At 44.3% G+C, this 72,089-nt stretch overlaps 3 long non-coding RNA genes across 4 annotated transcripts in view; 2 read left to right on the forward strand and 1 right to left on the reverse strand.

Annotated features, from left to right (window-relative positions):
* The first annotated feature begins 17,859 nt into the window (after nt 1-17,859).
* LOC138746375 (uncharacterized) lies at nt 17,860-26,704 on the forward strand. Its single transcript, XR_011346916.1, has 3 exons — nt 17,860-17,940; nt 18,043-18,183; nt 26,284-26,704. It is a non-coding gene; the product is annotated as an uncharacterized lncRNA (long non-coding RNA).
* A 7,213-nt stretch (nt 26,705-33,917) lies between these two features.
* LOC138746378 (uncharacterized) lies at nt 33,918-39,949 on the forward strand. The gene is made up of 4 exons (XR_011346919.1): nt 33,918-34,060; nt 35,165-35,354; nt 36,016-36,096; nt 39,472-39,949. It is a non-coding gene; the product is annotated as an uncharacterized lncRNA (long non-coding RNA).
* Nucleotides 39,950-59,215: 19,266 nt separating this feature from the next.
* Nucleotides 59,216-72,089, reverse strand: part of LOC138745716 (uncharacterized) — a 22,491-nt gene continuing 9,617 nt past the window's right edge. For both annotated transcript variants that reach the window (XR_011346441.1, XR_011346442.1), the window contains exon 4: nt 59,216-60,807. This is a non-coding gene — a long non-coding RNA (uncharacterized lncRNA). The remainder of the gene's footprint in view (nt 60,808-72,089) is intronic.

Below are 72,089 nucleotides of genomic sequence, written 5' to 3' on the forward strand. Positions count from 1 at the left end.
GGATCAACAACTGGGGCTTGCATTTGATGGTGTGAAAGTCAAAATGGAAACTCAGAATAAGGCTAATCTGATTAGGCAAGACACTGGCTCTTATACTTCCACCAGAAGTGAATCTAGAATTGAATTTTGAGTCATTTACGGTGGGTAACTTCAAAGTCTGTTGATTGTAAGACTAAATTAAGAGCCCTTTTGCCCCTGGCTGTGCTGAAAGATTGTTTTGTTTATCAACTAAATCTTTCTGAGAGGGAGAATAGACTGAAGCTACTTTCCTACTCGTTGGTGATGATCTTTCAACTAATAACAACTCCTAATTCCACCCCGTCCTTGGGCATTTTCTCCTGCAATCTACATCAGTTACCACCATCGAGGGATTCTCATGCAGGGTAAAGTTTCACAATCACCTCCTCCAACCATGTCCGTGCCCTCTGTGGCAGGAAACACAATGCAGAGTAAATGGCAGATTGACTGAGCACCTCCACTTTGATCACAATGGCCATCTTGGCTCATGGTCACAAGCTATTTTAAGTTCCATTCCATTCCCACAATGACCTTTGTCTTCTGCCTCCACCATTGTCAGGGTGAGGTCAAATCCAGAGGAACCATCTCTTATTGCATTTGTGACTCAATGGTATGAATATGGAATTATCCAAAATCATGTAACCTGCCCACCACCTCCCCCCTCCCCAGGTTTCACTCTCTCTCCTGCTGATTCACCCAGTCCCCCTCGTATTCTCCCTTCCAAACCAGATGACTGATAAATGTGGGCAGAGAAATGGCAGATGAAGTTTAATCTGGACAAGTGTCTTGCTCTTTGAGAGGACTTGTAGTAGTGTTGCAAAGAGGGATATCGGGGTGCATGTGTGAGCTCCTTGAAAGTGGCAACACAAGTGTAGGGTGTTAAAGAAAGTACTCTTCATTGAGCAGGGCATGAAGTATAAATGTGATTAGGCCACATTGTGAGTGTTTCCTGCAATTCTAGTTACTGCATGACAAAAGGAATTTATCTGGGGGTTGCTTGGGATAGCGCATTGGGTCTGAGGAGAGATTGAACAAATTTGGATAGTTTTCTCTGGAACATTGGAGGCTGAGAGATTACCTGGTTGAAATTTATCCAATTATTGTAGTCCTGGAGAAGATAGATTTCTTCTTTGCCCCGCCCCCGTGGGAGATGTAAAAATACTACGATGCCTATATTGAACATGAGAGGGGAAAAGGAGACAAGTGAGGCAGGTTTTTACACAGTGCGGTAGGGGTGTGGCCCACATGGCCAGGATAGTGGTGAAATCACCGCGATTTAAGAGGCATTTGGTTGGGCACATGAACAAGAGGGAATGGGTGATGTGTATGGACGATGTGCTGACACATGGGATTAATTTAAATAAACATCATGGTCACCACAGACATTGTTCACCAAATGGCCTATTCCTGGGCTGCTCTGTTGGGTGACGATTCATCTCTTTTCAAGGATCGTTGCCGATGGGCAGTAAACTTTTCACAGAGGTCTATCTCCAATGAATGTATTTAGAACATTTCCATGAGTTAATTCCCTGTAGAAACAGCAGTTTATCATTCAAGCTGTGTAGCCACAGCAATAATGCAACATTTGAAGGCCATCATTACTGAATCCATTTTAATCAGCCTTCACCTTGTACAATGTTCAGTTGAAACAAGAAAATCAAAATGCAACTTTTAACCTCTAGGAAAGATGAGTAATCCTCTGTACCACAGAATTATTGCTGAAAAAATATTTGGAAAATTTTGTGAATTCAGCTTCCAAAGAGTTGATGAAGAGGAATCACACATTAATTTAAAAAATTAAATCCAGAACATTTATTTGAAGATGTTTATCACAAAGAACATGTTCAGGTTCAGTAATGATTGATTCTAGAATGGTATGTGGCAGTAATAAAAGGAATGCAGGATAGATATATTCCAAGGAAAAAGAAATTAATGATTTGGATTGTGGTTTAAATGATTTTGTGGCCAAATTTGCGGAGGTCACCAAGATAGGGGACAGAGTAGGAAATGTAGAAACCGTAAAGTTGCAGAAGGATATAAACTGATTAGGAAACTGGGCAAAATGATGGCAGATGAGATTTAACATCGAGAAATGTACAGTTGTACATTTTGGCAGTGGAAATAAACAGGAAGCATACTATTTGGATGGGAAGAAAATTCAGACCTTGGATGTGCATTGGGACCTGGGTGTCCTTGTGCAAGGAAACCTAAAAGTTAATGACCAGGTGAAATTGATAATGAAAAAGCAAATGCGATGTTGGCATTCATTTCAAGAGGAATGGTGTACAAGAGTAAAGAGGTGTTGATGAGGCTGTATGGGGCACTGGTGAGACCTCATTTCGAGTACTGTGTGCAGTTTTGGGCCCCCTATCTGAGAAAGGATGTGATGTTGTTGAAGAGGGTGCAGAGGAGAATGACTAGGATGATTCCCAAAATGCAAAGGATAACGTACAAGGAATGTTTGACAGCTCTTGGGTTGTATTCATTGGAGTACAGGAAATTAAAGAAGTTATCTCATGAAGGCATTTCGTATATTGAAAGGTTTAGATAGGGTGGATGCGGGTAAGATGGTTCCCTTGGTGGGTGAATTGAGGACATGAAAATTAGAGGTTATCCTATAAAACAGAGATTAGGAAGAACTTGTTTCGCCAGAGGGTCGTGGATCTGTGGAACCGCTGCCACATACAGTAGTGGAAGCCAGATCACTGAGTATTAAATCAAGAAATAGTTTTGTGTCAGTTTACGGAGCAGATTCGATGGGCCTGGTGGCCTGGTTCTGTTCCTTTGTCTGTGATCTTGTTCTCATTTGGGAGAGATTATCGAAGGCAACTGAGAAAAATGGAACAATTCTAGGCAGTTGTTAGAATAGGTTATTAGTTTGGCATCTCTATGTAAAACTCCAAAACTATCTGTCACTTTGGTGCGGTGCCTGTCCCTCCAAGTCCTGAGGAACATAGATTTGCTAATATGTCATGTGTTCTTTCAGCTACAAATGATTCTCTTATTCAAATATGCCCAGAGGTCACTCGCATTTCATTTTAACTTCACATCGTTTTGGGTGGGTTTTCAGTTGTAAATGTGGCCAATTCCACTTTGGGAGAGGATTTCTTTTCACATTTTTCAGTGATGTATTTGACAAAATGCCGTTGTGTGGACTGCAGCTCTTGAATGCAAGTGAGCTACATTTATTGTCCTTCCAATGCCATCTGCTGCCTGACAAGCCTTCAACCTGGCTCCTGCCCTTTCCAAGCCTTCCTCAAGTCTTTTCCTCGCCTCGTGTCCCCATCATAATGGTATGCATACATGCAATAAGCCACCATATAAAGGCAGGGTCTATGAGACGCAGGCTTGTAATACCCCGGATTATCTTAAAATCTCAATATTGGAATGGCAAGAATTGTGCCTAGCCCACAGATCTGACAGCTGCTGGGCTTCACGATTGTATGTGGTTCTGAAAAAACTAGAGATTGGCAGCCTTGCAGAGATGATCGTCCCCTGAACAATTCCACCATGCCTGACTGATACAATATTCCAAATTTACAAGACTTCTCAGCAAACCTCCACGGCAAATCTGCATTTGCCAAAATAAATCTAGAATGTGCTTACTATTAGATTCCATTTGAGTTTTTGGATGTCACAAATACAGCAGTGATGCTCTCGTTTGGCATGTTTGTGTTTTTGAGAAAACCATTCGGTCTATGGAATGCAGCTCAGACATTCCAGTGGTTCATGGACCACGAACTCACTGGCCTTGGGTTTGTTTGGTGCTTGTGTTCATCGAGGAGATTCTGGTTGTAAGTGTGAATGAAGAGGAGCACAAGAGCCACCTTATCTCATTGTTACGGAGGCTTGAGGAATGTGGCCTCGTGATCAATCCCAGGAAAGTGTTTCTGGTTCTGCTGCTCTTGTATTTTTGGGACCTAGATTTATACAACATGGTATTTTGCCTGATGAATGGAAAGTGCATAAAATTTGAGAATTTCCTCCCTCCGTTATGTTTGGCCAGTTGTGATGGTTTTTAGGTATGAGGAATTTTTATTGCTGTTTCCTGGTGAATGCCACAGCATCTCTATTACCACTTGCTGAATGACTCAAAGGATCTGATGTCTGCTTCAAAAAGACATTATCTTTGGGAGACCATCCTGTTTATGCTTTCCATGATGTGAACACTGTTCTGACAAATGTCACTAAGGTTGTACATCAAATGCTCAAAATCTTGCTCTCTTACCACAGATGCATGTGCTGTGGGAGCAGTGTTCTAACAACGAGTCTGTGGGCAATTGGAACCTCCGGTGTTTTTTTTCAGCCAAGCGGTCACCGGCTCAGGCAAAGTATAGTACATTTGGGCAAGAACTCTTAGCTATCTATCGCGCAGTGAAACATATCAGTTTTTTTTTTTTAATTTATAGTTTTGTGTACAGTACAATATAATACAAGAATCGTATCCAAATGATACATTGATCAAAATAGAATAACAAATAAATGGTTGTACTGTCCGTAAAAGTGAGAAGAGAAGAAAAGTATAATGAAAAAAAAAACAGATCAAGGTTCAAAGCTCCTGTGATAACTATTCCCTCCCAAAATGAAAGGCAGGATATTAAAAAAATATTAGAATTAAACCAACATGAGAAGGTTCAACCATTAAGATTAATGAAAAGTGGTGGTGGGGTGGAGAAGTGAATACATTAGATATCCAAACCCATATCTAAATATGGTTTCCATATTTTGAATAATGTATCATACCCAGTTAATATTATACGTCACCTTTGCTAAGGGAATACAATTTTGCATTTCCCCACGATCAATTTTAAGATGGGATTCAGATTTCCATGGAATTGCTATACATCTCCTGGCCACTGCTAATGCAACTTATAAAATTTTTTTGAGAAGTTGAATAAGGCTTCCAAATCATATACATTTCCCAAAAGTAAAAGCTCAGGTGTTGATGGTAAACATTATTATAATTTGTTCCAAAAACTTGCCCACATCTTTCCAAAATGATGTCACCTTGAGACATGACCAGAGAGAATGTATCAACGTACGAATTTCTGTGCCACATCTAAGACATAAATTTGAAAAAAATTGCAATAAATTAATTGATATAGCATTAAATATAATTGATGAATAAATTTGTAATTAACTAATCTATCAAAAACATTAATTACTGTCTCAACAAATGTCAGACCAGCAAAAAGGGTCAATTTCAGTTCCCAAATGCAATTCCCATCTTTCTTTTGATTTATTCAAGTCTGGGTTTGGAGATTCCTCTTGAAATAGTAGATACAATTTTGAAATAAATTTATTTGAATCCAAATGTCCAATTCAATATTTCAGCTTTTTATTGGAAGGTCATTCTTACACAATTTGTACAGACCACCAGCCTCTTCTGCATACTGAAAGTAGAAGCACACATCTCTATTTGCGCAGAGAGATTTGGCACTTGGAGTTCATCCTACAATTTTCATCGGACACACAGCATATCTGAGGAAAAGCGAATGCTGTGGCTGGTGCCCTATCCAGGCGCGACATTACATCCAACAATTGCCATCGATTTCACTGCCATGGCTCATGCACGGCACACTGATGCCAATTTCATCAGGTGAAACCAGATCAACTCTGGTCTCGATCTTCAAGATGTGACCCTGGATGAATTGGGTGAAAAGTTGGCTTGTGATTTTTTTTCCCCCAACAGGAAGGATTCTGCCGTTTGTGTGGCAGTTATGAGGCAGGAGATTTTCTCTTCACAATCTATCTCTTCCTGGTAGAAGAGCATCAATCAAACTGGTTAAGGAAGATTTGACCTGGTTTCATGTTAAACAGAATGTTGGATTATGGGCAAGGACTCGCTTGCTGGGTCAACACCATAAAGTCTCCAGGCACATGAAATTCAAGCTGGGGGATTTTGTTGTTTTGGATTCCCATTTCCAGCACGTACACCTTGTGCTTGGAAGGTCCACTTCCGCCATCTCGACAATGTACTTATCTGCTCACAGGTTAGGACTGGACGACCAGGTGGAAGGATGAAATTCCTAACATCGGCATCTCTGTAGAGACAATTGCTTGGACTTTTGTGGATCATTGGATTCCATCTTTAGATGTTCTGGGCAAACTATTACAACAGATCGAGGGTCTCAGTTCGAGTCAGCATTGGTCCGAGCTCTCACTGATCCTCTGGGCACGACCTGAATTATCGCTGAGCATTTCAGGGCCAACAGCTTCTTTGAGCATTTTCATTGACGATTGAAAGCAGTTGGCGATGCATCTACATGGAGCAAACATTTGCCCATGGTTCTCCTTCGCATGCCTACTGCTGTTAGGGCAGATCATGGATGTTTAGTGGTAGAGCTAGTCTATGGCTGTATGCTGACCTTGCCAGGTGAGTTTGTGAATCTGAGTCCAGACACAGTGCTCCATGAACAGGTCAGTTATCTTGATTGTCTTCGAGAAAATGATGTGGCAGAGAATGATTCCAACTGAAACGGTAACTTCTTATGAACCAAAGTACAACACCTCGAGCTTTCGAATTAAATGGAGATGCAAAAACATGTCCGACCCAATCTCTTTTCAATTTCATATGTTCTTTCTCAAACATATGAGTTTCTTGCAAAAAAGCAAGATCAACCTTCATTTTCTTTATATATGCCAATATTCACTTTCTTTCAATCGGATTATTGTCCTTTAACATTAAAGATCACAAAATTGAAATGAGCCATAACTTAATTTCCTCCTGAGATTGACACTTCACACAAGTAAATGCTCTTCACAAACCCTTCTTTTCAAAGAAGAAAATCCTGTAAAAAAACCTACGAGTATAAGAGTCGGATCCCCCTCTGTGGACCAGGTGCAGCTAATACCACAAGTGGCAGATGACTTTAGAAGTAGTCGAGTCAACCACCACCCCCCAACTGAACATTAAAACCCATCAGTCATCCCAGTGATAACACCCACATTGAGCTTGAGCTTCATCTTCAACAACACTCACCAATTCTGATTCCAACTTCTTTTCCCCATACCCATACCAATCTTACCCTCGGACATTTTCCCCATTAATTCCTTCAAATCTGGGAAGGAATTCACAAAAGTTAATGCACCATAAGGACTTTCAAAACATGGAGACTGATCAGGCCCATAAAGTAAAGTAAACTTATACCCTTTCTTCCACAGAACTGCTTTGGCCAGATTAATCTCTTTCCGTCACTTAATAATCTCCTGACTTAAATCAGCATAAAATAAAACCCTATTGCCTTGAACCATCGTAGGGCTTTGATCAAGGTGAGCTTTCTGAACCGCAAGCCGCAAAATCATTTCTCTATCCTGATATCGCAAACATCTTAAAAGAACCGCTCTTGGCATTTGACCCGGAAAAGATTTTCTCCTTAACGCCCTCTGAGCCCGATCTAAAAAAACTCAACTCCCAACATCTCTGGAATCCATTTCCAAAAATAATTTTACAGGATCTGAATCTTCAATATCTTCCAGCAGACCAACTATCTTAATATTATTACGAGAACTTTGATTTTCCAACTAATCAATGTTTTGTAACAAATCTCTCTTCTGGACATCCCAGCCTGTAAATAAATCCTCAATATGATCCATTCTCTCTGCATAATGGTCCACACGGCCCTTACAGTCAATAAAAACTTCTTCTATCCTCTTAAATTGATCTTGTCCAGTGTCCACTGCTGTTAAACTCTTATTAATATCAACTTCAATAGATGTAATTTCTTCACACATACCAGCCATTTATTTCCTTCATACTAGCAAATTGATCATTTAAAGTTTCAAAACCTTAGTTCACAGAAGACATCATATTTTCATTTTGATGGATCAGTTCTGTAGAGGGGCCTTGACGTCTGGGGAAGGTATCTGGTGAAACAACAGCTTTCATTGGAGAAGGAGATGTTCTTCAAGCCTTAGGCCTCCCTTCATTGAGTCCAACTGCAGCAAGTAGTAATTCTTGTTCTTCTTCTTCTTGAACCTCTAAGTTGTCCTCCTCCACCTCTTCTCTTCCACATCATACCTGGCAGCCGGACTGTAGATCGGATCCAGAATTTCCTGCAAGTGAGGACATCTCCAGATGCTCCGCTGCATACAGGCAGTCCCCTTCCCAGTATCTAGAGCACACATTCGGGCATTCACCCCCCACTCTCCTTAGTCAAGCCCGGCTCATGTCGAATTCCTTACTTGCGCTCCTCCTGGCCTGGCCAAAAATCTTGGCCCCATCTTTCATCTCCAGATGTGCAGAGGTTGCAGACATTTCTTCCAGATGCTCCCGACTTCCACGTTGAGGATTCATGTCTAACTTGTCCCGAGGTTCCTTCTGGAAGGTCGTCCTTGCTTCTTCTGCACTTTTCACAGGTTGACAACCTAGGTTTTTTCTAAGTTGCTTGTAATGAAATGGTATTGTATGTACTGACCAGTACAGGCACGGGCTGGCACCCCCCCACCCCGCCTCCTGATGACATCCTCTCCTGGACTCCTCCCTGAACTCCTCCCTGGACTCCTCCCCTGTGATCCAGGCCTTCACTTCCCTCACTTGGACCCGGGCCTGAAGTCTTGTGTGTAATAAAGCCTATCGTTCCCTTCAGTCTTTGTCTCTGTGATAATTGGGGCAACTGATCGTGCCCAACACTGTTTTTTTTCCTTTCTTCATTTCCAGAATTCTACAGTAGAAAATTATTGTTCAAAACATTGATAAAGAAAAACAAGACATTACAGTTCGAGTATTGAACAGTTCAGTCAGCGAGAGGTGTCTTTGAACTTCTTTTTCCTACGCCATCTTGCCACACCACTCTCCCCCCCCCCTCAGCTGACTCCTTGAACACCATCCAATCCATGGAATCTAGGCAGACCTGCAGCTGTCTTCCCTCCCGTGACCACCTTCTGGTTGTCCTGATCTCGTAAGGGGTGTGAGCAATTTTACGCCCCATTTCTAAGAGAGGATGTGATGGCCCAGAGGTGGTTTACAAGAATGATCCTGGGGATGAGAGGAATAATGTTTGAGGAGCATTTCATGGTTCTGGGCCTGGACTCGCCCGAGTTTATTAAGATGAGGCAGGACCTCATTGAAATCTGATGAATAGTGAAAGGGCTGGATAGTGAGGATTTTGCCAGTAGTGGGAGAGTTTAGGATCAGTGGGCACAACCTCAGAATAAAAGGATGTCTGCTTAAAACGGAGATGGAGAAACCGTTTCATCTAGAGCAGTGATTTTCAAACTCCTCCTCCACACCCCTACCCCCTGTATCATATTCCACTTAATCCCTTTGCCAGAAGTGCTCTGTAAGTAATTACTTAATGAGCTCTGTGATTGGGGAAAAAATTTTGAAAACCACTGTTTTAATCGTATGACATTGACTTGTTCTGTGCGTGGTTTCATAACTCCAGAGGAAATGGGCCAATGACAATTTATCTCAAGCAAAATATTTCCTTCACAATTGGGTCCACTGCAGTCTTTCTCAGCCTTTTTTCCCATTCATATTCCACTTTAAGCAATCTCTTACTCATTTTTCAACACTCCAAGGAATAAAGTCCCAACCTGTTCAACCTTTCCCTGTAGCTCAACTCCTGAAGATCTGGCAGCTTCCTAGTCAATCTTCTCTGCACTCTTTCAATCTTACTAATACCCTTCCTGTAGCTAGGTGACCAGAACTGCACACAATACTCCAAAGTGGGCCTCACCATCATCTTATCCAACCTCATCATAACTTCCCAACTCTTATTTTCAATATGTTAATTAATGAAGGCCAAGATGACAAAAGCTGTCTTTAGAACCCGGTCGTCCTGTGACACCACTTTCATGGAATTATGTAACAGTGTTTTATCTCTTGCTGCCGATTTGCGTAACTTGGCTGTTCAATTTCATAATGTTGGCTTCTGGACTATTTTATTGTGCCCCTTGATCTAGAGAGTTCTGGCAGAGCAAAACAATTTTGTTTTGTTTTGTCAGGTCAAATTTTGTCACATTGATCCAAAAACAAGTATTTTCACCATTCCTTCATTTCAGATCCTCTGCAGCTGTCGTATTGAACCTCACAGTGACGGCATTGTGTTTGTCTTGTTTATCCTTTCCCCCTCCATGCAGACAGATGTGTTGATCAAATAGTGGACTCCACTCATCCAGCACCACTGCCATTTCTGCTGCTCGGGCTTTTCATCCCACGTATTCAATTTGTTATTTCCCCTCTTCTTTTTCTCAGCAAAGAGAATCAGGTTTATTTGATCATCTTTCTGAATCCCAGTGAAAGATTATCGACCTGAAGGTTTTAACTCCGATTATTTTTTCCAGTAGATGATCTGCTGAGTATTCTCAGCATCGAGTTTTTATTTTACTGCCTTGGTGTATTACTGAGTGCTTTTAGAAAAATAGACGTAAAAGGGGAGGGCTCATGGAAATAGTTAATTCATCTTTTCGATTTTTGGAGTCTCCTGCCGGAAAGCGCGGGATACTCACGGGGCTTCATTCAAACCCGCTGGCAGCAAACTCTTAATGATGTCCCACCTTGTCCCGTGGAGCCCAGCACATATAACCATATGACAGTTTACAGCATGGAAACAGGCCATATCGGCCCTTTGAGTCTGTGCCAGTTCACATGAACAACTCCACTAGTTTTCCCCTCCAATACTCTGGCCATATCCCTCCAACCCCCTCATATCCATGTACACATCCAACCTTCTCTTAAATGACAGAAAGGACCCTGCCGGAATTATCTCTTCTAGAAGATCATTCCATTCTGCCACCATTCTCTGAGTGAAGAAGCATCCTCTCACATTCCTCCTAAAATTTGCCCCTTACCTTGAACTCATGCCCTCTTGTTCCAACCTCTCCTGCCCTCAGGGGAAAGAGTCTACTCACGTGCAGTCTATCTATTCCTTTCATAATTTTGAATACCTCTATCATAACCCCCTTCATCCGTCTACGTTCCAATGAATAAAGTCGCTGTCTCCTTAATCTTTCTCTATACTCGAGATGTTGTAAGCCACATAACATTTTTGTAAATCTTTTCTGCACCCTCTCCACCTTATCTATTTCATTCCTATATATGGAGACCGGAACGGAAAACAATTCTCCAAACCTGGCCTCACCAATGCCTTAAACAGTTGCAGCATCACTTTCCAGCTATACTCTAGTCTATGCTATGATTTATGAAGGCCAGCAGACCATATCTCAAGATAAGACCCACTGTCTTAACATCCCTCATATGCAAGATTTTGCCTCCCATCTGCACAATTTCTGTGCTTTCTCCATGGTTGATCTTGTCATGAGATACCATCAGATCCCATCCATAAGGAAGATATTCCTAAAATGGTGATTATTATCCCTTCTGGGCTTTTTGAATGTTTTAGGATGCCACTTGAGTTGCAGAATGGTGTTCAAACCTGCCAGCGGGTTATAGACACTTTGGACAGAGATTTAGAGTTCCCTTACATCTACTTGGATAACATCTGGTAAAAACAATCTCGTCATGAATATTCTGTCCAGACCGAGTGTATATCATACTCAGTGTGACATTGATATTCCTGAATTAGCCAGTGTCCAGGCAATGGACCCCGATGTTCAGGCATACAGTATGGCCATTACTAACCTGGACATACCGCAGGGGGCAGCACAACTGGGTGATCAACCTTACTTTGTGACATGTTTTTGGGCTACATTAGACCAATGTTACCTGCATCTTGGAGGAAACACCTTATTGACCAGATACACAGCTTATCTCATCTGTCCATCAGAACATCTGTCATGCTCATGTCAAATAAATATGTATAGCATGGACTGAGAAAAGGCGTCATGCAATGGGTTTGGCTGACTATCTCCTGCCTGACTGCCAAAATTCAGTGCCACACTAAGGCACCTCTTCAACATTTACTGACAGTATGCAGGCAGCTGGAACATGTGCATGTAGACCTGCTTGGACCATTGCCAGAATCTCAAAACATGAGATACATTCTAACAGTTGTAGAACATTTCACGCGAGGCCAGAGGTCATCCCGTTGCCATTCAGTGACACTGAGACAAGGGCCAGAGCATTCATCGTCAACTGGATGGCCAGATTTGGTTTTCCCACATTAATTCAGTCACGTTCCCACCGGCAACTGAAGTCTACTTTTAAGGCCCGACTCACTTGTCCCAATTAGGTTGATGAGTTGCCATGCACTCTTTTGGGAGTGCGCACAGCTTCAAAGCAAGATATATCTGCATTGTCCGCAGAGATGGTTTATGGTCTGGTCTTTAAAATTTCATGGGACATTCATTTTTCAACCAACTCTGATCTGAACATCCTTCAGCAGCTTCGACATGGTATCGTGATCAGAAAAGCTTTCCTACCCATTGGCTTGGATCCCCTTAACAGAACGTGCCCCACGACTACTGGACGCTGATTTTGTTTTGTGCGCAGACAGGACCCAGGAGTGCTGTTACAATGACCGTATGAGGGCTTTTTCTGCGTGGTGAAGAAGGATGGGTTTGAGTATACTTTGGACATTGTGGGATATTCACAGCTGTTTAGTTTGGACAGACACAACGCTGCCCATGTGGATCCCGCTTCACCCATTCAATGCCCCCAGCCCAGACAATGAGGGTGTCCACCTAAGGTGCATGCAGCTGCTGTTTTACTTTCTGGCGACGGTTCTGGGGGAGGTGTAGCAGCTGTGTAGCGGGCCGAGAGGGCAAGGTTCTTTGGCAGGCACATGAAATCATAAGGCAGACAGCTGGGAACTCATCCATTTAATTGACCGCATGCACGTGGTGCTGCGTGCCGAGGAACGGCACGTTGATCTGTGATTTCCCCTGCCGGAAGGTGCGGGACACTCACAGGGCTTAATTTAAACCTGTGGTCCTGTGGATCTGCAGCAAACTCATAAATGATGTCGCACCTTGACCCATGGAGCCCGGGACACGCTGTAAATAGAAGAAGCCTGTAAAGAATGAATAAAGCAGTCTTGTGTTGACTACCCTGGTATGTGTGTGTTGCTTTAGTAGCTCTATTGAAGTAGCCGCTACATATATAAATATTTGGAGGATTATTGCACTTAGAGGATACTTTTCATCCATCTCACAGCCTGTGGGAAGAAGCTATTCCCCAGCCTGTAAGTCCAGATTTTGATGATGGACGTGGTGAAAGATGCTGTTCACTAGATCAAAATGGTCTTTGCACTATTCCTTGAGCCTAATTTGAACAACACTCCTAGTGAATGTCATCTACAGAAAAAGGGAGACCCCAGTGATCCTCACTACTCTGCATCATTCCTGTCTGATGCTTTACAGCAACTAGATCATCCAATGGTGCAGCCAGACAGGAGACTCAACAGCGCTCCTGTAAAATCTCAGGATGAGAGCCATTGGCCTTGACCTCCTCAGCCACCTTGGGAAGTGTAGGCACTTTCTGACCGATAAGGAGGTGTGATTGTTTTGTGCTGTATGGATGGGAATTTTATGTTATTGTATTGTCTATTCTTGCTCTATAACAATCTTTAGTGGATAGAAGTAGTCATTGTACTTTAGGATGTACAATTATGTACAGATTGTCCTTAAATAGCCATTTGGCCCAGATGTCTATTCAGTCCAAGAATACTTTCGATCTCAGGAAGATTTTGAACAATAACACCATTCATTCTTAAACAAACATTGTTTTTAATTTTCTTTAAACAAAAAAAAACAGGATCAAACTTTAACTTATCACTATTAACAGCCTTCCATTACCGCCTTCTAATTTTAAGTGCAGGTGTATTTAATGTGTATAAAGTTCTTTGACACAACTCCAAGTTCACCAGTGTCTATCAGTTCTTATACTGTGCATAGAATTCAACATTTATGAATTTTCACCAAGCTCTGGTGCTTAAAAGTAAATGTTTACCCTCCAGGAAGGTTCTTGTTGGTTTCAGAGAGGGATTTCATGCACATTGGACACACATAAACTGATTCCCTCTGATCAGCCACTTTGGTGTCTTGCCAAAGAAACTTGACCAATCAGGATATTCCAGATGATAACCTCTTCTGCAAGTCACCATTGATCACCTTTTGTTTCCCTTATTTCAGGTAAAACATAATTTCTAGCCCGCCATTTCCTCTTGTATGGACAACAAAGTTTTTCAACAGGCTGAACTAAGAACTCACAACCTGTCTTCAAAACAAGATGCCATCTTGCCATCTCTCTCTCTCTCTCTCTCTCTCTCTCTCTCTCTCTCATTTTTTTTTAGAAAAAGCCTATTTGGTCTCTCCTCTCTGCTTGCAAAACCTTAGAACAGCAAACTGGTACCAGCCAGATGACTGCACTGGACCCATACTTCTGAGTCCATTCATCTGTTGCTTTAAAATCAATAATCCATTTACACCTGCTTTTGAAATTCTTTAGCAAAACAGTCTCCTTGTTTTGTCTTTGCAAAGGCTCTCGGTGCCTGAATGACTCACTCTCAGCAAAGCTCTTGCATTTTAAATAAGAGCTGTTTTGTGAAGTGTATGTGTTTGTTTGTGACCTTAACGACTCCTACAATCCATCTCTTTCAAAAACATCTCTATATAAAATGTAAAATATATAATCTGTCACAGGACAGATGCAGCAGAGGAGTTGTGATAAAATCAATGGTGTCCTTGCAAAAAAAAAGTGGGAAGAGGTATAATCTGGTGAGTGAAGTTTGTAATAGATTGAAACTTGAACCTCTCTCTATTTCAGGAGACAATTTACTGTCATGTAATTAAAAAGTGTCATAAAAGTGAAAATTGCTTTTTTCCTGCTATAAGGCTGACAGACGCACCCTCTGGCAGAAATTGCCTGAAATGCCTCTTGCAGTCAGAGAAAGACTGAGTGCTTTCCCCCACCTCCCCCCAACCACCCAAAACCCTGGGCGAAGTCACTGAGTGTGTGTGAATTCTCTTTCAATGCTCACAGACCATCCAAGTCATTGGCAATGTGAGCTCCACTTTTGAACCTCTGACATAATTAGGAACCATTTAGCACTCGCTCGTATCCCAGGTCTGATACCTGACACCCTTTTAGCCAGTTTAGACCCAGTCTCTAACATTTCACAGCCTGGTGTGAGTTCCTTGACTGCTATGTCCAGAAGCCCGCAGCCTGCGTGGGTTCCTCTCCTCAAGTCACCAACACCCTGCCACCTATGTGGGTCTTTCAGTTGCAGAACCCCTCACTGGTCTGCTTCCTTGGTCACTGACCTGTGGATTGAATCCTCTGCTTCTGAGATGTTGGTGGGATGTGGTCTTTCTGTTTTCTGGTGCCCTGCACTAGTTGTCCGCTTCCCCAGAGTTCACGGTGGCAAGGAAATCTAAAAAATCTAAATTAAAAAAATTAACTAAGAGGAGAATCTCACATGTCTAGAGGGATGGAAAGGGCATTATTACAAATTGAAGCCTGATATTTGAATATTCATGTGCCAAATTTGAAAAAGCATGGAGTATATATTTCTCAAGCTATTTGTAATTTTTTCCAAAGGAATACAACCTTGAATATTTGCATGTCATCTTGGCATCCCTAAAAATATATGTATATCTGATTTCCAAGTAAGTGCAATACATGTCCTCATCACCGCTAACATTAATTTAACAAATTTCAATTGATATATTAATAGATTTAATTTGGGCCTTGTTCATTCAATGTTTCCTAATAAAAATAAGGTCAGATTCTGTGGAAAAACATCTCCTATAACTTGTTCCATTAATATTGTAATTCTCCCCAAAAAGATCTTGCATTAGGACAAAGATAAGTTGAATGCAAGAAAGTTGCGACATCTTCACCACACCTCAAACATTGATCTGATAATTCTGATTTTATTCTATTCAATTTCACTGGTGCAAGAAGTAACTGTAGAAGAAAATCTAGTTGTGAATTCCTTCCTCACTGCTGCAGTGTGGAACTCTGGTCAATAGTTCCAGACTGCTGAGTTGAAGTGAATTAATACATCTCCCCTGGATCACGTGATCTCTGTTGCCAAATCAGCTTCCTGAGGAGCTTTTCAAATCCAACAGCCTGAGTCACCTGACTCCAGGTGCAGCATTCAAATAAAATCCTTGCTGACATCTACTACATGACTGATGTAAAAACAATTATACTGAACTAATTTATATCTTATATTGAGATCCTTATATGGATCTACCCATATTTGCCAATCAATTACAATATTCAGATCCATTTCCCACCTTTGTCTCAACTTATGAACTCCTCATTTAAAGGTTCCTACTTGTAATAAAGAGGACATTATCAAATTTTTTTTTAACAATTCCTATTATAAGGAATTTCTATTTCAGTACAACATGGTTGGTCCTAACTTATCCTTCAAATATGCTCTAAGTTGGAAATAGCAAAAAAAGATTGCTATGAGTTATATAATATTTATTTCTCAGTTGGTCAAATGACATTAATTGACCCCTTTCATCACAATCTTCAACATTTATTATCCCCTTACGAAACCCGCTGTCCAGAAATTGATGATCCTTTGAAAAAGATACGAGGATTTTGAATCCAAGCCATTCTAGGTGATGTACATCCACTTACACCAATTACATCATTTATTTTATTCCATATATTAATCAAATGTTTCAACAATTGTGTATCTTTATCACCAACCATTAATTTTGATTCCCAGTTGTACATAAATTCTTCTGCTTTTCCCTTTCCTATTTTATTTGATTCTATTTTAACCCTTTCAAATAAAGAAGCAAGAAATCTCATTTGAGCTGCTCCATAACAATTTTTAAAATGAGGAAGCTTCAGTCCTCTCAATGCAAAATTTGCAATGGGTTATTTGTAATATGGGATTCAATCTGAAATGGGTTCATGTGACATAAAACCACGATGCAGAATGTTTTCTAAGAATGGAATACAAGAGGAGGGTTGTCTAGTTCTTCAGCAGGATATAGATCACAAGATATAGGAGCAGAAGTAGGCCCGTCAAGTCTGTTCCACCATTCACCCACTCAGCCCCACTGCCCAGCTCTCTCCCCATTACCCTTAATTCCTTGATGTATCAAATACCTGTTAATCTCTGCCTTAAATACAGCCAATGACCTCACGTGGGTTTCATGACCCACTGACAAAATCAATTTTTCCACATTTGTTTTAAATTGACACCCTTTTATCCTGAAATTATGCTCTCCTGTCCTAGAAACCCCTACCATGGGAAACATCTTTGCCATATATACTCTGTCCAGGCCTTCTAGCATTTGAAATGCCTCTGAGGACACCCTTATCCTTCTGTACTCCAACTAGTACAGTCGAAGAGTCGACAATTGTTCCTCATACACTAACCCTTTCATTCCTGATATCATTCCAGTAAATCATCTCTGACCTTCTCCAACAACAGCACATCTTTTCTCAAATACGGCACCCAAAACTCTAATTCTGATTGAATGGAAATGCAATTCTCAAACGACACAAACACAATGGTTACATGATATTATGTCTTGTTGATATTTACCACTCGGGAAGGTTCCTTTTGGTTTTCAGATAGAGGTGTGTTGTTCAGGGAATCATTAATGTTTTTGTGACTCAACGTCCAAGCATCTAAAGTCCGTTATCTCTTCCGAAAAGCTTTATAGCTTTAGCATGGAGCAGAGCTGAGCCACGACTTTGCAGGTATTTAAGGGAGTGTGTGGGCAGGGTTTGTTCTGGACCAACAATTTCACCAAGTGACTCTGCTTGAAATCAAGATTCAAACCATTTTGAGGAATACAACAGGAATTGTTCAACAAGAGCTTGGTGTTCCCTGAGGAGTTTTCTTTCAATAGTGGAAATTATTTTTTTAAAAAAGCCCGTTAATATTCCTGATACAGATCTTTGTACTTAACTTTCAGGTTGCTATCTGTTTTTAACTTGGAGGCCTTTAATGGGGTGACTGGGTGGAATTTTTGCTTTAACCAAGCAGCTCTCTTGCAATTTTCCAGCTGTTGGATGCGATTCAGTTGTTTGCAAGTTTAGTAAGTGGGATTTTGATGTGAAATTGCAACTCACAGCATCATTTTTGTGTTTGAAAATGCCAATGTGAAAATTTTAACTTCAGTCTTCTTGGTTTGCTTAAGTTTACAGAGGAGACGTTGCGTCAAGCTGAGAAGACAGAGTTGGATGCCCATTTGGCGAATCGGCTGGGCAAAGCAGAAAGCACAAAACGAGGGGCTGAAAAAATAATGAAGCAGACTGAAATGCCGTTGAACCAAACCCAGGTAAAGAATTTAATTTTGTGCAGCGTACTTAAGAGACCAAACAATTTGGGATTTTAGTGGTGACCTATTTAAATGAACAAAATCTGATTAGAATAGAAGTTTATGGAATGTTTGGAAGTTGCCACAAAAAAATGGAGCATATAAATTAGATAAATGAACAATACAATGAGCCTGGTGTCACAGTATCTGCCTCCCTCTACCGTACATCACTGTTGAACCTTCTCCCCAATATGAACCTGATGTCACAGTATAGGTCAGAGTTTATTGTACATCACTGTTAAACCTTCTGACTACAGTGAATCCAGCATCAGTATATCTGTCCCAGTCTACTGTACATCACCATTAAACATTCTCCGCACTGTGAACTTGTCACAGAATCTGCCACAGTTTATCATACATCTCATTAAACATTCTCCCCACTGTGAACCTGGTGTCACAGTACCTGACACAGTGTATTGTACATTACTGTTAAACCTTCTCACTGCTGTGAAGCCAATGTCACAGTAATGATCTCAGTCGTCCATACATCAGCATTAAACCTCTCTCCACTGTGAATCTGGTGTCACTTTGCCTGCCACCCCAATATGAACCTGATGTCAAAGTATCTGACACTGTTAATCGTACATCAATGTTAAACTTTCTCCCCTCTGTGACCCTGGTGTAATAGAATCTGCCTCAGTGTACAGTCCATAACCATTAAACCTTCTCCCCACTGTGAACCTGGTGTCACGGTGTATATCCCAATTTACAGTATATCACCGTTAAACCTTCTCCCCCCCCGTGAACCTGGTGTAATAGAATCTGCCTTAGTCTACCGTCCATCACCGTTAAACCTTCTCCCCACTGTGAACCTGGTGTCACGGTATATATCTCAATTTACAGTATATCACCGTTAAACCTTCTCCCCAAAGTGAACCTGGTGTCACAGTATCTGCCTCAGTCTACCGTACATCACCGTTAAACCTTCTCACTACTGTGAACTTGGTGTCACGGGATTGATCTCAGTCTATCGTACATCACTGATAAACCTCTTCCCCACTGTTCACCCGGTGTCACGATATCCATCTCAATTTACCGTACATCACTGTTAAACATTCTCCCCAATGTGAACATGATGTCACAGTATCTGACACAGTTTAAAGTAAATCACTGTTAAACCTTCTTACTACTGTGGAATCCATCTCACATTTTCTGCCTCAGTCTACCGTTCATAAACATTAAACCTTTTCCTCCTGTGAACCTGGTGTTAAAGTATCTGCCTCAGTTTAACGCACATCACCATTAAGCCTTCTTACTGCCCTGAACTCAGCGTCACAGTATATGCCAACATCAACTGTACTTTACCGTTAAAACATCTCCCCACTCTGAACCTGGTGTCGCAGTATCTCACACAGTTAATTGTACATGACTGTTAAACTGTGTTAATGTTGTGAACCCATTGTCTCAGTATCTCTTATCAGTCTACCATACATCATCGTTAAACCTTTACACATCTGTGAATGGGTGTCACTGTATCTGATACAGTTTATCGGACATTACTTTTCAACTTCCTCACTTCTGTGAACCCAGTGTCACAATAACTGTCTCAGTCTACCCTACCTCATTGTTGAACCTTCTCCAACTGTGAACCTGGTGGCACAGTTCTGCTTCAGTCTCCCGTATATCACCATTAAACCTCCTCCCCACTGTGAACCTGGTGTCACTGTATCTGCCTCAGTCTACCATACATCACCATTAAACATTATCCCCATTGTGCACCTGGTATCACTTTATCTACCTCAACATACCGCACATCATCATTAAACGTTATTCTCATGTGAATCTGGTGTCACAGTATCTGCCTCAGTCTACAGTACATCACCGTTAAACCTGATCCCCACTTTACCCCTGGTGTCAAATTATCTACCTCAACATACCATACATCACTGTTAAACCTTCTCGCTCTGTGAACCTAGTGTCACAGTATCTGACACAGTTCATATTATATCACTGTAAAACCTTCTCACAAATGTGAATCCTACTATAAAATAATACTCCCCTTCTAAGTCTCACTGTATTCGAATCCCACCTATTTTAAAAATTCCAAAAAAAAGAGAAACATCAATCCCAAAACAAGATACTCAAAAGTAGTAGCCCCCTAAAAATCTGGGTGTGGTAAAGTCCACAAGTAGCAGGAGACTAAAGGACTCAGTGTCACCCACCCCCAGTCAGACTTTCACAAAGTCCTGAAACAAAAACATTCAACCCAGTGATTCCAGTCCCAATGATTGTTCCGGATCGTCAATATCGAGAAGACTTTGCATCCATTCAACTTTTTTCCCATTCTTTCCATATTTTCCAATCTTCCCATTTCCATTCCCATTGACCCTTCCCTTTGGTGACAATGGTGACGATCACCCATTTCCTCGTACATCTGGCAATGAATTAGCAAATATTAAAGCATCATGGTCATTCTCAAAAAACTGAGATTGAAAATTCCCATAAAAATCTTTCAATACTGCTGCATAACGAAAAGCAAATTTATATCCCTTTCGCCACAATACTTCTTAGGCTGAATTAAATTCTCGGTCTCTTCTGATAATTTCTTGACTCAGATCTGCATTAAAAAACCCCTATTATTTTGAACCATCAGTGGAGTCTGATTTTGCCATGTTTTCTGCACCACCAATCGGAGTATCACCTCTCTGTCTTGTTATTTAAAACAGCGAATCAAAACTGCTCGTGGTAATTGGCCTGGAAACGCTCTGTTCACTCGATCTAATTCCAGTCCATCTGGAACAAATTAGCTGCCCTTCACTTCTGGGATCCATTTCTTCAAAACCTTCACCGGATCCGAACCTTCCATATCTTCCGGAAGACCTACTATCTTAACATTATTTCTACGACATTGGTTTTCTAATGAGTCAAACTTCTTCAATAATTCCTTCTTCTGAATCCCCCAATCTACAAAAGGATCTTCCACTATTTCCATTTTTTCTCTATTACGCTCCACTTGACTCTTGCATTCAAGAAAGCCTCCTCAATCTTTTTAAAATGATCTTGCACAGTATCCACTGATCGTGTCCATCTCGTAACATCACTCTTAACTACATTAATATCTTGCTTCATAAAAGTTATTTCTTCACACACAGTGTTCATTTTAGTTTTCATTTCGAAAATCCTTGAGTCATCTGATGAGTCATCTGCATTGACATATTTGCCATATCTTCCATGAGTTGAGCAATCCCTTCCAGAATTGGAAACACAGAATCCAGTCCAGGATCCATCACCTGCCTTTGAGGCTGACCTTCTTTTGCCGCAGTCCCCAGTTCTTCAAATTCTAATGAAGTTGAGGTCTCTTCTTGTTCCAAAGCAGTAGGTCCTCTTCCAGTGCGGCTGCAGGTCTGGATACCCAACAACAGCATGCCTAACTCAACAGTGAGCGACCTCGTCAGTTCACCGTCGCTCAGGCTCCCCCGCAGCCCACACCTTCTCCAAAGGTTTGTGGACCCTTGACGCACTGCACATGCCCGGTAGGGCCACCGACTGCGCAGGTGCGTCATCTGATGCTACACTGTACCTCTCCTGACCACCAGGCAATGCTGCAGGCTCACGTGCCTGTCCTCGTTCAGCTGGCTCGCCCTCACGCCTGTGTTCACGAGTGCACGAGTCAAAACCGCTGAACTCATCGCTAAGCTAGCGCCGACGAAATACTTAGCCGGGCAGGAGTCCTCTGAGGCTTGGGGACTCCAGTCGACAACTCTGTTACTTCAACTTGAACTTGGCCTCAGTTCTTCAACACTTTTGTAAGGTAATTTCTTCTGTAACTGAGTTTTCGATTTTTTCACATTTGCAGCCATTTCGATCCTCCACTATTCCAAAGTCTATAAACAGTATTTTTAATCACTTTTACAACTTTTAAAATCGAGCATTTAATAGTCTAACTGCGGAAGGGTGGAACCACACGTCTACCCTCTGCGCCATCTTGTCACAGTATCTGACACAGTTTATAGTAAATCACTGTTAAACCTTCACATTACTGTGAATGCTGTCTCTCAGTTTCTGTCTCAGTCTACCGTTAATCAACGTTAAACCTTCTCACCCTGTTAAATTGGTGTTAAAGTATCAGCCTAAGTTTACCACACATCACCATTAAACATTCTCCCCATTGTGAAACCGGTTTTACTGTATCTGCCACAGTTTATCGTACATCACTATTATACGTTCTCACTACTGTGAACTTGGTGTTATAGAGCCTGGCAGTCTAACGTACATCACCAGTAAACCTTCTCGTCAATGTGAGCCTGGTGTTACTGTATCTGCCACAGTTTAGTGTACATCATCATTAAAAATTCTCCCCAATATGAAGCTGGTGTCCCTTTATTCGCCAAAGGTTATCGTACAGCTCTGTCAAACATTTTCCCCACTATGAACCTGGTGTCACAGTAACTGCCTCAGTTTCCCATAAAGCTTTTTTTCCCACTCTGAGCCCAGTATAAACGTATCTACATAGTCTCCTGTACATCACCATTAACCTCCTCCCCACTGTGAAGCAAGTATCAGTATCTGCCAGTTTATTGTACATCATTTTTAAACCTTCTCACCACTGTAAACCTGGAGTCACAGAATCTGCCTTATTCTACCATACATATCTGTTAAACCTTCTCAGTACTGTGAACACAGTGTCACAGTATCTGCCAAAGTCGTCGACAGTACATCACCGTTAAACATTCTCCCCAAGTTGACCCATTCATCACTGTTTTTTCCACCATTTATCGTACATCACAGTTCAACCTCCCCACTGTAAACTTGGAGTCACAGTATATTCCACAGTTTATTGCACATCACTGATATTCTTTCTCCTCGTTGTGAATGTGGTGTCACCATATCTGCATCAGTCTTCCGTACATCACCATAAACTTTGCACCAATGTGAACCTGGTGTCACTTTATCTGCCACAGTTAATATTACATCACCGTAAAAACTTCTTCCAACTGTGAACCTGGTATCACAGTATCTACCACAGCTTATCATGCATTACTGTTAAACCTTCTCACTACTGAAAACTTGGTGTCACAGTATCTGCCAACGTCTACTGTATATCACCGTTAAATATTCTCCCAACTGTGAACCTGGTGTCACAGTGTCTGATACAGTTTATCGTACATTACTGTTAAACCCACCAGATAAGCTCCAGATAGCGAAAGAGAAGTTCTCGCATCTGCAGGAACTGGGGATCATTCGTCCCTCCGACAGTCCTTGGGACTCGCCGCTTCACCTGGTCCCAAAAGCCTCCGATGGCTGGCGCCCCTGCGGAGATTATCGACGGTTTAATGACACGACAGTACCTGACCGTTACCCCATCCCTCACATTCAGGACTTTATGGCCAATCTGCATGGTGTGAGAGTATTCTCCAAGGTCGATCAGGTGTGCGTGTACCATCAAATCCCATTGCACCCAGATGACATCCCCAAAACGTCCATCATCTCCCCCTTCGGCATGTTCGAATTTTTATGCATGCCTTTCAGGCTCAAGAACACCGCCCAGACATAATGCACCTCATGGATACGGTGCGCAGGGATTTGAATTTCGTGTTCATTTATCTGGATGACATTCTTGTCGCTAGCAGAGACTGGGCACAACACAAGTCTCACCTGCACACCCTCTTCTCCCGACTGGCCGAATTCAACCTAATGATCAGCCCGGCCAAATACCAGTTTTGTGCAGAAGAAAATTTGGATGGGATGAAACTAATCCAGAATCCATTGCACAAGATTGGAAAAATTAGATTGAGCGTCTTCAAATACTTGGAAGTTTTGACGTCAACAGACTTTGGAGTGGCCACATTTGCTCAGTTACACCATTTTTCTGATGTAAGTGAAGGTGGTTTTGATCCTGTCAGTTACTGAGTCATGTGAAATAACCCAAGTGCGAGTAGATGGTGGATTTGTAATGGGAAAAGCCAGAGTGGCTCCATTAAAGTCAGTCACCAGACCTTGAATGGAATTAACTGCTGCTATTATGGCGAGCAAAATGGACGCTATGTTAAGAAGAGAATTACAGATGGAGTCCGCAGATCCTGTGTTTTGGACTGATATAACATCAGTGCTTAAATATATTAATAATGAAATCATGAGGTTTCATCTCTTTGTGACTAACAGAGAGAATGAAAACCTGGACAACAACAAATGGCAGATTTACCACATGACAGAGTTTCACCTGATGAATTCCCATTTACATCCGTGGAAGTTGATTATTTTGGTCCTTTGCAAGTAAAGTGCGGACGAAGTGTTGAAAAATGATATGGAGTTATTTTCACTTGTTTGACTATGAGAGCAATTCATATTGAAGTAGCGTCATTGCTTGATACAGACTCTTTTATTAATGTTCTTTGGCGTTTTATTCCTAGACCTGGTCAAGTAAAAGAATTATGTTCTGATAATGGATCTAACTTTAAAGGAGCTGAACGAGAATTATGAAAAGTTATTCAAAATTGGAATCAACATCAAATTCCTGATGCGTTACTTCAGAAAGAAGTTAATTGGATATTTAATCCACCCATAGTTATGGGTGTGGTACGGGTAAGGGTTAGTTGGTTGTGGAGAACGTTTACAAAGGTCTGTACTGGGCAGTACTGGGCAGCAATGCTTAATGTTGTAATGGATGCGGAAGCTCTGGGAAGGGGTAAGGGAGGGACTGGCCAGGAAGTCTGCAGATTCTGGGTCTGACGGCAATGCACAAACATGCTGGGGAAACTCATGGATAGTTTTCTGAGGAGCAGGTCCTGCATCACGAGTCAAATTGAGTATTTCGAGGAGGTGTCAAAGGAAATAGATGAAGGTCAAGGTCTGTATGTGCTGCACGTGGATTTTAGTAAGGTGCTTGACGAGGTCGTCATGGTGGCCTCATTCAGAATGTCGGGAGGCATGGGATCCATGGAGCCTTGGCTGTGTGGATTCAGAATTGGCTTGTCTGCAGTAAACAGAGGGTAGTAGTAGATGGAACAATGACTAGTGGCTCTCCAAATGGATCTGCTCTGGGACCCCTGCTCTTTGTGATTTTTATGAATGATGATGGGAGTGGAAGGGTGGGTATGTCAGGGGATGACACAGAGGTAGAGATGTTGTAGACAGTGTAGAAGGTTGTCATATGTCATCCAGTTTGCAGAGAAGTGACAGATGGAGTTGAATCCTGTAAATACAGATGTACTTAAACAAGCAACTGGTACAGGTTAATTTCCAGAGTCATTTTCAAGGGCATGAATAAAAGTTATTCCAAAGTAGGTTGGAGACGCATTAAAATTAGCTTCATATAGACCAATATCTTTATTGAATACGGATTACAAGAACGTGAGGGCAGAGCACTTGGTTAATGGCAGGATTATGAACAGTGTGCAGGACTGAGATATATTTAGATCCTGCGCCATAAATCGCTCAAAGTTGCTGTGCAAATTGAGAGGGAGTTTAAGATGGTGTATTGTGTGCTGGCCTTCAGGAGTCAGGGGATTGAGTTCAAGAACTGAGAGGTAACGCTGCAGATGTACAAAATTCTCGTCAGACCACACTTGGAATATTGTGTGCATTCCTGGGGCAAAAATACCAGTGGACATCTAAATAAGGTGAGATGAGGAAACTTTAGACAAGATGTGAGGGGGATATTTTATTCACACAGAATGTAGTGGGTGGCTGGAATACATTGCCAGGGGTGGTACTGGAGGCTCATCCAAAAAAGACACAAAAAAGATTTTAATATAGGGACAGGAATAAAAGAAAAACAGAAGGTACTGGTGAGAGGGAGGGAAGAGTAATATTGTTGTGGGGTAGGTTCAGATGGGTCAGCTGAAGGGACTCGACTGATCCATCCACGATTTGTCCAACATCTTGCTGCCACGTCATGGTGAACCAGGGTGTTGCCTGATGGAGACACGTGGCTCTGAGCTCTGCAGAGATAGATCGTGCTTTTCTCCAAAACACACTTCCTCAGGTAAAGCAGAGGAATGGGAAAGATCCTAGTGTGCAGGGGTAGGGAGGGGGGTGATGGGGGAAGAGTTGGGGCCCTCCAAAGTCATCGTGATCAGGCCTCGGAGACGGTATCTCTATCACTCATATTTCTCTTCCCAGGAGAAGGAGCAATCTCAGAGACAAGACACGAGTGCAGAAGAACATTGCATCCCAGCTGAACAGAGGATGGACAACATCATGGTAGCCTGAACCCCTCCCCTTCTCCCTCTGGCCCTGCCAACTCCATTCCCCACCTCTTCCATATCCCTTCACCCACTTCCCCTCCCATTTCTCCCCTACCTCTCCTCCATTCCAATCCCCTCCCACTCACCTTCCCCTTCACCTACCCTCACACCTATGCCCGAAACTTAGCCCTCCTCCCTTCACCTCCCCTTCCCCTCTCCTTTCCCCCTCCCCTTCGCCTCCTACCCTTCCCCTCCTCCCCTTCCCCTCCCCTTCCCTTCCTACCCCTAACAGGGGAAGGAGGGATAGGGGAAGGGGGTAGGAGAAAGGGGGGTAGTGAGAGGGTAGGGGTAGGTAATGGGGTAGTGGTAGGGGGTGCGGGTATGGGGTAGGGTTAGGGGAAGGGGGTAGGTGTAGAGGATAGGGGTAGGGTTTAGCTTAGGGTTGGGGAAGGTGGGTAGATTTAAGATAAGGGTCAGGGACGGGTAGAGGTAAAGTTAGGTTTAGGGTTAGGAGATGTGGGATCGGGTTAGGTCGAGGTTTAGGGTTAGGTTTAGAGTTCGGGGAAGTGGGCTTGTGATAAGTTTAGGGGAAGGGGGTAGGAGTAGGAGGTAGAGGTGAGGTGTGAGTTGGGGTTAGGGGAAGGTGGGTAAGATTAGGTTGGGTTTAGGGGACAGCATAGGGATAGGGTTAGAGGAGAGGGTGGAAATAAGAGTTAGGGTTGGGGATGTGGTGTAGTGTTTAAGGGTATCGGTAGTGTTAACGTTAAGGTTAGGGTTTGTTAGGGGTTAGGGTTAAGTTGGGGAGGGGAGCGTGGGCGGCGAGCGGGGCACAGGAAATGGAGAGGTGATGAGGGAGGGGAATGGGCAGGGAAATGAAGAGGTGTACGGTGTAGAGGAAATGGGAGGTGAATATAGGAAGGCACCCCTTACCCCATATTATCCCTGCCTCCTCTCCTCCTTCCAGAGGAAGCGGGACCTCATTCCGGCCAGAACCTCCCTGTAGTTTCAGAGCCTCTGTTTCAGGAAGTGCCTTCGACGCTTGCCGCTGGACAGACATCTTGTCCCTTGATTCATTCTATACCGTTGATATTAAATTTAAAAATGGTTTGGTCTTTTAGAGCTTGAACTCAAAAGGCTGGTCCAGAATGACAACACAGAAACAGGCCCTTCGGCCCCACTCTCCTGCTGGCTGTGCTGTTGTAATCAGTCCATATTCCTCTCCACCTTTTCATTCTTAGCTCCCATCAAGCTCATGTTGCCTTGTCAATCTCACGGCCTGTGGGAAGAAGCTATTTCCCTCCCTGGCTTCTCTACTTTTATTCCTCCATATCTCCTTCCTGATGGCAGGGGGACAAAGATGCTCTTTGCTGGATATCTGGGAGTCTATTTACAGAGCCCATCCCTGCAAAAAATTCAGGGGTCCCTTGCCTTGAGGTTCCACCCATGTTGCCTCTCCCTCAGCACTCTCTCGTCAGAACACAATTGCACCCTCCTTCCCCTCCTCTCCCAGGTCTCAATATCCCCCTGACAATTCCAGTCAGCTGCAATGTCTACACCCTGCCCCACCTGCTATCGAATGCCCTGCATCCTCCTTCCCCATTGGTTTCCTCCTGTTATCAGGCATCAGGATGGACCCCACCCTGTTGAAACTACGCGTATTCTCACTGATCTCTCTGCGCCTCTGCCCTCCATCCAGGGGTCTTGGTTGTCTTGTGGTGATGGTGGAGAACAAAGTACCAACTCAAGGAGATAGGGAGCTGTAAGGAGACCCCCAGTTCCAGGAGACAGGGAGAACCACAGAGATGCCCAACTCTGTCAAACTGGTAGAACTCGGTCATCAGGTGCAAGGAGCTCTTGGTACTGCTGCACGTGAGGCAGGTGTGGCCCAGCCCCACACCTCCACCCTGTCAATTCCCAAAACACATTTCCTATTCATGTAGGGGTCCAAAATGGATAGAGTCTGGAGGACCATGTACATCGTCAATCAATGGGGGAATAACCCTAACCAGCATGGCTATTGTGTATGGCTGTGCTTGGAAACAAAGTGCAAGGGCACCAAAAGCTGCTATGTGCTGAGGTTCTACCTGGCTCAGGTGTTGTGAAAGATTGGTCTGGCCCTGATGCCACACAATGTCCTAGTCAGCAGAACTTTGCCCCATCACCTTCATGGGAATGGTTGCATAGACAAACACTATTGACCACAGGGCCATCAGGCAGTGATCAGCAAGGAATTCCTGCTGACACAGAGACTAGGACTTGATGAGATACTGCGGGGTGGTCCCGTGAGCGGAGGATCCAGAGACAGACATGCAGAACTGCTGGAAGACCAGAATCTCAGTGAAAGATGCCCTTTGGTCTGCCTGAAACCCAGATAAGAGAAGCAAACACTAGAAGCCCAAAGCAAAGGGAGGAAGGTTTAGGGGCAATATCAGGGGTACTTGTTTTTACACAGAGTTGTGGGTGCCAGGAATGACTTGCCAGGAGTGGTGATGAAGGCTGAAATATTAGGGCATTTAAGGGCTTCTTGGACACATGAATGAAGGAAACATAGAAGATAGGAGCTGGAGTAGGTCATTCGACCCTTCGAGCCTGCTCCGCCATTCAACGAGATCATGGCTGATCTTAAATTTCAGTACCCCATCCCCACCTTCTCTCCGTAACCTTTAATACCCTTATACTGAAGAAATATATCTAATTCCCTCTTAAACATATTTAATGAACCTGCCTCTACTGCCCTCTGTGGCAATGAATTCTACAGATTCACCACTCTCTGGGTAAAGAAATTCCTCCTCATCTCCATCCTAAATGGTTTGCCTATTATCCTCAAACCATGGCCCCGGGTTCTGGATTTTCCCATCCTTGGAAACATCCCATCTGCATCCATTCTGTCCAGTACTGCCAGAATTTTATATGTCTCTATGAGATCCCCTCTCAATCTTCTAAACTCCAGGGAGTACAATCCCAATTTGCGCAATCTTTCCTCATAAGTCATTCCTGCCATTCCAGGTATCAGCCTGGTGAATTGTCTCTGCACCCCCTCCATTGCAAGAATGGAGGGTTATAAAGGAGGAAGGGTCTAGTTTTTATTTTGCTTGGAATTGATAGGTCAGCGCAACATCGAGGTCCGAAGGGCATAACTGTTCGACGTTAACCTGCTGGTCTTTTAGCACATGGAGATGTGGGTGAGGGAACGCTGCCCACCGGCCTATTCCAGGTTGCTGAGAGATGCACTGAGGCTTGGCGCAGCCAACACGAGGGCGCTGTGGGGAAGGACTCTAATCCTCCGGGTCTTGAGGGGCGGAGACTAAAGGGAACCCCTTCAACCACAGAGTGCAGGGAGTAACCACAAGGTGTCAAAGGGGTGGAATGATGTTAAACAGAGAACATGTGCAGTGAAGGGAATACAGGCATGCAACACGAGGATGAGAAAAGACATGGAACAGTTGTCCTCTTGGTCAATAATTTTAGAATAAAGTTAATTTTGGGGTGAAAAAGAGAAAAGCCCGAACTCAGTCAACTTTGTTTCATGAGATACATTCTCCAATCCAGGAAAGCTCCTCTGTACCCGTTCAAATTGAACCCGAGGAAACTGTGTTCATGGTGGAAACCTCTGCAAACACACAACCGGACCTACGCACAGAGAGACAAATGATACACGTGCAGTCCCTCCCAAAAAAGAAATAAATTCTGTTGAATCAATAGCAGAGTCTTGGAGTCTTTGTCTGAGCCGGTCATCCATCATTCTCCATTCTCACTGCTCGCAGGAAGAATCTGTTTCGGGGCCTGGTGCTACTGGCTCCGATATTCCTCGACCTCTTTCCTGATGAGAAGAGCTGCCAAATGCTGTGGGCAGGTGGAAGGGATCCTCGACGACGTTGACAATGAACCCGGTTTATCCCATTGATATTTGGGGTGGGTGGGTTGGGGGGAGAGAGTCCCCATGATCCTATCTGCCACTCGTGGTCCTGCCAATCATTTTAAAAAAATATTTATAAACTTAAAACCACAACAAATTCACACAATTAATAATAATGCTCATCTAATGTGTGGCATCTATAAAAGAAAGAATAAAGAAACCACCCCCCACCCCCATCCACAATATGCTACCCCCTCCCACTTCTCTCTTCAACAGAAGTGTCTGCTACAGTGGTGACCTCAGCAGGACCCAGCCCTTCAGTTGGACGTGAAGATCACGGTCCAGGCGGCTCTTCAGATGGTTTGGTTGAAGCTGTCAATGTTCTGGATGTCGCAGCCACACGTGGGGTTCAAACAGGCCAAGGACCAGTTCCACCTCCAAGAGATCACCGCTGATGACATCCATTACTCCTCCATGATGTTCTTGCTCATCAGGACATGGCAGCAAGGCTCATCGACTTCTGACATCAGCCTCCCGAGCAAGGCAAATAGGATGCCCTCAAGGAGCTCTTCACCCGCACCTTCAGGACACGCCTTCATCCTCCACCTCATTCTGTTCCTGCTCTCACTGTCGCATGGCCCAGACAGTCATCCCAACATGAGTCCCTTCAAGCTATTTCTTTTCAGCTCTCACCAAATGCCCTGGACCCACTTTTCAGGAACTCTTCCCTCTTCCTCCCTATGTCATTGGTATCTCCATGTGCCACAACCTCTGTCCCATTTTAGGATGTCTTGGACACCAGCAGCAACACCCCAGACACTGGCACCAGGGAGGCACCACCTGGAAAAGGTCCAGGGTCCTAGTCCAACAGTCTTTTTCCTGAGCATCCAGGCAGCAGAAAAATATCAATGGTTGCTCAAAGCAAAATCCTCATTGCGGTGCCCACCAACAAGTTGAGGCACAAAGTTTTGTGTGTGTTTTGGGTTACTGGTGCCAACATATTCCCCATCTCACCCTGTCCCTCCATCTACTGCACAATGTTGCCCAGAAAAAAAAAACTCTCCGCTTCATTGATGACCTGAACAACAAATGGCTTCTTAAATGGTAAAACACGCTGTTGAACACCACTGCCACTGACCACAAGCACCCCACAACCCCTCAAAACTGGAAGACCCTTTGAATGACTTGTCTCTGCAATGAAGACAATGGTCTAGTGGAGCCTCGAGCAAAAGAGGCAAGGTCGCCGAGTCCCACACAGATTCTGGTTCAATTCCCTCCTGGTAGCTGCCTCCCGCGACTCCCCATCTGAGTGTCAGATGGTCGCCTGCTTACCACAGAGAACCAGATGGCAGCAGAGACAGTCACACTCCAGCCACACCTCCCAACATGTGATGGGTTCAATCTGCGGATGCCACTCACAGCGGACCGAAGAAGTGGTACATGGCAGACCGCACAGAGGCCGGGCCCGAAGGGCTGAGCCACTTGCAAGAACAGATCATGTCCTGTCCGAAAGTGACAGCCTCCCACTTGAATGACCCCGAGAAGAGCTTGGCACCATGGCCTGGGGCAAACCGTTCAACACCCTCGATGCAGGACAGCAGGAAAAAGCTTGGTTTACTGACGGCTCCGGCTGGTGAAGGTGCGAAAAACAACGGTGTAAAGTGGGAGCACTCCAGCTCACCACAGATAAAGTACTGACACAAGAGGGTGAAGTGGAGGGGAGAGCCAACTGTCCAAGCTGGCAGCTGTGGCACTGATCCGAAAAGGGACAACCAGGTGGGCCCAGGAGCCTCTTTTCCGATCAGTGCAACAGGATTTCTGGGCTGTGCCAAACAGCACGTCAGTGTGGATGGGTCGGCGTCAGGAGACAGGGAGGCAGATCCATGGCTGCCTGCTCTGAGGACAACAGCACTGGCAGATCTTCTGAGAGGTGGAACAACAAAAGAATAGTCAGGGTCCACCACGTGGATGGACACACCTCCAGGAAAACCGCTGAAGCTGACGCGATGCCACTGTGGACTGAGCTGCTCAAATATGCTCTGCCACTTTTTTCCCCAAGCAGAGAGACCCTGGAGCCTTGGCAGCATTGGTGCATCATAAATGTGGGCATATGGGGGCACTATGATGGACAGAGGATCTGGGGGTCTCATGATGTTGCAAGAACTGTGATGGCCAAATGCCCTATTTGTCAGCAATTAAAACCAAGGGCCACATTCGCTGGGGTTCGGGAGCTGACCAAGTCTGATAAATTGACCATATCAGGCCTCTCCCCTGCCAAAATAAAAAGTGATATGTTCTCACGATGGTCAGCACATACTCGGATGTCCTGCCAGCGGGCCGACCAAGCACCATTTAAGCGTGCTCCATATGTGGAATACCCTATCGGATAACGTCCGACCAGCAATGGGTGGTGATGCCAAGTATTTGGGGCCACCTGCATATCCCCTACCACCCACAGGCATCCAAGATCAATGAGTGAATGAATGACCTGTTCAAGGTATCGTACGTGACAAGTTGATTGTCAAGTTTTCTATCCATGAGTGGTTGCAAGTGTATCGATTAATCCGGCGAGTTTGTGTCTGTGTGTGTGTTTTACTCCTCGTGCGACTTCACTACATGTGTCAATAAAAGACAACTGTGTTCAAATTCGCCACCCTTGGGACCCCTCGAATCAGTTTCACACACATAATAATTGGTGCAGTGAGCAGGGTCCTTCGAGTTCCGACTGAACACAGCTGCAGTGGAGATGCTTTGGAATCGGGGCAGGAAATCTAGTGCAGGCAGGGAGAACAAGATCTGCGTGTGTACTGACGAGAGTGCAGGGTTGGGGAGCTTGGCAAGCATGCTGGCGGACCACGGCAAACTGGTAGACTGGTCCAAGCTCCTGGATCCACATCTTGAGAAAATAGGTCACCACGTGTTGTCCCACTTCAAGAAGTCGGGGTTCCCAAAATCTAAGGGGAATCAGAGGGTGCCTTTTGGCTGCCAGTGTTTCTCCTGAGAAACCAATGTGAGATCATAGAAAGGAAAGATTTGGAGAGGGCCCAGGAAAATAAGGAGATAAAGGTGGTCCAGCAGCGCTGCTGTGCACTGCAGGAGGCAGTACAGACTCCCCCAACCTGAGCCACTGATGTCGAGATGAGAGGGACAGAGGTAGCCAACAGGCATGCCAATCAAGGTCAGACTCCCCCCCCCCCACACCCCCAGTGAGTGAGTTTGTACTGGCCATGGAGCGATTAGCCGAGGCCATTTGCCAGGATTCAGGCATTAAAGGTTTCAGAACAGGCCAGGAAGAGCATGAAATCAATTTATTTGCAGAAGTTGTTCTGATATATCTGACAGACCGGATACACTCATTGCCCAAGTTGTGCTCCACCCTGGAGGACTATGGGGAGATCTCTGGGTATAAGTTCTTTTGGGATATGTGCAAAATCATGTCACTTAGGAAGGGGGATTAGAGCCAATGTCAAGAAAATAGTCAACAAATGTGGCGGCAAAATGGAATCAAATGTCTAGGAGTTAGAATAGATAACAACGAGTAATTTAGACCAGCTGAATTATTCTCCCCTTGCTTGGGGAAATTGAGGAGGATTTAAATGGTTTGATGTCCCTGCCCATTACACTAGTGGTGTCACAGAGAGGGGAGGTGTCACAGAGGGGGGAGATGATGACACAGAGGGGGCGATGATGTCACTGCATGGGGCAGCCATAGCTGAGTCGTGTTATGGCACAGCAACAAGAGAAAGATGCCTCTCCTGGAAGGGGATTCTGGCCCCCATGTCGGAGTAGGACGCAGTCTCATCCCAGGGACCCTCTGATCAACAGGGTTGTGTTTAAATGCACCCTGCACCCATGGGTGAGATAAAGAGCCTGTTACAGGCTCCCCGACTGGGACAGAGCCTCCTCTGGCACCATCCTTCACCCAGTGTGGGCGGAGAGAATGGAGGCTGCATTTAATCCCCTCTCCCCATCCTGAGTGCAGGGCACTTTATGAGGCAGCTGGAGGGGACTGGGGAGGGGAGAACAATGGCATGTGAGGGAATACAGGGATGGGGTCTGTAGGAGTGGAGGGGAGAACCAAGGAATGGGGTTGCACCACAGGCTAATGTCAAGGGAGATTGGATCAGAGGTAGGGGACATAGGGTTGAGCTGGGGGGATGGGGTGCGAGGGGACGGAAGGCACTGGGGAAACCATGGGGGTGGTGTTGGGTGGTGGATGAGAGTGTGGTAGAGGAATCGGGGCAGGGGAGAGTGTGATGTGTCTGATGGAGAAGAGAAGTTGCGAGGGGGATGGAAAGTAGACCTTTCAACAGAAATGGGACAGAGCTCCCCCTCCACCTGGAATGGGATCTGTCCACTGAGAGACAGGACCGCTCCTCCACCCACCCCCCCCGCCCCCCCCGGGTTACAAGATCCCTTCCACCCTTGCATACACCCCCACACCCCCCCAACCGGGATAGGATTCTTTCCCCCAGTGGACCTGGATCAAGGTGCTAGAAAGTGTTTCTGCTGCGGCGGACCCAACAGAGTTGAGCGGTGAAGAGTGGGGCTCTCTCCGCACCACCTGCTCCCTCAGGCGACGAGGTCTCGCTTGCATCATGGAAGATCACGGTGTTGCTGAGCTTCTGGGAATGTGGAGGGCTTCTGCTAAACCCGTGGTGGGGTTCAGAGTGCTTCATCTCCCAGGGACGTGCTCCCATGGAGGGAGGGTTGTAAACAAAGTGAACAGCTGCAGAACTGGCCTCAGTCTGAGGAGAGTGATCAAAGAGGGACCTGGGGTGGCAATATTTCTACTGAAAGGCTGGAACGAACCAACAAAAGATCAATTCTGACATTTAGGAGAACGTTGGAAGGGAGTTAGAGGGAGGGGTAGAGACTAACTTGGACAGCAAGGCTGGGTTGGGATAAATGACCTGTTGTGTACCCTCTGGGTGTGTAAATGCTGCTGCTTCTTCCCCAGAGGACATGGCAATAAGGTCACAACAGAGGTGGCCACACCGGGTCATGGACCCAACGTCCCCAAGGTGGTGTCCTGCACAGATGATAAAATCATCGACAATGGATCTTTCAGTGTGGTGTACCAGGCAAGGCTGGTGGACTCCGGAGAGCTGATTGCCATCAAGAAGATCTTGCAGGACAAGAGATTCAAGGTGAGGGGGAGGAGCAGTTGTGTGGAAATGGAACACCCTGATATTTAACTTTAGGCCTACAGCACGTTCACAGGCCCTTGCGACACATGAGCCCGTTTCACACCATTACACCCAATTGACAAACACCCCAAACACATTTTTGAAGGGTGGGTGGAAAGAGGAGCATCTGACAGAGGCCATGGGGTTTGGAAACAGAGAAAGTCACACAAACCCACAACAGCACCCCCCCTCCCACACACACACACACACACACACACACACACACACACACACACACACACACACACACACACACACACACACACACACACACACACACACACACACACACACACACACACACACACACACACACACACACACACACACCTGGCAAATATCAGAGATTTTCTGCAAATTAATTGTTTAGTAGAAGCTGGGAAAACAATCATAAAAACTGAAATGATACTTCAATGAACCCCCTGACGAGTCCCCACTCCAGCGACACGAAAAGTCCCCCCAACTGACTCTCGAAAAGTCCCCCACTTCGGCCTCCCTTGGAGTTCCCCACCTCTGACCTCTTGACGAATCTCCTCCCCGCCTCCCCCCTCAACTTGGACAAGTCGCCCCTCAGGTCCCCGACCCATCGCCCAGCCTTGCTGATGTTCCTCTCTCGCCATAGAACCGCAAACTGCAGATCGTGCGAAAGTTGGATCACACCATCATCGTCCCTCTTCTCAACTTCTACTCCTCTGTAGTCAAGGTAAGATCCACCTGCAACCACCCCACCCTCACTCTGATGCATATCATTTGCTGCTACCTTCCCCATTCCTTCAATCGATCTGTCTCGCTGCAGTCTCTCTGTTGCCTCCATCCTGTCCCTCTGACCAGGGCCGACTCCTTGACGCTGGCTGCCCTGCTCTTCACCCATTAACTCATGACCTCTTGCCATTTCAACTCCAGACAGCAGCAGCCAAGACCACAAGACAAGGTCGCCAAATTCGGCCACTCAGCCCCTCCAGTCTGTTTCCCCAATTCATTTCACGAATGTATTTTCCCACATAACTCACTTCCCCAGAACCTTTTGGTGCCCTTCCAAATCAACGCCTGCTCTGAATCGTCCCAACAACTCAGCCTCCACATGTTCGACCCCAGCCAACACCCGGCTGCAAACATTTCTCATCTCGAAACGTCAATGGTTTTTCTCTCCCGGTGAATCCTTGCCTCACGAGGGAGGGCGGTCAGAGCTGCACATTTTGTGCAGCCTCACCAGAAGCCGAATGATGGGGCAGCGGACGGGTCCACTATGGCCTGTTGACGCTCTGCTCGCTGAGCCCTTGGATTCATGCAATGTTGTGTTGAGCAGTGGGGGCATCAGGCCTACAGAGAGCAGGAGGGGCTGGCACTCCAGTTGGGAGAGGCACTGGGTGTTGGAGGGTAAATCCAGCTTACATATTTGTATTGTGTCCAAGAGAAAGAGGAGGTTTATTTGAATCTGGGTCTGGACTATGTTCCCGAGGCGGTTCACTGCATGGCCCAGCACTTCAACAAGGCCAAGCAGCCCATTCCCATGATCTACATCAAGGTGGTTGTGGATCTGGGTGGTCAAGTTGTCCACTGGGGCAAGCTTGGATGGTGGGGTTGGAGGATATGAAGGAGTTTACTGGCTGAGTCTCGCTGGGGACTGGATATCGATGAAGGGTGCATGAGGGTCTCAATGGGTATTGGTGAGGAGAGAAAGGGTAGTGAGGGGAGAGGGGTGGAGAGGATGATGAGGATGGATGTTGATTGGCAGGGAGGGGCCCTTCACCCACCTCCCCTTACCCTCAGGATATAGACCCGGCAAGTGTGGAGGCAGAGTGGGTCATGTTATATCGTTGTGTTACCAGTTTTGTGAGGAGCAGGTCCTGCTTCATGAGTCATGTACCAGCTGTAGCAGAGCATGGCCTACTTCCATCCTCAGGGGGTTTTCCATTGAGACATCAAGCCCCAGAAGATGCTGGTAGATCCCGAGATGGCCTTCTTATTGCTCCTTTATTTCGGCAGGTAGATCCACCCATGTCTGTCCGTTCACCACCTCAACGCGGTCCTGATCCCTCTCCCCAACACGGCCTTGTCCCCTCCCCACCAGCTCTCACCCCTCCCCCACCAGCTCTCTCCCCTCCTCCCTCTCCCAACTTGCCCCTTCCACAGCTTAATAACTTTTTCTAAATAAGATTGTGGGGGGCTTAGATGGAATGAACAGCCAGAAACCTTTCCTAAAGTGTCAGGTGCAAATCTCAGAGAGCATCCGCTTCAGGTGAGGGGAGACTTTTTTTTATGCAGAGAGTTGTGAGAGCTTTGAATGCGTCACCGGTGAAAGTGATAGCGGTTGGTAGAATAGGTACATATAAAAGTCTCTAAGACGAGCATGTGGATGTGAGGGAACAGAATTTTTACATGATAGAGGAATTTGGGGATATGGCGAGAAGGCAGGGTAGGTCGAGTTAGGTCATAAATTAGATCAGCCTTGATCATATTGAATGGCAGAGCAGGCTCGATAGGCCATTTTTGTCCTACTCCTGTTCCCACTTCCTATGTTCCTATGGGTGTGGTACAGGTAAAGGTTGTGGAGAACATTTACAAAGGTCAGTACAGCCTTTATGGGCCAAAGGGCCTGTACTGGGCAGCAATGCTTGATGTTCTAATGGATGCGGAAGCTCTGGGAAGGGGTAAGGGAGGAACTGGCCAGGAAGTCTGCAGATTCTGGGGCCGAGGGCAATGCCCAAACATGGTGGGCAAACTCATGGATAGTTTTGTGAGGAGCAGGTCCTGCTTCACGAGTCAAATTGAGTTTTTCGAGGAGGTGTCAAAGGAAATAGATGAAGGTCAAGGTCTGTTGTGCTGCACGAGGATTTTAGTAAGGTGCTTGACAAGGTCCCCACGGTGACCTCATTCAGAATGTCCGGAGGCATGGGAACCATGGAGCCTTGGCTGTGTGGATTCAGAATTGGCTTGTCTGCAGTAAACAGAGGGTAGTAGTAGATGGAACAATGACTAGTGGCGCTCCAAAGGGATCTGCTCTGGGACCCCTGCTCTTTGTGATTTTTATGAATGATGATGGGAGTGGAAGGGTGGGTATGTCAGGGGATGACACAGAGGTAGAGATGTTGTAGACAGTGTAGAAGGTTGTCATAGGTCATCCATTTTGCAGAGAAGTGACAGATGGAGTTCAATCCTGTAAATCAGATGTACTTAAATAAGCAACTGGTCCAGGTTTATTTCCAGAGTAATTTTCAAGGGCACGAATAACAGTTATTCCAAAGAAGGTTGGAGACCCATTAAAAGTAGCTTCATATAGACCAATATCTTTATTGAATGCGGATTACAAGAATGTGTGGGCAGAGCACTTGGTTAATGGCAGGATTATGAACAGTGTGCAGGACAGAGAAATATTTAGATCCTGCTCCATATATCACTCAAGGTTGCTGTGCAAATTGAGAGGGAGTTTAAGATTGTGTATTGTGTGCTGGCCTTCAGGAGTCAGGGGATTGAGTTCAAAAACCGAGAGGTATCGTTGCAGATGTATAAAATTCTCGTCAGACCACACATGGAATATTGTGTGCATTCCTGGGTCGAGAATACCAGAGGACGTCTAAATAAGGTTAGCTGAGGGAAATTTATGCAAGACGTGAGGGGTACATTTTATTCACACAGAATGTAGTGGGTGGCTGGAATGCATTGTCGGGGTACTAGCGGAGGCTGGTCCAAAAAAGGCATGAAAAGGATTTTAATATGGACAGGAATTAAAGAAAAATGGAGGGTACTGGTGTGAGGGAGGGGAGGGTAACATTGTTGTGGGGTAGGTTCAGCTGGATCAGCTGAACGGTCTCGACTGATCCATCCATGATTGTCTAGCAACTTGCTGCCATATCGTGGAGAACCAGGGTGTTGCCTGATGGACACATGTTGCTCTGAGCTCTGAAGAGAGAGATCGTGGTTTTCGCCAAAACACACTTTCTCAGGTAAAGCAGAGGAAGGGGAAAGGTTCCAGTGTTCAGGGGTAGGGGGGATTATGGGGGAAGAGTTGGGACCCTCCAAAGTCATTGTGATCAGGCCTCAGAGATAGTATCTCTATCACTCGTATTTCTCTTCCCAGGAGAAGGAGCGATCTTAGAGACAAGACACGAGTTCAGAAGAACCTCGCATCCCAGCTGAACAGAGGACGGACAACATCATGATGGCCTGAACCCCTCCCCTTCTCCCTCTGGCCCTGCCAACCCCATTCCCTGCCTCTTCCATGTCCCTTCACCCACTTCCCCTCTTCTCCTCTACCCCTCCTCCATCCCAACCCCCTCCCGCTCATCTTCCCCTTCCCCTGCCCTCACACCTATGCCCTAACCCCAGCCCTCCACTCTTCACCTCCCCCTTCCCCTCCGCCCTTCCCTTCCCCTTTCCCCCTCCCCTTCCCCTCCCCCATCCCCTGCCCTAACCCTCCCCCTTCCCCTCCCCTTCTCCTCCTCCCCTTCCCCTCCCCCTTCCCTTTCCCCTTCCTACCCCTAACCTAGGGGAAGGAGGGGGAGGGGAAGGGGGTAGGAGAAAGGGGGTAGTGGAAGGGGGTAAGGGTAGGGGTTGTGGTAAGGGGTAGGGTAGGGGGTAGTGGTAGGGAGTGCGGGGATGGGGAAGGGGTAGGAGGTAGGGTTAGGGGAAGTGGGTAGGTTGTAAGGGATAGGGTAGGGGTAGTGGTAGGGGGTGCGGGTATGGGGAAGGGGTAGTAGGTAGGGTTAGGGGAAGGGGGTAGTTGTAGGGGGTGCGGGTATGGGGAAGGGGTAGGAGGTATGGTTAGGGGAAGGGGGTAGGTTGTAAGGGATAGGGGTAGGGTTTACTTTAGGGTTGGGGAAGTTGGGTAGAGTTAGGGTTAGTGTTAGGAGACATGGGGTAGGGCTATATCTTGGTTTATGGTTAGGTTTATAGTTCAGGGAAGTGGGCTTGTGTTAGGTATAGGGGAAGGGAGTAGGAGCAGGGGGTAGAGGAGGAGTGAGGTTTGGGGTTAGGGGATGGTGGGTAGCATTAGGGTTGGGGTTAGGGGGCGGCATAGGCGTAGGGATAAAGTTAGGGTTAGTGGACGGGGTGGGGGTAGAGTTAGGGGATGTGGAGTGGTGGTAGGGGGTATCGGTAGTGTTAAGGTTAGGTTTAGGATTTTGTTAGGGGTTAGGGTTAGGAGTAGGAGGAAGGGAAGGGGGAGGGGAATGGGGGAGGCGAGCGGGGGACGGGAACTGGGGAAGGGAAGGGGGGAGGGGATGTGGGAGGGGAACGGGCAGTGGAAAGGGGAGGGGAACGGGGTAGAGGAAAGGGGAGGTGAACGGTGGACGGCATCCCTAGCCCCGCCCCTCCCCTCCCCTTCCCTTCCCCCACATTTCCCCTGCCTCTCCTCTCCTCCTTCCAGAAGAAGCTGGGCCTCTTTCCATCCAGAACCTCCCTGTGGTTTCAGAGCCTCCGTTTCAGGAAGTGCCTTCGACGCTTGCTGCTGGACAGACATCTTGTCTCTTGATTCATTCTGTACCGTTGATATTAAATTTAAAAATGATTAGGTTTTTTAAAGCTTGAACTCAAAAGGCTGGTCCAGATAAACAAAACAGAAACAGGCCCTTCAGCCCCTCTCTCCTGCTAGCTGAGCTGTTGTAATCAGTCCATATTCCTCTCACCCTTTTCATTCTTAGCTCCCATCCAGCTCATGTTGCCTTGTCAATCGCACGGCCTGTGGGAAGAAGCTATTTCCCTCCCTGGCTGCTCTGCTTTTATTCCTCCATATCTCCTTCCTGATGGCAGGGCGACAAAGATGCTCTGTGCTGGATATCTATGAGTCTATTTACAGAGCCCATCCCTGCAAACAATCAGGGGACCGTTGCCTTGAGGTGGCACCCATGTTGCCTCTCCCTCAGCACTCTCAGAACACTACTGCATCCTCCTTCCCCTCCTTTCCCAGGTCTCAGTAACCCGCTGACAAATCCAGTCAGCTGCCATGTCTATACCCTGCCCCACCTAAACCGATGGATCGACCAGCTCCTTCTCCCCTCAAGAGTTCGAGGAATCCACTCTCTCGCAATGTCCTGCTATCGAATGCCCTGCATCCTCCTTCCCACTTGGTTCCTCCTGTAATCAGGCGCCTGGATGGACCCCACCCTGTTGAAACTACCCGTGTTCTCACTGATCTCTCTGCGCCTCTGCCCTCCATCCAGGGGTCTTGGATTTCTTGTGGGGGTGGTGGAGAACAAAGCACCAACTTAAGGAGATGGGGAGCAGTACAAAGACCCCCAGGTCCAGGAGACAGGGAGAACCACACAGATACCCATCTCTGTCATTCGGGTAAAACCTGATTATCAGGTGCAATGTGCAAGGAACTTTCGGTCCTGCTGCACGTGGGCCAGGTTTGGCCCATCCCCACACCACCACCCTGTCAATTCCCAAAACAAATTTCCTATTCATGTGGGGGTCCAAAATGGATAGAGTCTGGAGAAGGACCGTGTACATCGTCAATCAATGGGGACAAGGGTGTAACCAGCATGGCCATAATTGTGTGTGGCTGTGCTTGCAACCAAAGTTCAAGGGCATCAAATGCTGCTATGTGCTGAGGTTCTACCTGGCTCAGGTGTTGCAAAAGATTGGCCTGGCCCTGGTGCTGCACAATGTTCCAGTCAGCAAGACTTTGCCCCTTTACCTTCCTGGGAACGGTTTCATAGACAAACACTTTTGACCACAAGTCTGTCAGGCAGTGGTCAGCAGAGCATTGCTGACACAGAGACTCCAGGACTTGATGGGATACTGCGGGGTGGTCCACGGAGCAGAGCATCCAGAGACAGACATCCAGAACTGCTGGAAAACCAGAAACTCGGTGAAAGATGTCCTTCAGTTTGCCTGAAACCCAGATGGGAGTAGCAAACACTAGAAGACATCTGTCTGAAGCAAAGGGAGGAAGATTTAGGGGAGATATCAGGGGTATTTTCTTTTACCCAGAGTTGTGGGTGTCAAGAATACCTTGCCAGGAGTAGTGATGAAGGCCAAAACATTAGGGGCATTTTAGGGGTTCTTAGTTACATTGAGGGGCTGAGACCAAGGAGGATATTCTCCAACAGCAGAGGGTGGCAGTAACCACAAGATGTCAAAGTGGTGGCAATGAAGCTAAACAGAGACCGTCTAATGTGACTGTGCGCCTGGCTGCGGGAATTTGGACTTACTATATAAACCTTGCTAAGTGCTAGCTCAGGTTGGAAACGTTCGACTTCCTTGGGGGTCAAATCAACAGGCACGGAACTAAACCCTGCTTGAAAAGGTAGAGTTTGTTAAGTGCTTCCTCAAACCCCACATAATGAAGGGACTGCAAGAATTCACTGGTACGATTAATTTTTATCACCAATTCATACCGGTAGTGGCTGACATCATTTTTTTGTTTTTAAACTTTATTTAAGATTTTATAACATGAATAACATATAGAATTACATTTTAAAAATTAAGAACAAAATAATAAAATTACAATACAGTATGAGTGATCTAAATAAACTATACCCTCCCCAATAATTATTACACATTAAAAACCCAACTTAAATTAGTCCAACCCCCCCCTTCCCCCCAAAATAAAGAGTGAAGAATTAATAAAGTTAATAATATATGTGAGAAAAAACCCACTTACAAAAAAAAACAAAAACATAACCGATTAAAATACTAACAAAAAGAAAAGTAATTAATACTAAGATATCAGACTTAAAAAACATATTTAAATCAAACTTAAATGCATATATTTAATGGAGTTAAGATGAAACATATTATTAACTCAAACGTAATATAAAAAATTAGTAAAATTAGTAATATTGTCTATCAAAAATTCTTAAACAATAATCAATTCTTTAAAAAAATTGTAGCATGAGAAAAAAAAAGATGAAAAATAAAACTTTCTCTATAGAGATAAACCTTCACCAAATATCAACTAACTTCACATCTATCATCATATTAGTCACATAAACTGCCATCTTAAAACAAAATTCCAACCTCATGAAACATTGTACAATTCAAATTTGGTACTCTTCCACCATTTTTCCCTTTTAACCTTGAATAATTACCCAATAAAAGCTCCAATACCACATTTAAATATCCCCAACCATTACGTTAAAATTCAGATATCCAAATAATAAAAACACATCTACAACAAAATCTATATCTTCAACAAATAGAGCATAAGCCACAAACAAAATTCAAGCCTCATTAAGAATTGTACAATTCAATTTATAACTTTCACCATTATTCCCTTCGTTCTATAACTAAAATAGCAAAATAATATACACCAGAATTACCACTCCTTTCACCTTAAAGTTAAAGAAAAAATATTAAAAAAAACTTATCCATCCCATTCACATTTAAATTTCAAATATTCCTTATCTACTGAATAAACTTTACAAAAAAAACCACATGAATATTTAGTTTTTTAAACAATCAAATACTTTCTTATGCTTTTTTTTATAAACACAAAAGAAAACCCTTAACTCTTTAATCTAATAATACAAAAAAAGGGAAAAAAAAACAGGTAGGAGGTTAAAAATACCCCCTCCCGTCTAAACCGCGCAATGCGGTAACTCCCAAAAAAAATGGGTGTGAGATAACTCACACGTAGCAGATGACTTTCAGGAAATAGTGCCCATCCAGTTCTCTCCCCCAACTCTCACTTCATCTTAAACTAACATCATCATTATTTAATATTCCTTTTTTAAAAAAAACATTAAAAAAAAAAGAACAACTCTTCTTTTAACCAGCTCCAACTGCCGAGTCACCATTACAACCATTCCTTCTTGGAGCACGGCTCTTTTCTTCCATCTCTTGTCTCCTTAGAGATCGCGGCGGACTACGTCTCTGTTGAAACCGAGTAATTGGCAGCTCTTGAGCAAATGCTATAGCTTCCTTTGGAGAATCAAAGAACTTTGGTTGGCAACCATCTTGAAAAACCTTCAAAACAGCTGGATATCTAAAGGTTGCCTTATAACCTTTCTTCCACAACAACTCTTTAGCAGAATTGAATTCCCGTCATTGGAACATAACTTCTTGACTCAAATCCGCATAGAAGAAAACTCGATTATTTTGAATCATCAAGGGTGATTTTCTCTGTTGTGCATTTCTCATAGCCACTCGTAAAATTATTTCTCTGTCGTAATAATTCAAGCAACGAACCAAAACAGGTCTTGACTTTGACCTGAAATAGGTCTTCTACGCAAGGCTCTGTGAGCACGTTCCAGTATTATACCTTCCGGGAAATGTTCTTTACCCAGCACCTGCGGAATCCATTCAGTAAAAAATTTTCTTGGGTCTGGTCCCTCCATTCCTTCCGGCAAACCAATAATCTTTATATTGTTCCGTCTGGATTGGTTTTCCAAATAAACAATCTTTTTCACCAAATTTTTATTTTGAGTTTGTAAGTCTTTGACCATTTTGGTCACATCTGAAACATGATCTCGTATTTCGTCTATATCTTCTTCACACGAATTAAATTTATCTCTCACTTCAAGCTTAAAAGCTCCAAACTCAGCCATCTGTTGAGAATGTATTTTCACCACAGAGTATTAAACCTAGTACCAAGTTCAGTCATAATCTTGGATAATCCCTGCATTGTATAAGATCATTTAGATTCAAGATTCACAAGAATCTTTTCAATTGGAAGAGATTCTGGCTCAACAGATTCCTGCTTCTTCTGCATAACCAAAGGGTCTTCTTTTGCTTCCTTCATTCTGGTTGCCTTCCTTGTAGTATAGCTGCGTGTGGAAACCCCAGCCACAGCCTTTCCAGCAATGACTGGAGGACGCTGGCCGGGGTTTTCCCCAGTCCATCAAGTTGTATAGGTTCTTTTATCCCAAAAGGTGCAGTTTGCAGTGCCACCGCTACAGTTGACAAATGCCTTTCCCCAGCCGGTACTTCAACTGATGTTACTACAAGTGGTTCATTCATAACATTGCCGTCAGATGGTACTGCACATGTGCGAACCTGAGTAACTCTTTGTTCTAAAGGCTGTTTGGCGCCCACTTTAGAGGGCTCTACCGATGTAATATTGAACTCTACATCCGAAAGCTGTACCTTTCTCCTGGGATCCATTTCAGGCAGAGTCTCGATGTCTTTCCTGCAGGTAGGCTCCAAAACTTGAACTTTTGGAAAATGTAGTTTTTTGATAATCTGTTGTCGTTTTTTTTTGCTCTTTTCCACCAATTGTACCATCATAAGTTAAATTAACAGCACTGAAGTTATCTAAACTTTTAAAGAATTTTAACGGGCATTTCTAGACAAAATATTAAGATGGAGACAGGAGAGGACTGGAAGACACGTCTGATCCTTACACCATCTTGCCACGCCCCGCGTGGCCCACATCATGCGGAGAAAGGTAAAGACATTACCTGGGACAATGAGGATTTGGAGGCGTTCCAGAAGGCCAAGGACGCACTGGCCAACACAACCCTTGTGGTACACGCCAGGCCAGAGACACCCACCACTCTCACAGTAGATGCTTCCAGCACAGCAGTAGGGGGCGCACTGGAGCAATTCATCAAAGGGGAATGGCAGCCCCTGTCCTTCTTTAGCAGACACCTCTGGCCACCTGAACTCAAATACAGCGTCTTTGACTGAGAGCAATTGGTGCTGTACCTGGCAGTCAGGCACTTAAGGTATTTTTGGAAGGTAGACAATTCAGTGTCTTCATGGACCAGAAGCCATTAACTTTTGCCTTCCATAAAGTGTTGGACCTGTGGTCGGCCAAGCAGCAGCGACTCCTCTCATATGAGTCTGAGTTCACTACAGACATTCAACACATCGTGGGTGACGCACTGCCCCATCCCCGCAATCAAGTCTATCCAGGCCCTGTCCCAGTGAATAGACTACTTAGCCCTCGGCAGGGGACAGCAGGACGACCCTGAGATCCTTGCAAGCAAGACAGCAGTGTCCAGGCTCAGGCTGGAGGATGTTAACATCGACCCTGGTAAGTAGACGCTCCTCTGTGACATTCCAATGGCAAATCCCACCTCATCGTGCCGACAGCATGGAGATGGCAGTTTTATGATGATGTGCACAACCTGACGCACCCGGCCATCAGTACTGTCAAAATGGTGGTCAATAGGTTGGTCTTGCTGAGCCTCCAGAAACAGGTTGTCAGTGGGCCAAGGCCTGCACACTCTGCCAGATGACCAAAATGCAGACATACGTGAAGGCACCATGCCAGACATTCGAGCCAGCACCACATAGGTTCAGCCACATCTACAATGAGATTGTGGGGTCACTACCGGCCTCCCGTGGGACGAGTTACCTTCTCACCATGATTGCCTGCTCCATGAGGTTCCCCGAGGCGGTCCAGCTGGCTGACACAACCACTTGTGTCCTCCATTTAATTGGAAGCGGTAATAAATATAAAGGAAAGTTTGTTAATAAATAGTCTCCCTTGCAGTTGGGGTACAATGTATTTCTTGAGATCAGAGGAATCCTGGAGCCAAAACAAAGTGATCCTGTTTTTCTCAAGGATTTGATTGAGTTGTTGGGGTAGTTGTAAGTGGAAGGGCCGATAGGTCTCCTGCTCCTTCCACTGCCTTTGTTTTCTGTCTTGCGATGCTGATTGGGTTCACCTGTGTGTTCGCACGCTAGCTCGCTGATTGGTTGCTTCAGTTGCGCGAGCCAATGGGTTGAATCGGTGAGGCCGCTATTGGATTGGACGCTGAAGTCTGGTTGGATTGATGGGCTGTTTCGCGAGCTGATTGGCTCTTGCTGTGAGGAGGCGGGACATTGGCGGCGGCGTCGTCTGCTCAGGGTCCATCGCTGCGGGCCGAAAGGGAGGAAGAAGTTGGCGGCAGCGCCGGGATCCACAGCCGCGTGGTCCAGGGGATGGGAGACCAGAGGGGGCGGGGCAGGTCAAGGAGGGGAGGGGGCGGGGCCAGGCAGGGGTAAGGGGGAGTTGGAGGGCGAGGGGGAGGCTGGGCAAGGAGGGTGAGGGGAGGGGAAGAAGGGCAGGGGGAGGAGGGCAGGGGGAGAAGGGCAGGGGGAGAAGGGCAGGGGGAGAAGGGCAGGGGGAGGGAACTACCTGTTTGCCCCAGGTACCCAAGTCCCCTCTCTGTGTGTGTTGGCTTCCTCCTGCCCTCCACCCCCACAATTTAATGGTCCCATTTCTGACCTTCTCTTCCTCATCTTTCCTCGATGAAGGGACAAACCCACAACATGTTTGATGTCTCTTTCTCTTTGCTCTATGTCTGTTTGACCTGCTGACTCTCTCTAACCCTGTGGCTTTACCCCCTCATCTTTCGCTGGTTGAACACAATGGAGCTGTAAGAGCTCAATTTGTGAAGGGTTGTATCTGGATTTGAGTCGTTTCACACCATGTTGATTTCTTTAAATTGTGGCAAAAGCAACTGAAGGATTTCAAAACCTCGTCATCGGTCCTCTTTCAAACTCGTCTGAATTCCTTGGATGAAAAAACATTGCTCTGAAACTTACCCTGCGTGAGTTTATTTTCCTCTCTTGCAGGGAGGTTTCAGAATCTGTTCCACATGATGAATCTGTTGACTTTTCAAAGAGACAGTGGAGTGGCTATTTTCTTCGACCAAGATTTCATCAACTCAGTCAAGGGCTGAACTAAGTCTGCATTTAAAAATGGTTATGTTGCAAATGCAAGATGACTTTGGCTTTATTCATCAAAAGTGGCCATTTCCACGGTCTCAACGAGGCTGCTCTCTTGATCTCAAAGAGACGGTTAGAAATGGTCTTCCTCCTTCAAAATCCACTTGTTACTCCTGGTGAAAGGAGAAGACGATGTAACTGTACCTTCTCTGACGACTGTATCTTCAATCCTCTCTTCCCCACAGCATGGACAACAACTTCTGCCTCTCATTTGTAATGTTTCTCCAGAATGGCTCATCCCATGACACGTGCCGTCATTTCTGCCTTTGAAGTCCATTCAGCCTCTTCAAAAGTATGAATCATGAGCCAATGGACTCCAGCCTTGAATCAAGAACTCGCTTATTCGAACAGCTGCCATCTCTCAGCACTCTATTGACTTAGTTTCAATTTTAAGAACACAGATAATCAACAGATGGTCTCTCGATTTGATCAGCAGTCTTTCCTGACAACACAAATTCTTCCGTTTTTAATAAAGCAAACACTCCAGTATCTCAAGGACCATCATGAAGGTTTTCCTCTTTCGGTTTCAGATGCAGAATGAGCAGACGTTTCATCTCCGTTCATGGCTTGCCTTCTGGCATCTCAAAGGATTGTGTGTGTGACCCTGAATCCAACCCACAAAATAACTTGATAATATATATCAACTATTGTAACTTTAAAGATTAATATTCGCATAAAATGGTCCATGATAATTCACAGGACAATGGCATCTTCAAACAATAATTTTCATTGGTAAAGATTAATAACAACACTTTTTACTTCACTCTAACTCCACTCTGCACAAATATATGTGTGTGTGTGTGTGTGTGTGTGTGTGTGTGTGTGTGTGTGTGTGTGTGTGTGTGTGTGTGTGTGTGTGTGTATAAAAACCAAAACCATTCCAATTAAGGCAATGCCCATCTTTTTTTCTTCCTACAGTCGACAATCAGCTCCTTGGTTTTGGTGGCATTGAGTGCGAGGTTGTTGTTGGTCCGCGATTGAACCCTGCTTTCAATCTCCCTCCTGAATGCTGACTCGTTGCCATTCCTCATGCAGCTCATGACTGTGCTATCGGCAGTGAATTTGTAGATGGTGTTGTCATACCAAACTATGCAGCTGTAGATGTAAAGCGAGTCGAGCAGGGGTGAAATATGCAACCCTCTGGTGTTTGGGAGCTAATGGAGATTTTGGAAGAGTTGTTCTTGCCAATCCACACTAATTGGGGCCTGGAGATGAAGAAATTCTGGATCCAATTGCACAGTATGTTATGGAGTCCCAGGACTTTGGAGTTTGCTCATCAACTTTGATGGGAGAATGGTATGGAATGCCAGACTCTAGTCAATAAAGAGCATTCTGATGGATGCACGTTTGTCTTCTGGGTGTTTCAGGGTTTTGGCAGAGCCAGTGAAGATGACATCTGCCATAGGTCTGGTAAATTGGAATCGATCCATGTCGCCCCTTGGACAGGAGTTGATGTACTTCAACACCATCCCCTCAATCCACCTCATCACTGGATGTGAGTGTCACTCATTAATCATCATTTAGGCAGGTTACCCCACTCTTTGGAACTGATATATTTGATGCCTATTTGAAACAGGTGGGTGCCACTCCCTGTCGGAGTGAGATGTTGAAGATATCCATGGCCAGTTGGTCAACACAGGTTATCAATCCTCTGCTGGGTTCTCCATCCAGGCTTGATCCTTTCCTTTGATTCACTATCCTGAGGGCAGCCCATATTGTCATCTTTGGTTACTGATAGCAGCGGATCATCAAGAGATGTCGTGGGGGAGGGGGGATTTGCGATGGTTCTTCCCTGTACTAGTGGTCAAATCAGGTGTAGAAGGCATTGAGTTCATGTGGAGTGAGGCTTTGCCGCCTCCCACTGCACCAGATTTGTTTTTGCAGCACTTTATGTCATTTAGGCCCCTGTCACAGCTGATGGGTATCCTTTGTTGTTTCCATTCTCGTGTGAATCTCCACCATCTGCGAGATGGGTTTCCATGGTTCGTATTGGCTCCTTGTGTATCTGTATCTCCAAACTGTGATTTGGCTCTCAGCAATTTCTGGATATTGTCATTCCAGGATTTCTGGTTGAGAAAACTCCCTGAACAATTTGGTGGGGACACCCTCGTCCACAGCTGTTTTGATAAAGTTCGCTATGGTCCCGGTACAGTGATTCAGTTCCTCAGCTGAGTTCTTGAACACGATCCAATCCAGGGACTCTAGGCAGTCCTGCAGCTGGCTTCCCCTCCCGTGACCACCTTCCGGTTGTCCTGATCTCGTAAGTGTTGTGAGCAATTGTAGGCCCCATTTCTAAGAGAGGATGTGATGGCCCAGAGGTGGTTTACAAGAATGATCCTGGGGATGAGAGGAATAATGTTTGAGGAGCATTTGATGGTTCTGGGCCTGTACTCGCCCGAGTTTAGAAGAATGAGGCAGGACCTCATTGAAATCTGCTGAATAGTGAAAGGGCTGGATAGAGAGTATTTTGCCAGTTGTGCAAGAGTTTAGGATCAGTGGGAACAACCTCAGAATAAAAGGATGTCTGCTTAAAACGGAGATGGAGAAACCTTTTCATCTAGAGCAGTGATTTTCAAACTCCTCCACCACCCCACCCCCACCCCCAGGATCATATTCTACTTAATCCTTATGCTCTGTTAGTAAGGGATTACTTAAAGTGGGAGGTGAGTGGAAAGAAAGTTTGAAAAGTTTGAAAACCACTGTTTTAATCGTACCTCATTGATTTGTTCTGTGCATGTTTCATAACTCCAGAGAAAATAGGCCAATGACAACTTTTCTCAAGGAAATTTTCTCCTTCACAATTGGGTCCACTGCAGTCTTTCTCAGCCTTTTTTCCCATTCATATTCCACTTTAAGCAATCTCTTACTCATTTTTCGACACTCCAAGGAATAAAGTCCCAACCTGTTCAACCTTTCTCGTAGCTCAACTCCTGAAGACCTGGCAGCGTCTTCGTAAATGTTCTCTGCACTCTTTCAATCTTACTAATACCCTTCCTATAGCGAGTTGACCAGAACTGCACACAATACTCCAAATGTGGCCTCACCAACATCTTATCCAACCTCACCATAACTTCCCAACTCCTAATTAAAATATGTTAATTAATGAAGGCCAAGATGACAAAAGCTGTCTTTTGAACCCTGTCTTCCTGTGACACCACTTTCATGGAATTATGTAACTGTGTTTTATCTCTTGCTGCCGATTTGTATAACTTCTTTGTTCAATTTCATAATGTTGGCTTCTGGACTATTTTGTTGTGCCCTTGATCTAGAGAGTTCTGGCAGAGCAAAACAATTTTGTTTTCTTTTGTCAGGTCAAATTTTGTCACATTGATCCAAAAACAAGTATTTTCACCATTCCTTCATTTCAGATTCTCTGCAGCTGTCGTATTGAACCTCACAGTGACGACATCATGTTTGTCTTATTTATCCTTTACCCCTCCATCCAGACAGATGTGCTGATCAATGAGTCGACTCCACTCATCCAGCACCACTGCCATTTCTGCTGCTTGGGCTTTTCATACCACGTATTCAGTTTGTTATTTCCCCTCTTCTTTTTCTCAGCAAAGAGAATCAGGTTTGTTTGATCATCTTTCTGAATCCCAGTGAAAGGTTATCGACCTGAAGGTTTTAACTCCGATTATTTTTCCAGTAGATGACCTGCTGAGTATTTCCAGCATTGAGATTTTATTTTAGTTTCTTGGTGTATTACTGAGTACTTTGAATGGGAGAAGAAATGTGGGTTGGGTTTAAGTGGAGAAGTCTCGATCATGGAGTGGATTTAGAAAAATAGACATAAAAGGGGAGGGTGCATGGAAATAGTTAATTCATCTTTTGAAATTGTTTTTTGAGCTATGATTGTTTTTTGATGTATGCGCAGTGTTCAGAATTAAAAATTTATTGTGATGAACATGTCAGAAAATTTGTCGTTTTGTGGCAACAATACAGGTGCAAATATTGTACTAAATTACATTTTAAAAAAAGAAATCCATTTGTCCAAAATGAAGAGTAAGTGAGGGAGTGACTGTGGTTCCTTGTCCATTCAAAAATCTGATGGCAGAGGGGGAGAAGCTGTGTTTGTACCATTGGGTGTTCGTCTTCATGCTCCTGGACCTGTTTCCCTGGTGATCACAGTGTGAAGAAGGCCTGGTCTGGGTGGTGAGGATCCTTGAGGATAGAGGTTGTTTTCTTGAGAGTCTGCCTCTTGGAGAAATGCTTAATACATGCGCGAAGGATGAAAGGGGAAAAGTTTAGTGGAAACATGAGGGGGAGCTTCTCCACACAAGGTGGTGGGAAAGTGGAACAAGCTGCCAGCTGCTTGAGTTAATGTGAGCTCAGTGTTAGCAATGAAGAGTTTGGACAAGTTCAGGGATACGAGGGAGATGGAGGGTGATGGACTGGATGCTGGTCAGTGGGACAAGGCAGAATAAGAGTTTGGCACAGACTAGAAAAGCTGAAGGACCTGTATCGGTGCTGTAATGTTCTGTGAATCCATGGAGTGATGCACTGGGTCGTACATCTACAACCCGACAAAACTACCATGGTTCCTGCACAAAAGCACACAATATGCAGCACGTAATGACCAAATGAATAATCGAAATAAATATATGTAGAGGGCCAAGCGGGCACACAGCCCACGTTGTGAACCGTCGGTGACGCGGTTCTCCGATGTCGCGCAATACCATAAAACAGACCACTGGGCACTCACCCATTTAATGGACCACACGTGGACGGTGCTGCATGCCGAGGAACGGCACGTTGATTAGTGGTGTCTTCTGCGGGTAGGTGCAGGACATTCACAGGGCTTAATTTAAACCTGCTGGTTCCATGGATCGATAGCAAACTCTTAATAATGTCTCACCATGTCTCATTTGGCAGCCTATAATATACCCCAATAATAGTACCCTCATCCTTCTTATTTTTTCATTTTACCCACACTGCCTTCCTCGATGAGCCCTCCAGTCTCCTTTATCTTTCTCTGGATTCTAGATGTTGTAAGCCAAGAAACATTTTTGTAAATCTTCTGTGCATTCTCTCCACCTATCTCTATCCTTCCTTTGACAAATGAGACCAGAACTGAACACAATACTCCAAACCTGGCCTCACCAATACCTTCAACAATTGCAGCATCATTTTCCAGCTGTACTTTATGCTATGATATATGAAGGCCAGTTTGCCATAACCACCCTGTCTACGTGGCAATCCACCTTCAAGGAACTCTGTACCGTAACTCCAAGATCCCTCTCTTCCTCTGCATTCCTCGATGCCCTTCCCTTAACTGCATATGTCTTATTTTGGTTATTTTTTCTGGAATGCAGCACCTCACACTTGTCAACATTAAATTCCTTCTGCCATCTTTCAGTCCACTTTTCCAAACAAACCAAATCCTGTAATCTAAGAAAACCTTCCTCAACATCCACCACTCCCCCTATTTTCATATCATCTGCATATTTGCTTACCCAGTTAACCATCCCATTTCATTCCCCAACCACAGATCGAACATTGCCCCCCCCTGTAGTGGGCATCTCCACATACTGCTGCAAAAAGCAGTCCTGAACACATTGTATAAACTCTAAGCCATCCTGCCCTCTCACTGACTGTGTTTCCCAATCGATGTTAGGAAAATTGAAATCCCCAACCAACACCACCCTATTCCTACTGCAGATGTCAGCTAATTCCTTGCACATTTGCTCTTCTAGTTCTCCCTTCCCATTTGCCAGACTATAATGTACCCCTATAATAGTGACCTCACCCTTCTTATTTTTTAGTTTTACCCACACTGCCTCCCTCAATGAGACCTCCAGTCTCTTGCTTGAGCACCGCTGTAATATCTTCCCTGACAAGTAATGCGGTATATAAAAGAAGTCTGTAAAGTTTGGATAAAGCAGTCTTGTGTTGACTAACGTGGGTATGTATATGACTTTAGTAGCTGTACTGAAGTTGCCGCCAGAAATGGTGAGCCCCGAATGCAAGATTCAGCCGAAGCTTGAATCTCCAGTGATCATGGACACGACTGCAGCTGCTGCCACCACGGCTGCAGTTAAACCAGGTTCTGCCTATTTCTCCTGGAATTGACTAGACATGAGCTTTTAAATATGGAGGGCCTGAGTGACAGGGATCCATCTGATCTAATGAATGAGATGCTCGTATTAGCAGATGGCCATTCTCATTGTTTACTTTTTGAGACTCTATTCCTGTCCAAACTCCCAGGTCGTGTCGCAATACCAATCGTTAACATGGATTTCTGCCATCCCTATGATGTAGCGTGGGAGGCTGACAGGCTCGATCAAACTCCAACGCAAGTGTCTGCTCACAAACAGCCTCTTTGATCAGTAGATCCATCTCCTGTTTCCTACAAGCCTCTTCTATCTGCAGTTCAGTTAAAGAAGGATGAATGCACTGACAGGCGGTGAGAATTGTGTTTTTACCATCACCAATGGGGAAAAAAGCCCATAAATGTGTCCCACCATTTATCTATTAGAGAAAAAAGGCAGGAAATTAAAAAAACGGCTGTCAGTTGGGGCCTCGGCAGCTGGCACAAGTACCGACTGGCCTATTGTATCTTCAAGACGACGCTGGTAAGTACAAATATCCTGCCAACCTATTTTGAAAAAAACACTTAAATAACCACACCGAGCTCTTCAAGCAGCAAATGGAACTACAATTCCCTGCTTTGGCATAGGACAGGTCGCAATTGGGAAAGGAGGTGCGACATTCCTTTGGAATTGCATATTGTCTTCCATTGCACAGGTCATTTTGTGTGCAGATTTTTGAAGGTCGCATGACTTGCCAGTAGACGTGAAGCGGAGGAAATGGGTTCATGCCACCACTTTGAAAACATACCCACTGGTCTGCAGCAAAGGGGGAGTTTCCAATCTCGGGGTCCATATCCTGCACAAAGATGTCTATGCTGTCCTGCTCAATGAATTTCCTGCTATTATCTCCTAATTTCAATACCTCCAAAACAGCCCAGGGTGTGTCCCATTACATAGACACTTCAGACCCGCTGATTTACGCCAGTTCTCGTCATCTTCCAACTGATTCACTGCGGCAGGCAAGGGCAGAGTTTATTGCAAGGGAGAAATAAGGCATCATTCAGTGCTCCAACAGTCCTTGGGCATCACGGTGACATGTGGTACCCAAAATAACAGGTGGATGTAGACCCTGCGGTGATTACCGTCGGCTCATTAACTACACCTGACAGATACCCTTTCCCTCATATGCAAGGTTTCGCTGCCCATCTGCACATTTTCCAAGTTTTCTCCAAAGTTGACCTTGTCAAGGGATACCATCAGATCCCGGTGTATAAGGAAGACATTATTATTCCTTTAAGGCTTTTTGAATTTTTTAAGGATACCATTTGGATTGAAGAACGACGTTCAAACTTTCCAGCATCTTATAGAGGCATTGGGCAGAATCGCTTCCATACACTTGGATGACATCCTCATAGCCAGTCAAACTGAACAGGATATCTCGCACTGCAAGAGCTGCCTGTTCCAATGGCTGGAGGAATTTGGTCTTCCCATTAACCCTAGCAGATGTCAATTTAGCAAGTCCACCATCGATTCCTGGGACACAAGATCATGGGTCATGGTGTCTTTCCCTTAGCCAGCAAGGTAGAGGCAGTCCGTGCTTTTCCAACACCTATCATGGTTCAGGGCCTGCAGAAATTCTTGAGCAGGAAAAACTTCTATCACCGGTTCATTCCAGCAGCTGCTGACATTCTTTGACCACGGTTTCCAATCCTCACCACAAAGCAAAGGGAGCAGAGGTTAGGTTTGTGATGCCAAAGACGCTTTAGTCAACGCAGAAATTCTCCCCTATCCTAACCCCAACACATCCTTGACATTTAGTCCTGATGCCTCGAGTATGGCCGTGGGTGTGTTTCTAGAGCAGTACGTCAATATGGCCATTGCCAACCCCTCGCATTCTTTAGCAAACATCTATGGCCATCAGAGATGAAATATCGTGCATTATGTCGAGCCACACGGCACTCCGATTTATTTTGGAGGGTCGGCATTTCACTGTGTTCACAGACCACCAGCCACTCGTTTTTACCTTCAGCAAAATAACAGATCCATGGTCGGCAAGACAGCAGGGCCATTCTCATACATTTCAGAATTTACCACGGACGTGCGCTATATTTCTGGTAAAAACAATGGCATCACGAATATTCTGTCCAGACTGACTGTATATCATATTCAGGGTGACAATGATATTCCTGAATTAGCCAGTGTCCAGGCAATGGACCCCGATGTTCAGGCATACAGTACGGCCATTACTGACCTGGACATACAGCATGGGGCAGCACAACTGGGGGGCCAACCTTACTTTGTGACATGTCTTTGGGCTACACTCGACCAGTGATTCCACCATCTTGGAGGCAACACCTTATTGACCAGATACACAGCTTGTCTCATCCATCAATCAGAACATCTGTCAAGCTTATGTCAAATAAATATGTAGGTCATGGTCTGAAAAAATGTGTCGCGCCATGGGTCTGCACATGTACCTCCTGCCAGACAGCCAAAATTCAGTGGCACACTAAGACACCTCTTCAACCTTTCCCGGCGGTATGCAGGCAGTTGGAACACATTCGTGTGGACCGGCTCAGACCATTGCCAGTATCTCAAAACATGAGATATATTTGAACAGTTGTAGAACATTTCACGCACTGACCAGAGGCCGTCCCGTTGCCATCCAGTGACATTGAGACAACTGCCAGAGCATTCATTATCAATTGGATGGCTAGATTTGGTTTTCTGACCCACATTACTTCAGACCATGGAGCACAATTCACCCACAGTCCAATGGCCTTATAGAACATTTCTACCGGCAACTGAAGTCAAACTTAAGGCCTGACTCACCGGTCCGAATTAGGTCAACGAATTGCCATGGATTCCATTGGGTGTGCACATGGCTCCAAAGGAAGATATGTCTGCATTGTCCGCAGAGATGGTTTATGGTATGCTCCTTACATTTTCATGGGACATTCATTTCACAACAAACTCTGATCTGAATGTTCTTCATCAGCTTCGACATGGTGTCGTGATCAGCAAACCTTTTCCTCTCCACTGGCATGGATCCCCTAAACAGAATGTGCCCCCACCACTCCTGGACGCTGATTTTGTTTTTGTGTGCAGACAGATCCCAAGATCGCCATTACAATGAACGTATGAGGGCCTTTTCCGCGTGTTGAAGAAGGATGAGGTTGTGTATACATTGGACATTGGGGGACATTCACAGCTGTTTCTGGTGACTGTTCTGGGGTGGGGGTGTAGCAACTGTCGAGTGGCCGGGCAGGCAAAGTTCTTTGGCGGGCGTGAAAAATCATGAGACAGACAGCTGGAAACTCATCCATTTAATTGACCGCCCGTGCATGGTGCTGCGTGCTGATGAATGGCACGTTCTGTGTAAATTCTCCTGCCAGAAGGCGCGGAACGTTCACAGGGCTTAATTTAAACCTGTGGTCCCGTGGATTGGCAGCAAACTCATAATGATGTCCCAGCTTGTCCCATGGAGCCCGGGACATGCTGTAAATAAAACAAAGCCTGTAAAGTCTGAATAAAGCAGTCTTGTGTTGACTAACCTGGTGTGTGTATGTGTGTTGCTTTAGTAGCTCTATCAAAGTAGCTGCTACATATATAAATATTTTGGGTGATTATCGCACTTCTAGGATTCTTTTCATCCATCTCACAGCCTGTGGGAAGAAGCTATTCCCTAGCCTGTCAGTCCTGATTTTGATGATGGACATGGTTAAAGATGCTGTTCACTGGATTGAAATGGTCATTTTATAATTCCTTGAGCCCTATTTGAACAACACTCCCAGTAAATGCCATCTGAAGAAGAAAGGGACCCAAGTGATCCTCACAACTCTTTGCAAAATTCCTGTCTGATGCTTTACAGCAACTAGACCATCCAATGGTGCAGCCAGACAGGAGACTCAACTGCACTCCTGTAAAATCTCAAGATGAGAGCCGTTGGCCTTAACCTCCTCAACCTCCTTGGGAAGTGTAGGTACTTCTGACCAATAAGGAGGTGTGATTGTTTTGTGTATTAATACGTGTGCTGTATGGATGGGAATTTTACGTGATTGTATTGTCTATTCTTTCTCTTTAACAATCTTTAGTGGATAGAAGTAGTCTTTGTACTTTAGGATGTACAATCATGTACAGATTGTCGTAAAATAGCCATTTAGCCCAGATGTCTATTCAGTCCAAGAATACTTTCGATCACAGGCAGATTTTTAACAATAACACCATTCATTCTGCAACAACTGCCACTTAATTTTCCCAGTTGTTCAAAGGTAAACTATATGGGGAAAACACCACTGTCAACTCTTCTACCTTAAAGGAGTAAATATATTCAAATGGGCAGTAGATCAAGAGATGGAAACAGTGAAATCAGACAGAGGTGAGTGGCTGCTTAAAATTAGAAACATTCGTGTTCATGCTATAGAGTTTAAGGCTGCCCTGGAGGAATATAATGTGTTTTCTATAAGTTTGTGTGCCTTCACCCTGGCGAAGGATGGGGCCAACAGACATGTTGCTGGAAGGGTTCGAGAATTGATATGCTAGGCCACAGGAAGCTCAAGTTTCGAACCACAGAGCACAGGTGTTTAGCAAAATGGCCACCCAGTCTGTATTGTTCTTGCTGATATCGAGGTCAACTGAATCTACCAAATATAGTAGATTAGGTTGGATGGGATGCATGTGAAACACTGCCTCACCTCGAAGGTCTGATTGTGGCCTTGGATGGAGGTGAGAGGAGATGTAGGGCATGTTTGGCAATTTCTGCAGTTCCAATGGAGAGTGCATCAGGTGGTGGTGGGAGGAGAGGGTAGTGCCGTCGAGGGAGTCACAGAAAGACATAACCCTGTTAAAAGAGGATATGAGTGAAGCAGGTTAGATGTAGCAGGTTATAGGATGGTGCTGAAGTTCGAAGTGTCTGAGGATAACATGTCCAATGTGGCAGCTGATGGTGGTAAGTGAGAAACCTGAGGGATTCTGTCATTGTTCTGCTGGAGAGGAGGTGGGGTAAAGGCAGAAAGCGAATTGGAGATATGGGTGCAGGCTTTTTCAATGACAGTATGGGGGATTCGGCAATTATTGAAGAAATAAGACATTTTGGGTATCCTGGTATGAGGACCTAAACTTGGGATTTTTACAGGCCCAGAGGACCCCAAAAGCTGGCAGCAATAGAAAATCACCAAGACAAATGGATACTTAAACAAACATCATTTTTAATTTTCTTTAAACAAAAAAACAGGATCAAACTTTAATTTAAAACTATTAACTTAATAGCCTTATATTAACCCCTTCTAATTCTAAGCGCTGGTGTTTTTAATATGTATAAAGTTCTTTGACACAACTCCAAGTTCACCGGTGTCTATCAATTCTTAAACTGTGCACAGAATTCAACTTTTATGAATTTTCACCAAGCTCTGGTGCTTAAAAGTAAATGTTTACCCTCCAGGAAGGCTCTTGTTGGTTTCAGAGAGGACTTACTTGGTCATTGGACACACAAAGACTGATTCCCTCTGATCAGCCACTTTGGGGTCTTGCCAATGAAACCCATCATGGTTTTCCAAATGATAACCTCTTCTGCAGGTCACCATAGAGTTCCTTTTGTTTCCCTTATTTCAGGTGAAACACTCAAGCCAGCTATTTCCTCTTGTATGGATGACAAAGTTTTTCAACAGGCTGAACTGAGAACTCACAACCCGTGTTCAAAATGGGTTTCAACAAGATGCCAGCTTGCCATCTCACTCTCTCGCTCTCTCTCTCTCTCCCTCTCTCTCTCTCTCTTAGAAAAAGTCTATTTGGTGTCATCTCTCTGCTTGCAAAACCACATGAACTTCTTAGAACAGCAAACTGGAACATGCTTTTGAAATTCTTTAGCAAAACTGTCTCCTTGTTTTGTCTTTGCAAATGTTCTCAGTGCCTGCATGACTCACTCTCAGCAAAGCCTTTGCAATTTAAATAAGAGCTGTTTTGTGAAGTGTTTGTGTTTGTTTGTGACCTCCACGACTCCTACAATCCATCTCTTTCAAAAACATATTTATATACAATGTAAAATGTATAATCATTGGAGGAGTTGTGATAAAACCAATGGTGTCCTTGCAAACTAAAAGTGGGAAGAGGTATACAGTGAGTTCTGGTGAGTGGAGTTTGTAATAGTTGAAACGTGAAACTCTCTCTCTCATTCAGGAGACAATTTACTGTCAAGTAATTAAAGTGTCATATCACATAAAATTGCTTTTTTCCTGCTGTCAGGTAGACAGATTCACCATTGGCAGAAATTGCTGAAATGACTCTTGTAGTCTGAGAAAGAAGCAAAAGAGAGTCATGCTCTCCCTCCCCCCCCCCACCCCCCCACCCAACCATCCCAAACCCTGAGCCAAGTCACTGAGGGTCTGTGGATTCTCTTTCAATGCTCACAGACCATCCAAGTCAATGGCAATGTGAGCTCCACTTTTGAATCTCTGACACGATTAGGAACCATTTCGCACCCACTCGTATCCCAAGTCTGATACCTGATACACTTTTAGCCAGTTTTGAACCAGTCTCTAGCAATCCATAGCCTAGTGTGAGTTCCTTGACTACTTTGTCCGGAAGCCCATAGCCTGCATGGGTTCCTCTCCTCAAGTCACCAACAGCCTGCCACCTATATGGGTCCTTCAGCTGCAAAACCCCTCACTGGTCTGCTTCCATGGTCACTGACTCGTGGAATGAATCCTCTGCTTCTCAGATGTTGATGGGGTGTGGTCTTCCTGTTTTCAGGTGCCCTGTGTTAGTCGGAGATTCTTACATATCTAGAGGGATGGAAAGGGCATTATTACAAATTGAAGCTTAATATTTGAATATTCAGGTGCTAAATTTGCAAAAGCATCGAGTATATATTTCTCAACCTAAATGTAATTTTTACTAAAGGAATACAATTTTGAATGTTTGCATGTCATCTTGGCATCTCTAAAAATATATCTGATTTCCAAGTAAGTGCAATACATTTCCTCATCACCGCAAATGCTAATTTAACAAATTTCAATTGATATATTAATAGTTTTAATTTGGGCCTTATTCCTTCAATATTTCCTAATAAAAATAAAGTTGAATTTTGCGGAAAAACAACGCCTGTAACTTGTTCCACAAAATTTGTAATTTTCCCCAAAAAGATCTTGCATTAGGACAAAGCTAAGTTGAATGCAAGAAAGTTGCGACATCTTCACCACACCTCAAACATTGATCTGATAATTCTGATTTTAGTCTATTCATTTTCTCTGGTGTAAGAAGTAACTGTAGAAGAAAAACTAGTTGTGAATTCCGTCCTCACTGCTGCAGTGTGGAACGCTGGACACTAGTTCCAGACTGCTGAGTTGAAGTGAATTAATACAACTCCACTGGATCACATGATCTCTGTTTCCAAATCAGCTTCCTGTAGAGCTTTTCAAATCCAAGTGCGAGTTACTTGACTCTAGGTGCAGCTTTCAGATAAATTCCTTGCTGACATTTGCTACATGACTGTTGTAAAAACAATTATACTAAACTAATTTATATCTTACATTGAGATCCTTATATGGATTTACCCATATCTGCCAATCAATTACAATATTCAGATCCATTTCCCACCTTTGTCTGGACTTATGAACACATCGAAGTAAATTTTTTAACAATTCCTCTTTATAAGGAATTTCTATTTCAGTACAACATGGTTGGTCCTAACTTATCCTTCAAATATGCTCTTGGGTGGAAATAGCAAAAAAAATTGCTTTGAGTTATATGATATTTATTTCTCAGTTGCTCAAATAACATTAATTGACCCCTTTCATAACAATCTTCAACATTTATAATCCCCTTACGAAACCAGCTATCCAGAAATTGATGATCCTTTGAAAAAGAGGCGAAGATTTTGAATCAAAGCCATTCTGGGTGATGTACATCCACTTAAACCAATTTCATCATTTATTTTATTCCATATATTAATCAAATGTTTCAACAATGGTGTATCTTTATCACCAACCATTAATTTCGATTCCCACCTAGATATAAATTCTTCTGCTTTTCCTCTCTTTTATTTTATTTGATATAATTTTAACCCATGGCAATTATTCCCTTTCAAACAAAGAAGCAAGAAATTTCATTTGAGCAGCTGGACACTAATTTTTAAAATGAGGAAGCTGTAGTCGTGTCAATGTAGAATTTGCATTGAGAGAAACGCAGCTGTCTTTAGCTACCTCATTGAATTGGCTAAAATGGCAGAACATGAGAGCAAATGTCCCGGAGGAGTGTGGGTCACTTATAACGTGGGATTCATTCGGAAATGTGTTCACATGACATAAACTCATGATGCAGACTGTTTTCTAAGAATGGAATACAAGAGGAAGGTTGACTAGGTCTCCAGCAGGATATAGATTACAAGATATAGGAGCAGAAGTCGGCCCACGGCCCAACTTTCTCCCCTTAACCCTTGATTCTTTGATGAATCAAATACCTGTCAATCTCTGTCTTAAATACACCCAATTACCTCATTTCCACAGATTCATGACCCACTGACAAAATCAATTCTACCACATCAGTTTTAAATTGACACCCTTTTATCCTGAATTATGCTCTCTTGTCCAAGCATCCTCCACCATGGGAAACACCTTTGCCAAATGGACTCTGAACAGGCCTTCCAGCATTTGAAATGGCTCTGAGGTCCCCCTTATCCTTCTGTACTCCAACTAGTACAGTCGAAGAGTCGACAATTGTTCCTCATACACTAACCCTTTCATTCCTGATATCATTCCAGTAAATCATCTCTGGCCTTCTCCAACACCAGCACATCTTTTCTCAAATACGGCACCCAAAACTCTAATTCAGTTTGAATGGAAAGGGAATTCTCTAATAACACAAACACAACAGTTAAATGATATTATGTCTTGTTGAAAATTACAAAAAATTATTAAAGAGTCAAATAAAAATTTCAAAAGATGCCGGGGCTCATTTATGGACCATTATCATAACCGAAAGAATTCGGGTTGTTCTGCTGTGTTATGAGAGCAGAAGATCCCAAAACCCACAGCAATAGATATTCACCAAGACAAATGGTTACTTAAACAAAAGTTGATTTTAATTATCTTTTAACATAAAAATGGAATTACACTTTAACTTACTTACTTTACCTAACTTACCCCCCTTCTAATTCTAAGTGCACCTGTGTGTAAGTTCAGAAAAGTTCTTTGGTTCACAGTCCAATCTCACTTCTCATTCCTCCAAGTTCACTGGTTGCAGGCCATTCTTATACTGTGCACAGAATTTAACTTATATAAAGTTCACCAGGTTTGGTGCTTGAAAGGTAAATAATTACTGTTCAGAAATGTTCTTGTTGATTTTCAGAGAGAGCTGTGTTGTTCAGTGAAGTATTAGGGTGTTTTTTACTCAACATACCAGCATCTGAAGTCCGTTATCTCTTCAGAAAAGTTCAGATAGCTTTAGCATGGAGCAGAGTTGAGCCAGCATTGCGCAGGTATTTAAGGGAATGTGTGGGCAGGCTTTGTTCTGGACAAAAATCTCACCAAATGACACCTCTTGAAATCAAGATTCAATCCATTTTGAGGAATAGAACAGGAGTTGTTCAACAAGAGCCTGGTGTTCCCTGAGGAGTTTTCTTTCAATTGTGGAAATAATTTTTTTAAAAAGCCCGTAATCTTCCTGATGCAGATCTTTGTATTTAACTTTCAGGTTGCTCTCTGTTGTTAACTTGGAGGCCTTTAATGGGGTGTCTGGGTGGAATCTTTGCTTTAACCAAGCAGTTCTCTTGCAATTTTCGAGCTGTAGGATGCGGTGCAGTTGCTTGCAAGTTTAGCAAGTGGGATTATGATGTGAAACTGCAAGTCACAGCGTGATTTTTGTTTTTGAAAATGCAAATGTGAAAATTTTAACTTTGGTCTCCTTGGTTTGCTTAAGTTTACAGAGGAGACGTTGGGTCAAGCTGAGAAGATAGAGTTGGATGCCCATTAGGCGAATCGACTGGGCAAAGCAGAAAGTACAAAACAAGGGACTGAAAAAATAATGAAGCAGACTGAAGTGCCGTTGAACCAAACCCAGGTAAAGAATTTAATTTTGTGCTGTGTACTTAAGAGACCAAACGATTTAGGCTTTTAGTGGTGACCTATTTAAATTAACAAAATCTGATTAGAATTGAAGTTTATGGAATGTTTGGAAGTTACCACAAAAAAATGGAGCATATAAATTAGATGTTGTAATTAAGGTAAATGAACAATACAATGAGCCTGGTGTCACAGTATCTGCCTCCCTCTACCATACATCGCCATTAAACCTTCTCCCCAATATGAACCTGATGTCACAGTATAGGCCAGAATTTATTGTACATCACTGTTAAACCTTCTCACTACAGTGAATCCGGTGTCAGCAGTATCTGTCAAAGTTAACTGTACATCACCTTCAGCATGCTTCCTACTCTGAGCCCGGTGTCACAGTTTCTGTCCCAGTCTACTGTACATCACCATTAAACGTTCTTCGCACTGTGAACTTGTTGTCACAGTATCTGACACAGTTTATAGAACATCACTGTTAAACTTTCTCATGACTGTGAATCCTGTCTCACAGATTCTGCCTCATTCAAATGTACATCAATGTTAAACCTTCTCCCCCCTGTGAACCTGGTGTTACAATACCTACCTAAGTCTACTGTTCATCACCGTTAAAACCTACCCACTGTGAATCTAGTGTCACAGTATCTGCCACAGTTTATTGTACATCTTGTTAAACATTCTCCCCACTGCGAACCTGGTGTCACAGTATCTGACACAGTTTATCGTACATTAATGTTAAACATTTTCACTCCCGTGAACCCATTATCTCAGTATCTATCTCAGTTCACCGTACATCACCGATAAACATTCTCCCCCCTGTGAAGCTGGTGTCAGAGTATCTGCATACATCTATCGTACATCACCGTTAAACATTCTCCCAGCAGTGAAAACAGTGTCACTTTCTCTGTCACAGTTTATCAAACAGAACTGTTAAACATTCTCCCCACCGTCAACCCTGTCCATGTCCCAGCATCTCAGTTTCTCGTGAATCACCAGGAAATCTTTTCCCCACTGTGAGGCCGGTTTTACTGTACCTACCACAGTTTATCGTACATCACCATTAAACCTTCTCCGCACTGTGCACCTAGAGTCATGGTATCTACCTCAATTCACTGTATATCATCATTAAATCTTCTCCCCACTGTGAATACAGTGTCACAGTATCTGTCTCAGGCTACCATACATCACTGTTAAACCTTATTCCCCACTGTGCACCTGGTGTCACAGTATCTATCTCAATTTACCGTACATCACCGTTAAACCTTCTCCCCACTGTGAACCTGATGTGACAGTATCCACCTCAATATAAGTTATATAGCCCATAGACCTTCTCCCCACTGTGAACCCAGTGAAATAATATCTGCCTCAGTCTTTTGAAAATCAACATTAAAATTTCTCCCCACTGTTAACTCTGTGTCTCTGTATCTGCAACATTGTATAGCGTGTCACCTTTAAACCTCTTCCGCACTGTGAACCTGGTGTCACACTACCTGCCACAGTTAACTGAACCTGACTGTTAAACCTTCTCACTAATGTGAACCCGGTTTCACAGTATCCCTCTCAGTCTCCCATCCCCTCTGTGAATTGGGTATAACAGTATATGCCAGAGTTTATTATACATCACTGGTAAACCTCCCCACTTTGAACCGGGTGTCATATTATCTGTCTCCATGCACTATACATCACCATTAAAGCTTCCCCCCACTCTGAACCTAGTGAAACATTATCTGACACATTTTATCATACAACACTGTTAAACCTCTCATTGCTATATAACCATATACAGCACAGAACAGGCCAGTGTGGCCCCACTGGTTCATGCCTGAACAAATCCCCACCCTCCAAGTTCCACTGACCAGCACCTGGTCCATACCCCTCCAATCCTCTCCCCTCCATGTAATTATCCAGTCTTATATTTAATGTAAATAACGTCCCTGCTTCAATCACCTCTGTTTGAAGCTTATTCCACATCCCAAACACCCTTTGCGTCAAGAAATTCCCCCTCATGTTCCCTTTATAATTTTCCCCCTTCAACTCAAACCATGGCCTCTGCTTTGAATATCCCCCACTCTTAATTGAAAAAGCCTATCAACGTTTACTCTGTCTGTCCCTTTTAACATCTTGAACACCTCCATCAAATCCCCCCTTAATTTTCTACGCTCCAGAGAAAAAATCCCCAGGCTGCTCAACTTTTCTCTGTAACTCAAACCCTGAAATCCTGTCAACATTCTCGTGAACCTTCTCTGCACTCTCTCTATTTTCTTTATATCTTTCCTATAATTCGGTGACCAAAACTGCACAAAGTACTCCAAATTTGGCCTCACCGATGCCTTGTACAATTTCATCATAACATCCCAACTCTTGAATTCAATACTCCGATTTATGAAGGCCAACATTCCAAATGCCTTCTTCACCACTCTATCTACCCGAGTATCAACTTTGAGGGTACTATTTACCATAACTCCTAAATCCCTTTGTTGCTCTGCTCTCCTCAATTGTCTACCATTCAATGTAAATGACCTAATTAGATTTGCCTTTCCAAAATGCAACACTTCACACTTATCCGTATTAAATTCCATCAGCCATTTCTCAGCCCACTCCTCTAGCTTTCCTATATCTCTTTTTAAGCTATGGTAATCTTCTTCACTGTCCATAATACCACCAATCTTTGTATCATCTGCAAACTTACTTATCCACATCACTACCCCTTCTTCCAGATCGTTAATATATATAACAAACAATAGTGGACCCAGGACTCATCCCTGAGGAACTCCACTAGTCACTGGCCTCCAATTTGACAAACAATTTTCTACCACTACTCTCTGATACCTCCCATCCAACCATTGCTGAATCCATTTCACTACCTCCTTATTTATATCTAATGCCTCTACCTTTTTGCCTAACCTCCTATGGCGAACTTTGTCAAAAGCTTGACTAAAGACTAAACAGACAACATCCACAGTCTTCGATTCATCAATCTTTTTTGTAACCCCCAAGAAAAACTCTATAATGTTTGTTAAGCATGATCTACCCCTGACAAAACCATGCTGACTACTACCGATCAATCCCTGTTCTTCCAAATATTTGTAAATGCCATCCCTCAGAACACTTACCATTAACTTACCCACCACAGACGTCAGACTCACAGGTCTATAATTTCCAGGCTAACATTTGGACTCTTTCTTAAACAGCGGAACAACATGAGCCACCCTCCAATCCTCTGGCATTACCACCATGACCAGTGACATCCTAAATATCTCTGTTAATGGCCCCACTATCTGTACACTAGCCTCCCTGAGTGTCCTTGGGAATACTTTGTCCAGACCCAGAGATTTGTCCACCTTTATCTTTTTTAACACTGCCATCACTACCTCCTCGGTTATCCTTATATGATTCATGACCTCTCCACTATTTTTCTTTACTTCAACTGGTACAATATTTTTTTCCCGAGTGAATACCGAGGAAAATAAATCATTTAAAATTTCCCCCATCTCCTCTGACTTCTAACAAGGGGTCCAATTCTATCTACAAGGGGTCCAATTCTATCCCTCACTAATCTTTTACTTTTAATGTACCTATAGAAACCCTTTGGATTTATTTTTACTCTGCCTGCCAAAGCCTCTTCATGCCTCTTTTTGGCCTTTCTAATTTCTTTCTGAAGATTTTTTTCTACACTCCTTGAAGTCCTCTTTCAATTTCTCATCACCCTGCTGTTTATACCTCTTGTACACCTCCCTCTTTCTCCTAACCAAATTTCTAATATTCCTCGAAAACCAAGGCTCCGTCTGACTTCCAGCCTTTCCTTTCATCCTCACTGAGACACATCTACTCTGTACTCTCTACATTTCTTTTTTGAATATTCTCCATTTTTCATTTATTTCCTTTCCTGAAAAAATCATGTCCCACTCAATACTCCCCAAATCCATTCTTATTCCTTTGAAATTTGCTTTTCTCCAATCCAGAACCTCAACTTTAGGCCCCTCCTTCCTCTTCCCTAAAACTACTCTAAAATTAATAGAGTTGTGATCACTAGACTCAATTTGTTCTCTAACATTAACCTCAGACACCTGACCTATCTCGTTCCCTAACAGGAGATCCAGTATTACACCGTCCTGAGTTGGTTCCTCTACGTATTGATTAAGAAAACTATCTTGTACACATTTGACAAACTCTAGCCCTTCCAGCCCTCTTACTGTATGGGTATCCCAATCAATGTGAGGGAAGTTAAAATCTCCCATGATCACTACCTGATGTTTATTACACATATATGCTATCTCCTTACAAATTTGTTCCTCCAATTTTCTTGACCCATTTGGTGGTCTATAATACACTCCTATTCATGCCCTCATGCCTCCTCCACCCCTCAATTCCACCCAAACTGCCTCACTGGACGATCCCTCCAAACCATCCTGCCACCTCATGGCAGTAATGTCCTCCTTCACAAGTAGAGCAACTCCTCCCCCTTTTATACCCCCTATTCTATCACATCTAAAACATTTGTATTCTGGAATATTGAGTTGCCAGTCCTGTCCCTCCCGTAACCAGGTCTCACTAATTTCCCCCACATCATAATTCCAAGTGCCAATCCAGGCTCTAAGCTCATCTACCTCGTCACTCTGCTTTTTGCATTGAAGGACATGCATTTCAGTATCTGTCTCAGCCACTGGACAACAACATTAAACCTTCTCCCTACTGTGAAACTGATGTCACAGTATCTGACACAGTTTATTGGATATCAGTATTAAACATTCTCACTACTGTGAAACAGGTATCACTGTATCTGCAACATTGAATCGTGTATCACTGTTTAACCTCCTTCCCACTGTGAACCTGTTGTCAAATTATCTGTCTCAGTCTACCATACATCACCGTTGATCAATCTCTCAACTCTGAATCCATTGTCACAGTATTTTCCACATTATAACATACATCACCATGAAACCTTTTCCCCACTGTTGACCTGATGCCACACCATCTGCTGTAGTTTATTGTACATCACTGTTAAACCTTCTAACTACTGCTGTGAACCCGGTCACACAGTATCTTCCTCATTCCTCCGTATATCACCGTTAAACTTTCTCCCGACTGTGAACTCGGTGTAACAGTATCTTCCTCAGTTTGCCGTACAGCGCTGTTAAACATTCTCACCTCCGTTAACTTTGTGTCTCAGTATTTGCCACAGTTTATCTTATATCACCGTAAAACCTTATCCCCACTGGAAACCTGTTGTCAGATTTTCTGCCACAGTTTATCATACATCACTGATAAACCTTATCTCCACTGGAAACCTGTTGTCAGATTTTCGGCCACAGTTTAACATACATCACTGATAAACCTTCTCCCCACTGAGAACCCAGAGTAACTGTGTCTGCCTCAGTCTGCTGTACATCACCATTAAACCTTCTCCCAACTGATAACCTGGTGTCACCGTATCAGCCAGAGTTAATCGTACATCAATATTAAACCTTCTCACTTCGGTGAACTCATTTTCATGGTATCTGCCAACATTTACCGGACATCACTGTTAAACCTTCTCCCTAATGTGAACCCACTGTCACAGAATCTGCCTAAGTCTACTGTACATTAATGATAAATTTTCAACCTACTGTGAAACCGGTATCACTGTATCTGCAAAATTGAATTGTATATCACCATTAAACCCCCTTCCCACTGTGAACCTGGTGTCACAGTATCTGCCCCAGTTTATCTTATTTCACTGATAAACCTTCTCCCAACTGTGAACCCGGTGTCACAATATCTACCTCAGTCTATCATATATCACCGCTAAATCCTCTCCCCACTGTTTACCCAGTTTCATAGTATCTATCTCGGTCAGCCATACATCAGCGTTAAACCTTCTCCCCACAGTGAACCCGGTGAAATAGTTATCTGCTTCAGTCTCCCAAAAATCACCATTAAAATTTCTCCCCACTGTTAAATCTGTGTCTCTGTATCTGCAACAATATATCTATCACGTGTCACCTTTACACCTCCTCCACACTGTGAACCCGGTGTCGCAGTACCTGCCACAGTTCATTGAACCTCACTATTAAACTGTCTCACTAATGTGTACCCGGTTTCACAGTATCCAGCACAGTCCACCGTACATCTCCGTTAATCCTTCTCACTACTGTGAACTCATTGTCACAATATCTGCCATATCTAGCGTACATTAAGTTAAAAGTTCTCCCCAATGTGAACCATTTGTCACTGCTTCTGCCATAGTTTATCGTACATCACAGTTAAACCTTTTCACTGCTGTGAACCCATTGTCACAGTATCTATCTCATTATCATTAAATCGTCTCCCGACTGTGAACCTGGTGTCACATTATCTTATACAGTTTATCGTACATTAGTGTTAAACCTTCTCACTGCTGTTAACCCAGTGTCACAATGTTTGTGACAGTTTTTCGTACATCTCCGTGAAACATTCTCCCCACTGTGAAGCTGAGGTCAGATTACCTGCCTCAGTCTGCCAGATACAGCACCGATTGCTCTCAGCCAAAGGTGCTGTAGTTGAGTTCGGGTGGCCAGAGGTGTCTGCTCAAGAAGGCCAGGGGCTGCCATTGCCCTTCAATGAATTGCTCCAGTGCGCCCCCTACTGCTGTGCTGGAAGCATCTACTGTGAGAGTGGTGGGTGTCTCTGGCCTCGCGTGTACCTGAAGGGTGGTGTTGGCCAGTGAGTCCTTGGCCCTCTGGAACACCTCCTGGATGTCTCTGGATGCTCTGCTCAGTGGACCACCCCACAGTATCCCATCAAGCCTAGAGTCTCTGTGTCAGCAATTCTCTGCTGACCACTGGCTGATGGCTTTGTGGTCAAATGTGTTTGTTTATGAAACCATTCCCTGGAAGGTGATAGGGCAAAGCCCTGCTGACTGGGACATTGTGCGGCACCAGGGCCAGACAAATCTTTCGCAACACCTGAGCCAGGTAGAACCTCAGCACAGAGCGCCATTTGGTGCCCTTGCACTTTGGTTCCATGCACAGCCACACACAATGATGGCCATGCTGGTTACACCCTTGTCCCCATTGATTGACCACGTACATGGACCCCCACAAGAATAGGAAATCTGTTTTGGGAATTGCCAGGGTGGAGGTGTGGGGATGGGCCAAACCTGCCCCACGTGCAGCAGTACTGAGAGTTCCTTTCACCTTGCAACTGATGATCAGGTTTTATCCGATTGAAAGAGTTGGGCATCTTTGTGCTTCTCCCTGTCTCCTAGAGCTGGGGGTCTCTGTACTGCTCCCCATCTCCTTGAGTTGGTGCTTTGTTCTCCACCATCCCCACAAGACAACCAAGACCCTTGGATGGAGGGTAGAGGCGCAGAGAGATCAGTGAGAACACAGGTAGTTTCAACAGGGTGGGGTCTATCCAGGTGCCTGATAACAGGAGGAACCAAGTGGGAAGGAGGATGCAGGTCATTCATTAGCAAGACATTGCGAGAGAGTGGATTCCTCGAACACTTGAGGGGAGAAGGCGCTGATCGATCCATTGGTTTAGGTGGGCCAGAGTCTTGATATGGCAGCTGACTGGAATTGTCAGCGGGATACTGAGACTTGGTAGAGGAGGGGAAGGAGGGTGCAGTAGTGTTCTGATGAGAGAGTGCTGAGGGAGAGGTAACATTGGTGGAACCTCAAGGCAAGCGACCCCTGATTGTTTGCAGGGATGGGATTTGTAAATAGACTCATAGATATCCAGCACAGAGCATCTCTGTCCCCCTGCCATCACGAAGGAGATATGGAATAAAAGCAGGACAGCCAGGCAGCTTCTTCCCACAGGTCATGAGATTGACAAGGCAACCTGAACTGGATGGGAGCAAAGAATGAAAACAGGGAGAGGAATATGGACTGATTACAACTCAGCCAGCAGAAGAGAGGGGCCGAAGGGCCTGATTCTGTGTTGTCTATCTGGACCAGCCTTTTGGATTCTAGCTTTAAAAAACCCAACCATTTTTAAATTTAATAATAACGGTACAGAATGAATGAAGAGACAAGAAG

This window comes from Narcine bancroftii, chromosome 11, assembly GCF_036971445.1.
Source record: "Narcine bancroftii isolate sNarBan1 chromosome 11, sNarBan1.hap1, whole genome shotgun sequence".
Lineage (NCBI taxonomy): Eukaryota > Metazoa > Chordata > Chondrichthyes > Torpediniformes > Narcinidae > Narcine > Narcine bancroftii.